The sequence below is a fragment of the Lathamus discolor genome, chromosome 11 (genome assembly GCF_037157495.1).
Source record: "Lathamus discolor isolate bLatDis1 chromosome 11, bLatDis1.hap1, whole genome shotgun sequence".
NCBI lineage: Eukaryota > Metazoa > Chordata > Aves > Psittaciformes > Psittacidae > Lathamus > Lathamus discolor.
The window spans coordinates 1792947-1862651 of NC_088894.1; the positions used below are offsets into that span (position 1 = coordinate 1792947).

Below are 69705 nucleotides of genomic sequence, written 5' to 3' on the forward strand. Positions count from 1 at the left end.
GGATTGCTTTTGCCTTCAGCTCTGTGGCATGTCTTGGGTCATGCTGGAGGAGTGAAGAATGAGCGTGGATGGATGCGTTGCCTAACAAACCCAAGGGAGATGGGAGAAGGGCCCTTTGCCCAAGGGGATGCTGCATCATGGGTTGGGATGGGCTCCTGCACATCATGCTGATGATGTGCAGGAAGTAACCTGCTGTCATTGCAGAGGGCACTGAGGGTGACGTGCTGGAAATCCTCTGCAGCCAGTAATTAAACCACACAAGGGTTTCTCATCATGATACCTTTTGTATTAGAAAATGATGAGTTATTTGAACCAAAACAGATCCCAAGCTTTTTCTGGCCCTGGCTGGTGGACAGGAATTCTGTGGTTGCCTAGGAACTGGTGATCAGAGCCTGGTTGCATCCAGCATGGACTGACAAAGGGCATTCTCATCAATATCATCCTTGTTTATGGCCATAAGGTCCTATGGCAGCTTCCAAAGGGCCAGCTCTGAGCGCTGGGGAAAACTGCTTGGAATTGTCTGGAAGCTAAAAATATGGGCAGAAAAGGATGGATGAATGTTGGGATTTTTTTAGGTAGAGGTCATTACATGGACAAGCCCCTGGATTTCAGGAGCCAGGTCAGAGCAGATATTAAAGATATTAAATAAAGGAAAAAAGCAGTAGTTTGCAAAGGGAACTAGATAGCAAATGGTGTGTATCAGAGAGGGAGGCTCAGCCTGCTGATGAGAGGCAATTATTAAAAGAGCTTGAAATCTGTGGCTATCAAGAGCAAAGACAAAAAGACTTGAAGTGTCTTGAAACAGAAAGAGTGGTGCCAGCTGGTGGCTTCATCACTGGATGACACGCTTCAATCAGCGCTGTAGTGTCTGGTCAGTGCTGCTTTGTGGCATTTGGAAAGCCAAAATGATGTGCTTTATCTCTGTAATGGGAGAGAACATCTTTCCCTTTCCATCCCTCATCAGCAGGGTAGTAAATGATATCCGTGGTGTCAAGGGGTATGCTTAGAAATCAGCGTCCATATAACTTGTGTTTGAGAGTCTCTGAAGAGCTGGCTCACAAGATTGAGATCTGCAGATGTTCATTTCTCATCAGCAGCAGAAAAGCTGGGAAAGAGCTGGTTTGTATTCTGAAAGGGCTGTCATTATATCCCAGATAACTGCGAGCTGGTAATCCCGGGCAACATAATGGTATAGGTGAAAGGGAATTCAAAGGATGCGGAATTAAAGGCTAGGAATAAAACTAATGGGTTTACGAAACAGAGGCCTTTAGGAGAAGGCTGAATTCATTAGCTTAGTCATGGTTATTAGGTAGCTCTAATAAGCCTGACGTTTTGCACAGTGTTCGACATAGTTTCACATGGCATTTGGATTAAGCCAGCCGAGGAGGAGCGTTGGAATGGTGCTGGGAGCAGGTAGCTGGCAGGGATCATTATCCTATGGTGGGAGCTTTGCTTAGGGGGCTGGAATGATGAGGGCTTGGCGTGTTCCTCCATCAAGTGTAGTCTCTTCAAGTGGCTGTACTCCATCCAAGAAGGCACTTGGGCAAGTGCTTAGCCCTGCACTTAACCCTTGCTACAAACACATGGCTAACACAGGAGCTGTGTCCAGAGGTACCTCATTTACCTTGCCCGGAGGAGCACTGCAGCCAGCATCTCCCAAACCCAAGAAATGGGATCTTCACCTTTGTCTCCCAAAGATGCTGAGAGGTCATTGTGGACAAAAGGACCAGCTGAAGCTGCCAGTTCAGGAGAGCTTTGGACTTGAATCAGAGCTGGGAAACCACTACCTGGGGTGAAGCAGGGTCGGAGGAGCCAGGTGCTTGCCTTTGCTTCCCTTTCACCATCTGGGCTACGGCACCTCAAGGACAGTGCTTGTGCTTTGAAAGAAGTGAGCTGATGGAGCACGCTGCAGTAGCCCTGCACAACCATCCCTGTGGCTCCCAGGGCTCTTTCCCCCCTTTCCCCCCAGCCCTGCCATGCTGATGGTCCTTGCAGCACTCCCCACCCAGGATCATCCACATCTGAAGTTATTCTGCACAGGGTCACTTTGCAAAGGCAGGCTCAGTCCTGCCTTCGAGCTGTACCTCCCTGTGCAATTTGGCCTCTTTAAGCTACTGGAAGCAGAGAGCGATGCTGCCCAAACCTCGCTCTTCCTCCCAGCATCACCTTAGCTTAGCAATAACCCCTGAGAAACACAAATTCACCCCAAAACAGGACCCAAACTATTCATTTTTCTATTGGTCTCTAGCATTCGCTTGAAAGGCCACATCCCTGCTGTGAAAGATGCTCCAAGAGAGCCGGTGAGCACAGGCAGAGCCTTTCGGAGTTGCTAGGTGACTGCTGCCCTCAGGGCGCGATCCCCCAGCACCGCCTGCTCCCGGCATGAGTAATGCATCTCAATACATCCATTGGACAAAAGTGCTGTCACTTGGGTCTTACCGGTTGAGTCATTCCCGCTGGGAGCAATGGATTATGTGGGTGGCTGAGAGAGGGTTCTTCCAGCCTGGAGGTGCTCAGCCCCCAGAGCAAACATCTCCAGCCAGGATGGGGTTGGCCCCAGGGAGCATCCCAGTCACCTACAATTCCATGGTCCCACTGCCCCAGAGCTGCTCTTAGCACACAAGCACAGCAATAAATGGTGTCTGTCGGCCAATGCTGTTTGGCTGACAATAAAGACCTTCTCTGAATTGGTTTGGACTGAGCCTAAAGGGGTCATAAAGCCTTTCCCACCCCAACTCTAAAGATGGGAAGAGCAGGATACAGGGAGGAAGATGATGTGGTGTATTCCAGGTCTGGCTGGGCTTGGAATGCTGGGTGCAAGCAAACGCTTCTGACATTCCTGTGGACTTCCAAGGCTTTTAAGTAATTTCTGCTGTTAAAGGCAGTTACTGTGTAACACTGACAAGTTGTGTGGCTTATCCTCCATCTGGTTTTGTAAGTCAGGATTTCAGGTTAAATGCTGTTCTGGCAGTGGTCCAGTGATGTTAGGGGTGAATTGATGAGCGCATCTTTTCAGGTCACTTCCAGGAGGACAAAGAAGAGACATTTTAGTCCATGGCAGCCAATGATTTTAATGCCTGAGTGTTGTCTCTGAAGAACAGATTACAAAGTAAAGGGAATCTTCTTTTAGTGACTTTCCCAAGTTAAACCCCTTAAACTGTTGGTTTTAAGCTGTTCCTCCTCATTCCTGGCACTGGAGGAGTGAAGTGGGTTTTGCAACCCAAGTGGTGGGATACTCCCAGTGCTGCTGGTGCAGTGGCAGCATCCACAAGGCCAGTCCCAGCCCGCACCATGGAAGATGCTGCACAGACGCAAACCAAACCCTGGGTCATGCCTTGAAGAGTTTGTCATTAACAGGAGAGGAGTGGGAGGGTAATAAGAATCCATGGCAGAGTATGAGCCATTATCTTCATCAGTGGTACTGGGAATACTCATATCCAGTTGGGTTTGGGAAGCTTTTACGTAGAATATGGAGTAAGCATGTAGTAAGAGGCGAAGGATTTTCCTATCAGGATTTCAGTGTTAAAGCTGCTACAGATGAGCTGGGGATCGTGGTCATGGAGCAGAGCATGGGCAGCACAGTGAGGGCTGCTCTGCAGCAGAGCTTGGTCATGGGGCTTCCTTTCATACAACAGCAGGAGGCTTCAGGAGCCCTTGCTTGAGCTGTTGATGTGATTTGCACCAAGGGCACAGCCTCACACAGCTCACAAGCTCCGGGGCAGCTCAGAAGCCTTTGATTTGTGGCTTTTCTCCTAGCAGGGATGGTAAATCGTAGGCAAAGCTTCTTCCTGTCAAGGGGTCGAAGGATGCTTCAAGTTCCTATGACTATTCAGATAAGCAGGGTGGAACAGTGCAGTGGATCCTGTAAGGAGCCTCTATAAGAATGTAATGGAGCAATCCTGATCTGTTGTTTTTCTCCCAGGAAACAAGCACTGCGCAAGGAGGCAAAAGGAAGGCAGGGCAGAAAACTCCAGCTCTCCCCTCTGAATGGGTCAGAGGGACAGCAGCTCACCTCGGGCACTGATGTTTTCATGTATGAAGAAAGGAGAAATTAGGAGCTGTATTTATGCAGCTGCATCTTAACATCTAAGCCTTAAACCCTTCAAACAGCCCATCTAAACATTCAGCCCAGAGCCTTGGGACTTGCGCATTGGCCTTGCTGGAAGGCAGGGACTGGAGAAAGAGAGTGCAAGGCTGTGATTCAGAGCTGAGATGGATTCGCTTTACACATGAAAGACAACCCCAGGAGTTCACCAGAAGAGGCGTGTGTAGCACCTTTCAAGTGTGTAATGCCCTTGAGGGGATGGATGGATGGAAAACTGAGCAAGAGCAGCAGCTCTGCTGCTCAGAGATGTTCCTCAGCAGGCCCCCGAGTAACGCGTGATCCCAGGAGAAATTGCCTTGGGCATTTCCATCCCTGTCTGAAGCCCTTGATAGAGTCCCAGGTAAATCAGGACAACAGCCCTGCTCTTCTTCAGGGGTAAGTGAGCTCCTGGGGCAGCTTGTCAGAGCTGATGGATGGGGTTAGAGCTGGTGATATTGGAGCACAAGGGAGCTCCAAGGCTTCTTACTCTGCAGAGTAGGGATGCCCTATGAGCCTGGCACAGTGAGAGGGCTGGCAGTTGTGCTGATACTGATACACAGACAGGGGCTTATCTGGACCCTGCTGCCCCTGAGGTTTTGCTCTTCCTACAGGGATGTGCAAGTGGTTGTGTTTGCATCCCAGATGTGGAGGCTGGGCACAGCAGGGAACAAGCTTCGTTTGGCATCAGCAGAGAGTTGCATCCTTCTGACGATGCTCAGAGCCGGGGAGGGCACAGCCGCTGCTCCTGGCACTGATCCACAGCCTGAGGAGTGAGCTGGGAACTGCGATTGCCTAAATGACTCCCTAAAGGCTTTCCTGTGCTGTTTAAATGTACCCCATCATAAGGCTGTGATGAAGCTGAGGTCTGCCTGGTGCTTTACTGCACACAGTACGTAGAGTCAGCAGTGACAGGGGGACTGCTGAGGATGAATAAGGCCCTTTAGGGTGCAAGGAAGAGGATGGTGCTGGCAGACCTGCATGGAGGGAGAGGGGGAGATGCTTCTGCCCAAAGCAAACAGCAGACTAGAGGCAGGTTAGGACAAGATGGATGAGTGTTGGCTTGCAGGGGAGGGAAGTCAGCAGTTGCTTGCTGTGCCTGTTTATGGCAGTGCTAGCAGGGCTCACATTTATAGCAGCACGTGTTAACTGCCGGCTGCTGCAGCTGCCATAAACAGCTTCAGCATTCCCGACTTCCTGCCTGCACTGGGAGCCCTTCGGTGCATCGCATGGACCATGCTCCCAGAACAGGCAGCTGCCTGCTCCCCAAGGGCCTAAAGAGCAGAGCTCTTGGCTTTGGAGAGCTTCATGTTCCCCATCCCATTCCCTCCTTAGGCTTAGGAGCAAAAAGCCCCAGCAGTGAACTGGGACTGGTTTTGCACCACTCTCCTGGAGGGCAGCAGCTGTGGTTCGTGTTTCTTGGAACCCAAGCAAGTGTTCTTCCTTTGGTTCTTTGTTTCTCCCTTTTTTCCTGGAAATGAATTCCCGGCCACTCCACCTGGTTGCCAGAGGTGATGCTTCCATGCAGCTGAGGCAACCGGTGCCATGGGAGGACACCGTGGAGGACCCTGCTGCTGTTTCACATTCCTTTTGTTCACTTAAGGGCACTGTGTATCTTAACGCAGGGGTTGGCTCTTCTTTTACGTGGAACTTTCAAGAACGTGCTTGTGACAGCGTTTCTTTCTGGGAAAAACGCTGTGCAAAGGTGAAATTAGGGTGAAATTCCTGCGGGACTGGGGAGCTGGAAGTTAAAAGGCGGATATGGAAGTTTGCTTTGAGCTTGTGGGCTTTGTTCTGTTTGGATGCTCTGGTTGCAGGTGCTTTCAGGGAAATCAGTGCACATCAACTGAATAAATCCTCAGAGGAAGGAGAATAAAAGGAACTAAAAGCTTCTTACAAAGGTGTTCCTTAAGCAAAACCTTGAAGCTCAGTTCGTTTCCATGCTGGAAATAAAGACATCCTGCAACCCCCCAGAGTACCGGGTTTTAGTGAATTTTATGTCTGAGGCACCTGGGTACAGCGGTGAGTGTCCTTAGGAAAGGATATTAGGGATTCGTGCGGGCAAAGCAATGAGGGATGCAGGGCTTGAGCCATCCCTTGTGCAAATCCCTCAGGATTGGTGTGTGCAGGGACTCTCTGCACACACCCTGGTGTGCTCAGGCTTTACATCAAGGTGTTGCAGTCCCTAGTTCCCAATTTGCACACAGTGTTGCAGATATAATACATATATATATTATACACAATATAATGGAAATATAATACATATATATATTATACACAATATAATACAAATATAATACCTATATACCTTATGTGTGTAGTTCTGGTGTTCTCAACATAAAAAGGACATGGAGCTGTTGGAACAAGTCCAGAGGAGGCCACGAGGATGAGCAGGGGCTAGAGCACCTCCCGTATGAAGACAGGCTGAGGAAGTTGGGGCTGTTCAGCCTGGAGAAGAGAAGGCTGCGTGGGGCCCTCAGAGCAGCCTTCCAGTACCTAAAGGGGGCCTATAGGGATGCTGGGGAGGGACTCTTCATCAGGGACTGTAGTGACAGGACAAGGGGTAACGGGTTAAAACTTAAACAGGGGAAGTTTAGATTGGATCTCAGGAGGAAATTCTTTCCTGTGAGGGTGGTGAGGCACTGGAATGGGTTGCCCAGGGAGGTTGTGAGTGCTCCATCCCTGGCAGTGTTCAAGGCCAGGTTGGATGAAGCCTTGGGTGGGATGATTTAGTGTGAGGTGTCCCTGCCCATGGCAGGGGGGTTGGAACTGGATGATCTTGAGGTCCTTTCCAACCCTAACTAGTCTATGGTTCTGTGATTCTATATACCTATTATACACAATATAATACAAATATAATACTGCTGTGGAGCCACTTTGCTGGTGTCCACTTCCACGCTCCTCTGGGTGTTCGGATCTTGGTCCTCGCAGTGAGTGGGGCAGGACTGAGGGTGTCAAACTCTTCCCTTCAGCTATTGAAGATTCTTGTTTCCCCTTTCAGCTCCCGAAGTTTGGCAACACTCGCAGATGTCATTGCCTGTCAGGAAGATCTCTTCATTTCCCATCCCCTGGAGCGGGAGCTGCCTGTCAAGTGTCTCTGCTCCACAGTTTCGTGTTTCTGGTAAAGCTATGATATGATTTTTAGGTTTTGTCTGAACAGAATTAGCTCATACTGCATGCTTGAGCTGCCAGAGAAGGGAAAAGCCAAGGGATGGTCAGGGGAATAAAACAAGTCATCCCTCTTGGGGCTACATCAGCAGACCAAAAGCCATTAAATGGCAAAAGCCTCTTAGTCCATGTGATGCTTTGCACATCACTGGGATGATGGTAACAGAAGGTGGATGACAAGTAGGGCACTAGGATGCGTTCTGCCCTGATTTTAGGTGTGAATGTCTATAGGGTGAGGATGCCACTGCATCAGCTGGGCTGTTCCTACTGGTGGGTATCAACTGGTGTGGAAATAGGGAGGATGAGGTGGTGGCTGCACATCTGGATGGTGCCAGGGCTGGCCAGCTGTGGCTTGCTGGCGATGGGAGGTGAGCAGTGGTGGGGTGCTGGAGAGGATGCTGGAGCATTTGTGTCTCTCAGGCGACGCTGGTAACAGCAGGGTGTTCTGCTGATATTTAATGGTGACATATCTATTCCTCCTCCTTTTTATCTAATAAGCACAATCTCTCTCACAGGCAGAGATTTCAGCTGAAATATTTAGATGCAGAATTAGCTCGAGCACTAAAAGCAAAACACAACCCAGAGGGATGCATCTGTAGCGCTGCTACTCCTTGCAGTGTTCAAGCTTCAAGGGAAGGCCATCAAGGTGATTTTGCCAGGGCGACTTGCAAATCAGTGTGACTCCCATAAACTGCTGATAAGGAAGGAAAGAAGCCGTCTCCTCTTGCTTTAGACAGGGTCATTTACCTGCTACCTTGTGTCTGCAGACCAGAGCGCTAGAAGTTGGTAGGATGCTGAGCACAAGTGTGTGCTCCCAACTCAGCTGCTTCCTGCGCTGTTCACTCCAACACCTGCAGGCTTGGAAGGGGACCCGTGGTGTCTGTCGCACACTGGGAATGACAAAGCGAGGTCAGGGAATGCAGCTTTGGGGCTTTGCAAGCGCTGTGGGAAGGTCGGCTCAAGGAAAGCTTCGACCCCACTAGAGAAAAGGTCCTATTTAGTTTCAGGTGTCCTCGCTCTATCCTAGATGTGAAAAAGCCCATGTCTATGGGATTGAAGAGCTGACTAGACAGTGAGAATGAAGCCATATGGTACATGTCATCATTTATATCCTACACTTTCTAAATCCCCCACCAACATCACACTATTTTTCTCACTTATGAATTTTATGGAAGGCAAATAAAAGCCTAATAGAAAGCAGGAGGAACTCCATGTTTTCTGCTTCAGCATCACCTGCTGGTTCCAGTGGGATTTGCAAACCCAGGGCGTGTTGGGCTGGAGGCGCAAACCAGGCTTTGGGGTTGGTTTTTAGTGGGGTGCGTGGGTGCTGCTCTGTAATGGCTCATTACTGCAAGGCTTCAATGAAGAAAACAGGGGAAAAGAGGGCAGTTACAAGGCAGGCTTGTTAAATCATTTAGATTTGGCTGTCGTACTCAGATTCAAAACGAGGAGGCAATAAAAGGCATCCTCGGGCACATTTTAACAACCACCCTGGGTGACAGTGGCACTGAACTGCTTTAGTGTCTCGTTTAAAGTCAGTAGAAGCAACTCCGAGGATGCTGTAAAATCCAATCCCTCTCATCTGAAAGATCAGAGGCTGCAGGAATGCACAAACCTGAAGCCCCAGAAGTCTGATGGCCCCTGAGCTCCAGGAGCAATGGTGAAAAAGCCATTTCCCTTCTTTTTTGCTTTCCTCAGCCCTCAGTTGGATTTTCATGAAACCAAATGATAGCGTGAGATGATGCTGCGGTTTGTAGGGGATCTCAGGTAAAGAGAAGACCTCAACTGAGCTTTAGATTGTTTGGACCTTTAGAAATACATATATATAGTTCTTGAAAGCTCTGGGAGAGTGTTTTTGCTCTCAAGTCTCTCTTCTCACCTGCAGACCCTCAGTGCAGAATGTTTTCAGATGCTGGTACCCTTGACTTGGGCAGCTCCCATGACTGCATCTCCTCTGGAATGGCAAAGGCACTTTGCAAGGCTGAGACCTTTTTACCTCTCTGGGATGCTCCTTTCCTCTCACCTCCTGCATCTTAGCCCCAGGCTCCTGTTTTCTCTGCTCCTCCATCCATCTCACAGATGGGTTTGCAGCAGCGTCTGGGTTTCTGCCGCAGAAGCACGGTGGGAAAAGTCAATCCTCATTGCTGTGATGGCAGGAGCTGGCAGATCCTGCCTGGGGCACTGAGCTCGGGCTGCTCTGGGAGACGGACTCAACCTGACACCGCCTCAGTGAAGGTGATGGAGGGTGCAAGTCTGGGAAAGGCAGAAGATATGAAGAAAAATGGTCCTGAGGAGAAGTAATGAGAGGTTCAGAAGCTGGGACAGAGCTGGGGGCAGGCTACAGGAGCATCTCCATGTGTCCGAAGGGAGGATGAAGTACCAAAGTGCAGCTGGACCCCGCCAGTGTGAGACGTGATGGTTAGGGACTGGTGGACCATTTCTGCAGCGGGTCACCCATCAGGAAGGGCTCGGTCTCTTCAACTCTGAGAAGCATCTGATACAACCCTCTGAGGCTCCTGCTGCGATTAAGCACATCTTCAGCACCACCAGCATCTTCCTCAACTGCTTGCTGCTCCTTGGGCTGAGCCGAAGGGGAAGCAGGGGATGGGGAGCAACTACTGGGAGCCTAGTAGTGAAAAGCTTGGTAGGATATCTGTTTCCTAGAGACCTTTCACACAACTTCTCACCTTTAGAGGAGGAAGCTGTAGCAGGTTATGTGTTTCTCAGGGTCTTTTCACACAATCTTTCACATTCAAAACCCTGTCTCAATTGCACACGCTTCAGTCCCAGCATCAGTTCTTTTGCTGACCCAGGTTTAGAAACCTCTCCCCATTCCCAAGCTGCTGCTGTGTCATTTGTGCAACAAGTTCTGCTGAGGCTGGAATTGCCTGTGGAGAGGAACAGCCCCAAGTGGGACAGTTTCATCCTGTGATGAGTGCAGGTGATGTGGATTGGGTGGATGAGGGGAAAAAAGGGCAGGGTAGGGCTGTATGGAAAGGGATTTGGTGCTGAAGGGCTTGTCTCTGGTGGAACCAAGTAGCTTCTTGGTAAGGCTTTGGCTTGGGTTAAGGTTAAATATCGGTTTTATGGGGGAATGGTGCAATTTCCATAGCTGGGAGTGAGAGCAGAGCAGCCCAGGGTGCTGCACATCGCCTCTCACCAGTGCACCCCTGCACACCCAATGCATGTGTCGTTATGGTCCTGTGGGCAGGCAGGCCTGGGTGCATCCACTGCTCTCTCTGTAACACACCTTTAGCTGTGTTTTCCTGTTCTGTCGACCCTCCAGGCCCTGGGGTTTGGCTCCTGTGAAGCAGCCCAGCTTTGCTGGGACCAGCTTCTCCCAGCAGGGCTGTTGACTCTCAATCCCACCTAGAATTAGGGGGAGCTGGGATGCACAGTGCTTCTGGCATGGCTCTTCGCATGGCATCAGAGCGAGCCCAACAGCCGCATCAACAGCATATGTGAGGAGACATTACAAAGCTAGTGCTGGTTGTTATTTACATGCATATCCTCTGCCTTGCTGATGGCTCTTCCTGCTTACAGGTTTGCTAAAGGCTGGAGTCTTTTTTCAAGGCAGATATTCATTCCTTGGGAAAACTGCTGGGAATATATTTCCCTCTGCAGTTGCTTGGAATGTTCAGTAAACAGCTATTGTTGCCTCTTGCTAGAACAGGGAACAAGGGAAGGCTTCTGTGAATGCATTTAGGTGGGTTAAAGCTGGGAAAACAACTTGCTCTGGGGTGGTTTGGCAGGCATCAGCTGCTATTGATCCGAATAACAGCAAGATCTTGAGGGATGTCTCGGCAGGGAAAGCAAGTTCAGAAGGAAACAAGCAGCAAATGGACGCTGGATACCTTGATGATAGGCTTGTTGCAGTGGATTTGTTGCTCTCAAAGCTGTTTGCTATGTAAAGCGACTGCAGTACAGAGGGGATGAGCAGACCTTTGCTTTGAAAGACCTCTGTGAAAATTGCCATCTGAGCACAGAGGTGTTTTCCTCCCTAAGGGATAAGAGGTTAAAGTGCTGGGATGGAGCTTGGAGGCTCTGAATTCATCATCTGCTTCTGTTTCCTACCGAGTATCTGTGTAAATCATGCAGCCGCCATTGCCTTTCCCTAAACCAGAGACCCTTCTCTCAGCATCTGCGCTCTGGGGATGCCCAAATAGTGAACCCTGGCTACTGGGAGCTCATTCCCAGAATGGTGAAAGAAATCGGTGCCCTGGGTGAAGGGATAACAGGGAGAAAGTGGGATTTCTGCCCTGAGAGAGTGGAGGGGTTTGTTCAGTCCCTGGGAAATGGGAAATAATGGTAGCAAGCAATACAATACCAGTGGAGTGGGTCGCATCGTGTTAGAGCTCTGTTAGAGCTTGAGGGATTCTGCTCTAAATGAGTATTTGGTGAAAGCAGGATCCATTCTAATCATTCCCAAGTAGTGAGGATCAGGCTCTCAAAAGACAGGTGGCTTCTGGTATGAAGTGCATCTGGTTGTTCTCCTTACCATGGACCTTGTACCTCAGTGGGGTTTGGAGCCCCTCTGGTCTTTGTGGTTGCTGTGCTTTGGGTGTTGACCAAGTCATGCGAACATGGGAGAGACTGGAACAGAACTGAAGCAGCTCTTCCTGTAAATTCATGCTCAGGTTTGGGGAGCTAAATGTCTTTTTCTTCTCCCACTTCATGGTCCCAGGGAATGTAGCAGCAGTTGATGTATTTCTTGGCATGGGAATTCCGGGGCTTTGGGAGCTGGAAAGGAAATGGAAGGAAAAGGATGGATAGGAGAGAAGTGGAAAGATTTTCTTTGTAATTGTGCTTTAAATGGGAATGAATTACGCTTGTTTTGCTGTCCTGCTATTTTGGAAAGAGGAATCGATTGGCTCCAGCTCTGTCAGCCAGGTTGGGTGCCCCTGGGGATCGGCTGGCTCTTGCAGGATGTTGTTTCATTGTGTAATATGCCTGTGCCTATGGATCAGTTCCTTGCCTGCAGCTGCAGGAGTGGGCAGGGAATTATCAGCCAGCAGCAGTGTTAGGGTTTCAGGGTGCAGGGAGATGCAGGCACTGACCTCATGGCTCTGGCAGAGCGAGCATCAGGAGCAGGCAGATGGAGCTGCCTACTGGGGATGTGGGGATGGATGAGCTCAGTTGCTGTTCTCTCCTGGCTTCAGCTAAAGGCTGTGGGCAAGTGTCTGGGGTTATATGTATGGCTCAGTCTATGAGTAAATGGGATGTACTGGGATCACTTGCTCTTTTCTTCTGGAGCTGATGCAAGGCTGTGAGCAGTGAGTTTCCTTTGCTCTTCCATGGCTTGACCATCCTCGACATCGTTTTCCATGCCTGTTTTGCAGGTTTTCCAGCTCCGGAGATACCCCCTTGCTCTCACTTTTCTAGCTGTAATGCAGTTTCTCTTTCATTCCCCACTAAAACCCAATACCTGCTCTGCTGATTTCCTTAGTGTTTAATGGTTCGCCTTAGTGTGTAATGCTCTGCCTGCTCAGCTGTAGATACACTTAATGTTCCTGCTCAGCGCTGACCCCATGGAGGGAGCAGCAATGCTCAAGGGCTTGTTGTAATGTTGGCCTTGGGGAAGCCACAGCTACCCTGAGCTCTAGTTGGGCTCTCCTTGACTTGTGCAGATGCTTCACAAACCTGGAAAGCAGAAAGCTCGGGGAAGTACTCAAAGTGCCAAGGCTGAAGAGGGTGAGATGAGGATCCAGAGGGAATGCTCTGAGGATGCTGGTCTTGCTGGAGGGGCAAACTGGGGGGTTTTGGGCAGGTAAAAGAATACTGGAAAGCAAGAAAAACCAGAGCTTTGGTGCTTTTTCTTTGCCTAAGTGTTTAACAGCAAATAACAGATATACCTGGAAATCACATCTGTTTCTCATCCTACCAAACAGCTTGAGCTGTGGATGGCTTCGCCAACAGTAACGCACTGCGAGCACCGTCAGTTTTGATGGGTGGAGGATGTGTGCATTAACAGAGATGGGTTTGGTGTTTGTGGTGTGGACAGTGATGGGACAAGTGAAGGTGTGTGCCTCCCTGTCTGGCAGGTTAAAGCTGTTGTCGTGTCCCTACAGGCCTTTGTCCAAAGCCCCTGTCCAGCTTTGCTGGCCATCTTTAGGTATTGGAAGACTGTTATTAAGGTCTCCTGTATGACCGTTAATGTCCATAAACCACATTTCACCCACCATGGCACAATTTAGCTATTTAGTTTTGCCATGTGCCCGTCACGAGTGGCAGCTGCGTTTTGAACCTTTGCTTTCCAGCTCTTCCAAGCACACTCCACATCCTCCTCATCCTTCCTCCCTCTCCTCTTCAGCCCGGGCTCTTGTTCCCTGCATGAGAAATGATTTCCCATCTTGCAGGATTAAATCTCTGCTCCTGAGGGCCTTGGTTAAACTGGGCTGAAGGTAGGAAACCAGCACTGACTTGCAGCTGCCTTCACCTTCAGCAAGGAACGGCAGGAAAAGCACCTTGTGGGTAGGAAATGCAGGTGGCTGTGGGCTGGTTCCTGCCAAAGCAGCAGAAATCCTCCACGTTTAGGAGCAGCGGCTGCAAAGTCAACCTGGTTGGAACAGCTGTGCATGGAATTAGTGACACGTGAGCTGGATTAGCTTGAAATAGATAAGGGTTGTTCATCACAGACCGGACTGATGCTCCTCAGGAGTCTGGAGATGGATATGGTGTAGGTATATGGGGAAGCCCAGAGTCCTGCCCCTGCCAACATATATCCATTAACCAAGCAGAAAACAACCTGCTTGAGCTGCAGATATAGGTTTTTTTTATAGTATAAGCCTTTGAAAATATGCCAAAATCCCCTCCATATATGCCCAAAGCTCATTTTCATACAAGTTTTAATTCTTTAACGGATATTCTACTGACCCCATTCATCAGAATTTTGTGTAGTTTTCAGTCTTATTTTGTGTCTATTCAAAGGAAAGTGAGGCTGAGGAAAAAGAGGGTATTTGCACCAGGAATGGGGTTTTGACTTGCACATTGATGCTTTGGATGCTTTATTGTAAACCAAGCATCTGTTCATGGTGTGTCACCCGCTGCCTTCGTGAGCACTTCCTTGACCATCATCACCTGGAAGAAGGGTTGCATTTGAGGCCGGTTCTTTTCTGGCTCCTGTTTCCTTGCTGTCTGCATAGAAACCTGCAAGCAGAGGAGCTGATCTGGCTCTCTAGGAAATAGGCTGGAGAAGTCCTTCTGGGTCATGCAATGAAATCTTGGTGGCCTTCCTTCTCAGACTTTGTGCGTAGACCCCAATGGACAAGGGGAGGACTCCCGATGAGGAAGGAATCTGGCAAGTGTCATGCTCTTGGGATGACTCTGTCCTCCCCTCATCCCAGGGATCCTGAGGAGGGCAGAAAGTAAGAGACCATGAGATGTGCTGGAAGGACAAATCTCTTCATGGGTGAATTGGGATTGGGGTGAAATCAGGTGAAACAGCAGGAGTGGGACTGAAGGTGCAGCATGAGCATCCTGGGCTCTTTCCTGTCCAAGAGGATGGGGCTGAGCAGTGTGCAGATGGGAGATGGATGGAGGAGGAGCTTTTGTTCCAGACACTAAACATGTCTTGGCTGTCGGTAGTTCAGGGTGGCAACGCTGATCCCTTTCTACAGGAGTCATTCCAAAGCATTGTGCTGTGAGTCAAAACAAGAACCACAACAAGACAGATAGGTGAACACGCTGTCTTTGCTGCCTTGAATTAACACAGAGTGAGTATGTGGAGGGCTAAGTGCCTTCCTTGGGGTGGGAGCCAGCAGAGAGGAGCGGAGCTGCATTCGCAAGCACCCTTTTCCCGTAGGCTCCTGGGCTGTCCAGCGCTGATTTACTGCTGTCCTTCCCTCAGCCTTTGAAACTCAAGCCATTAACAATTAAAGTAACGTCTGCTCTCGTCTTTATTTCACACTCTCTCGTTAATGGAGTGCTAAAAAACCCCCAACCTTTCTTCAAGCACCCGGACTGTTCTGTTGCGCAAGAAGGCTGCATCCCTGGGTCAGGCTTTTATCCCTTGTTCCCTGTTAGAGCTGTGACCTGATCTTATGAACGCATTCAGGGAAAGTACAACATGTTACCATACCATGCTGTTACCTTCCTTGTAAAGAAGGTGCAGCTTCTGTGCTAAATCACCCCAGACTTCTGTTAAAGCACAACTGAAGCAGAAAGGGCTGTGTCTGTGCTGTGCTCTCTGAAGCATTTGCTGCCCAAGAGCTCATTTTCCTTTTCTCCCTGTCCTGGGCACTCGGGATGTGCCTCAAACTGGTCCTGCCCTGTATGTCTCTGCTTATGTCCCTGTAAACTGCTGGGAAACGGCATCTTCAGGGATGCTCAGGGGCACAAGACCATGAAGCTCCAGTTCTCAGCAGTTACTCTGTGCCTGATCTGCGATCAAACTGGGGCTGGACCCCAAAGGTCTGTTTTGTGGGGGCAGCTTACGTGGGGGCTCTGCAGCTCTTGGGCGCTGAGTCCATCAGGACCAGTGTCCCAGATGGGGAGAGCAGGGACTGTGTGGGTCGCCCCATGCAGAGGTAACGAGTTCACCACTGCAGCTTCTCAACATAAATGTGCTACTCCAGCTCTGATCCGAACTGCAGGATGCTTTAGCTTGCAAATGAATGACCTTTAGCGAATGCCGCTACACGAACGCTAAAGAACAACAACTCCCCCCTCGGTGCTTCGCAGCCCTCCTTGTATGTTTGCCAGTTTCTAGGTCAAATTCCCCATCCCGTTTCTCCCTAGCACAGCACCCAGGTTGCACAGTGGCAGCGGAGGGAGGAATTCGTCTTCTCTCCCTTCATTCCCTTCCCACTGGGTTGGAGCCCACCCCAGGTAGGCTGCGGGTCCCCTCCGCGGCTGAGTGCTGTGGTTGGGAGGGGGGGGTGATGAAGGGGCCGGGGTGTGGGGGGGATGCTCGCTTTCCATTTGGTGCCTCTGGTTATTTATTATCACCCCCCCCCCCCTTCTTCTTCCTTCCCCCCCTGCTTGTGTCTTACGCAGTGGGAGCCGCCAGCAGCCGGGGCTGGCTCTGCCCAGCCGCCGTCCGCCCTCATCCCTCCCTCCCATCCCTCCCTATCCCTCCCTTTTCGTTAAAAACGTGGGATCGGGGTGCAGCCCCTGCGCCGGCAGCATCCCCGCCTGCGAGAGCAGCGCATCGCCCCCCACCGCCGTTATCCCCATCCTTGCTCCCGGCGCTGCCTGGATGCGGCGTTAAACCGGAGACCCTCACCCAGGTAAGCGGCCAGCGGGGGCTTGGGTCCAACTTCGGGCTTTTCCTGCCGTGTTACCGGGGATGGAGGGGTGCGGGGGGTACGTGTTGTGCACCAGCAGCAGGACGAGCCCCCCCCCCCCCCCCGCCCCGGTGGGAGGCTGCGGCAGCTCTTGGGGGCCACGGAGCGGGGGGTCCGGGGGCACAAAGCCGGATATGGGCACTCAGCGGCTCGGGAGAGGCGGGTTGGAGCACGCAGGGCTGGCGCGGTGCAGCCCGCATGTCCCTGGATGCGGTGTGGAGACGTGCGTGAGCTCCCTGCGTGCTCAGGATGCACCAAGCGCTGGGGTTGCACCCCCAAGACCATAGGGAGGTTTGAGGGGGGATGTTGTGCTCTCCCCAGCAAGGAATCGCCCTTCTCCTCCAGCACCTCTCATGCTTTGCTGTGGTCCTGGGCTACCCGTTTGATCAGTGGGTCTTAAAGCTGTCTCTTCAGTGCTGCAGGTCCTTGGCACAAGCTTCAGGATGGACCCGCTCTTCCCTGCCCACATTTTGGAAGACCCTGACCTGAGAAAGCTGCTGAATGACTCCTCTATGCTGAACCTCAGCTTTCTGCCCAGTAACTGGTTCAACAACGGCACGGGGGACAGCTTCCTGCCGCTGAGCATCAAGATCACCATTGTGGTTGTCTACTCCATTGTGTGCATCGTGGGGCTGGTGGGCAACTGCTCCGTCATGTATGTGATCATCAGGTAGGACACGCAGGGGGGCTGTGGGGAGGGCTGTGAGCAGGGCAAACCTTCCCCCTCGCTCCAAACCCCTGCTGTGGGTGAAGCAGGCAGGCGCTTCCCTGGCCGTTGCAATGTGCTTTAGAGGTAATGATGTGGCATTTGCTTTATTGCTTTGGTTTTGTTTGTGTTTTTCCCTTCCTAGGCTCTGATGAAGGCTCCCACCAGCTTTCAGCTGCCCTCTGGTGCCTCCTAAAGTTAAACCCAGAGAATGGAACAGAGCGATCAGATCTGCTCAAAAGAAACGAGGCTTTATTTTGCAGGGAGCCGGGGAGGGCAATGTGATGGGAGCATCCCACCGCTGGACCTGTCATGGGACCTCTCCCTCCTGTGCCACGTCCAGCACCACGGCTGTGGATGCAGGTGATGCTCCACCGGGATGCTGCTGCTTCCCAAAGTTAATAGTAAGGGAAGGAGCCTGCTGGGAGGCTCAGCTTCCCTTTTGCAGGGGGGAAAATCACTGGTGTGACTCTCCCAACTCTTTGGAAGCCATAGATGTGAATAACGCGATGGGTGCTGCAGAGTTGAGGGCAACTTCTCAAGCTCCTTTGCTTGGAGCATTCACCACCCCAGCAGCACAGTCCTGCAGCCTCCCTGCACGTCTCTACTGGCATTTTAAGTGTCCCTGCCTGGTTCTGCTGTGGTTTAACCCCTCTCTATTTCCTTGAATCAGAAACCCTGTTTCCTCCTGTAAGTACCAAGTAAGTTTATGCAAGTGTTAAGGTTGTGATTCTATGTCACATGCCAGCAAACTCCTAATCTCAGTACCTGGTGTGATAAGGGGCGAGCTTCCATTTCATACACATCTCGGAGCAGATTCCTGGTGCAGGTGAATGCTGCCAGCACAGAAAAGACGGAGTGGATTTGTTTTCTCCTCCAACAGAGGATGACAACATTTAGCAGGCACCGATGGGATTAAGTCTTGCTCCTGCCAAAGCAGCTTCCCCTTGGATGCACATAACTTGGCTGGGGCAGATGCTGCAGGATTAAGTCTTTGGTATCACAGGTTGGTGAACAGTGATTAAATCTCTGTTGCAAGGGCAAAGCGACAAGGCTTGGAGCAAGCTGCTCCAGTGGAAGGTGTCCCTGCCCGTGGCAGAGGTTGGAGCTGGATGAGCTTGAAGGTCCCTTCCAACCCAAGCCATTCTATGATGGTTCTGTTCATCAGGCTGCTGTCCGTGTTCTTCCTGCCGAGGAGTTTATGGCAGGGATAAGAGGTCACGTTAGCCTTGGGGAGCCTGGAGATGGAGAGAGGTTTGCAGTGCACCAGTGCTCCACTGGAAGAGCTCATGTTTGTTTGGTGCTGCAGCAGTCACTCGAGTAGGCAGGGTGATAGTGGGTACGTGTAAGTGCGGTGAGCAGTGAGGCTCTGGGAGTGAGAATTCCTTATCCCACAGCGATGCAGCTCCCTGGGGATGCCAAGCAGTGTGTGCAGAGGGGAAAGGAGTCCCTACCCCACAGGTGAACCTCAGAAGGTAACCTTTGTGTGTGTTCTTCTTCTGGTTTTACTGGTTGGAAGCAGTTGAAAACTGAAGATGTCATCTCCATCTTCGCCAGGCCTCTGCCATTTCTCCCTTTTCGCCTTTATTTGGAGTCCCCTGTACATGCAAAAAAAGCCAGGAAAAGTTTAATTATTTGGGTAATTCTTTTGGGGGATTCACCAAAAAGCCTTCTGTATGAACCTGGAGGGCACCCTTGGATAATGTGTGCTGGGGAAGCCATAGAGTTACAGCATTTATAGAAGCTGCTGTTTCCCCCTGGGTCTCCCCATCAGTGTGTCCTGGGGGTTCAGTACTAAGCTGAGACTAACACTGGGTTATACCCAGGGAATGACCCTTCTGGGTTCCATAAGTACAACTTCTGGTTATCTCTGGCCAGGATTTTGCCCTCTTTGCCCTTACTTTTGAAGTCAGGAGCAGAGAAACTGGACTCAGTATCTCTGGCCGTGTACAGGAGGGTGATGATGACTTCTCAAGCACAGGTTTTCCTCCCCAAACTGGAGCATTGGTGCTTCTGGGTTTCCTGCCTTTAAAGCATCTTTATTTCAGTAGGTTGGAAGCTGGTTGCTGGTAAGTCAGCATGGGGTTTGGGGCTCTTAATGGTATATCTCTTCCATTAACGTAGAAAAGACTGGCAAAGCCTCTGTGTTGAGTCCCTGTCATCTATAGATAGGGTGTACCCTACAAAACCTGGTTTTCGCTTTTCCATTCCATGCTTATATTTCACCAGGGACAAGCCGACACCGCATCCTATAGGAAAACGCTGTATTGTGTTCCAGGAACAGAACGCTTGGGTACCATAAGCAGTAATTGCTTCCTGGTTTTGCGGGAGTTGGGAAATAGAGGCTAATACCAGCACTTGAGGAAAGAGGAGGCGTGAGGAAGGTTTGGGTTTTGCTCCTCCTGAATGGGTTTTTTGCGGCACCAAGGGGAAGAGTTTGGGATCTCCCCATATTTCCCACAAGGATACAAATGCAAAGCCTCTCCTTGGTGTTCCCCTCTGCTGCAGAGCCCAGCCTGCACCTCCCTGCTACCTGGAGTGATTTCATCTATAGAGAGCAGTCAGCAGCTGACTGTCAATCCCCGTCTGGTGCTGAGCAGCACTAATTGGAGGAGACCACGAAGGGCTCTCATCAAGAGCATGATTTCCTGGACAGTAAAGGGCCTATTGTGGAAACCTGCCCCGTCTGTGGCTTTGTTCTGCTTGCTCATTGTGGAGCTCTTGCCAGTGGAGATAATGCCTCCGCTCCCTCCTTCCCCTTCTGCTCTTTGCTCTCTTTTGCATAGATTTCCTGTGCTGCTTTTTAATGAATGTGAAACAAGGGGTTGAATAGCACAAAGCAGAGAGGGTTTGGGGGAGACTGGGGGGAAACCAGGCTGCTGAGATTCCTCTTGGGTATGGACTGAATTGTGCAGGGCTGCTCGGCCAGGAGCTTTGTTTTTAGGAATTAAAGGGGAAGAGGGATGTATTGTTCTTACACTGGCTGACCCATGGGGCTGGGGGTGATGCTGACCCTGGTGTAGCTGGATGGGGTGTGAGAGACCAGTGTGCCAGGGAAGGGACCAGGGATAACACGCTGCTTCTGGTCCAGGAAGTCCTCTGTTATCCCTAGCTCCATCATGCTGCTATGATGCTCAGGAGTGATTATCCAGAGCACTTCCTCACTGCTGGCTCTGCTCGCCTGGATCAGCCCCTCACTGTTGGCTCTGCTCACCTGGACCAGCCCCCATGGGAACGATGCCTCATTTCTTTGCCATGGAAGCAATCTGTTGGGAGCCCAATGAGGCTGCTCAGCTCTCCCTAGTGAAGAACTCTGCTTCTGAGCATTTAAAGCAGCTGTTCAGGCAGAATAGGGCTGCCAGGCCCCTACTTTTCCATTTGCTGCTTTCAGGTGAAGCCTTAGGAGGAGAGAGGAGATGTGATGGGGAGCTGCCTGCACCAGGCGCCTGCCTGGGGGTGGCTGTGCCAGCTGTTATTCTGCTTACAAACTGCATCAGCCCCTGAGAACGGGGGTGAGGGCAGCTGGCTGTGAGGAGATGAGGAAAATGAAGTTAATTAGGACATTGCAGAGATGCTGATTTCCTAATAGACAGCTTTCTAAGGGAAGAGCCTCCACCAGCTGCGTGTCCCGGAGCTGAAATCGAGTGAGTGTTTAATGCAGCATGGACCCAGCGGGTGCTGGTGGGGCCATCTAAGACCTCAGCACGCTCCACAGCTGCCTCTGTTAGCTTTTCCTGGAAGAACAAGGCTCACAGTAGCTGTGTCTGACCCTCGTTAACACAGATCCTGTGTCTGCAGTGTGTGCTGGAGGGCTCCTGGTGGGATGGGGGTAAGGGTGTTACCCATGTGGAGCAGTAAGTCCGTGGTGGTTAATATGGGATTCTGTTTCCAGTGCTCTTTCAGGGTCTGGGCAATTCCTAGCAGCATTCAGGGCATGAGCAGGTCAGCACAGGCAGAGCTGGCCCATGAATAGATATGAGAGCATCTTGCTGCAGGATGGATGCTGACGAATGCCCTCTAAGACCAAAGCAGCATCCTGGTGGCCAGGGACCTGCTCAGGGATGTGTGAGCCCCTGGACCAGTTGCAGAGGCTTTTGCAGCAGGAACCACTCGATCTCTGCCCTCTGCACAGCAGCAGCTGGGGCCGTGTCATGTCCCCATCCACACCAGTCCCCAGGGAGCACCTCAAGGAGGGAGGGCAGAGCTTGTTTTCCCTTGCTGTCACCTAGGGGCTCAAAGGGCAAGCAATTCATCTGTCCAAAGTGTGGGTGCTCACCCTGGCTGGCCCAAGCCCCTTAACCCCTGCTGGTCACTCACCAGCCTGCCAGGTAATTGATAGGCTTTTATGTGCTGGTGTTATGGTCTCTTTTGTTGTAGCATCTGGGTCAAAGCCCAAAGTGGTTTTAAATTTGTCCTTCTCAAATTGTCTCTTTTTTGAACCATTAAGAAGAAACCACCTTGATTTGGGTGTTGTTGGGGGCTGTCAGATGGTGACGGGAGCAGCAGGGATACAGAGAGCGCGATGTGGGTGTATGGCTGGGGGGGACACAAATCACAGCGGGATGTGCCAGATCAAACACCACCTTCTTACAGCCTGGGTGCTAAGAGCAGGTTGGGCGCAGAGGTGGCAGTGAGCTGCACTGATTTCCATTGGCAGTGTGGGAGCAGCTCAGCAAGAATCCCCTCTGGGCCTTTTCTGCTCTGTTTTGCTTCCCTGTGTGGGTCCAAGGATGGTGGCAAAGGCTGTCATTGATGCCAGGGTGTGGTGATGGAAGCTGCTGCTCAAGGTGAACAGCGCTGTCTGCATCCTGATGAGCAAAGAACATCAAAATCGAGAGGCTCTGAGAGGCAGAGAGCTCCTGGGGACAGTGCTCATGGTCCAAGGCTTTGCTCTGGTGTCTGCAGCCCCATTTTGGGTTGTACTTCCTGGTCCTCAGCCTGGGGCATCAGGAACTGCTTGCTGCCCTGCAGCCTTGAGGTTGCTGGGTGGAAAGGAGGCAGTGATGCTAAAACAATAGGTTTGATGGCCCAAAACCCTGAGGGCTCATCCAGGGACAAAATCCATCCTCGTGAGAAACAGGACCTCAAAGCCCCATATGTGGAAGAGCCGTTTCCTTCCTACCCATCTCCTCTGCCAGACTGCAGGTTCCCCTTGCTGATGCAGAGCTTTGTTCCAGGTAATACTCCTTAAGATCCATTTAGCCAAAAAAGAGGGGGAAGCAGAGTTCTGAGCTTGTGTCCAGACATTTTAACTCTTAGGCTTCAGCAGCTGGGCCAACAGGAGAGCAGAGCAAGGTGGTGACTTCTGGAGCTGCATGGAGAGTTGAGAACTGCCCTGTGGGAGATGCTCCGTTAGGAAATTGCCTCTGTGACCAAGGGCAGGAAAGTGGCTCCGCCGGGAGCTGCTGTCCTCATCTGTCCACAGCCTTATCCACATCGGAGCTGTGCCATGGGGGGCAGCTGTAGGTGCTGAGGGTTTAATTTGTCTTTCCTTTGAGCAGATTAAGAAAGAGAACAGTCTCGGTTCCTGGAGGAGAAGAAAAGGAGGTTAATCCACAGAGAAGTGATGGATTGATTTTCTGTTTGTACTGAACATACTGGAAATGTTTGGGAACATTGGTTGGATGGGGTACAGGCTGTTGGCTCTCAGCGTGCACAGGAAGTGGAGCTAGGAGTAATTAAATAGGTGTAAATTCATCTCCCTGCCTTTTAAGAGCACAAAATCAACCTTAAAATGTACTTGAAGGTGGGTCCACACGGAGGGGGAGCAGGTTTTGCAGGGCCAGGCTGAGTGATCGCATCTTCTTGTTGAGAAGGGCTTTGAAGGAGAGGTACCAGTGAGGTCCCTGCAATGGAGGGAGCTGAAGGTTTGCAATCTGCACACCCCAAGCTCAGGGTGAGCTGAGATGCCCCTAACTTGTCTCTGCACTAGGGATGCAGGAGTGTGCATGGAGGCAACGTTGTCCTTCGTGGATGCTGGATGGGTGGTAGAGGTAGGTGGATCACTGTTGGTTTCTCCCACTGGAGAGTAAAGTTGCTCGTCATTGTTCTAACCCTCAGCTGTTATTCAGAGAATCATAGAATAGTTAGGGTTGGAAAGGACCTTCAGATCATCAAGTTCCAATTCCCTCAAGTTACAACATCAGTCAAAGCAGTGGGGGTTAGAGGCAATGTTGATGAATTGCCTCCAAGTCCAGTCCCCTAGGAAAGATGGACTGGAGCAAACTTGACCTTTGGGAAGCTTGAGCAAGCCTAGCTGAGTCTGAGAGATGCTGAGGAAGACAACAGCTCCCAGGAGACCTTTGCTAGCAGTTTTAGATGGCTCTGAATAATCTGGAGCTGAGCTGACAATACCTCTTGTTGTGGGGGCTGATGAAGAGCACTGATTTCATTTCTTAATCCGAATTCCCCTCCTGCTGACCCAGAAGTGTCTGAATCCATTCACAGAACCATCTTCTCTCCCTGTTCCTGTGTAATTCTGCTTAGGAAGTCCCAGGCACTAAAGCCCTGGCAGCTGCCTGGTTGTCTTGGGTTTGCAAAGTGCTTGTTCACACCTTCACAATAGGAAGGGCAACGGTGGTTTTTCCTCTGCTGCTTTGGTTATATGAATTCATTTGATCTGGGCTGGCTTTCTAAGAACCCACTGTCTGCTGGGATTTCTGGGCCAGGAGGAGCCTGGCTTGTGTAGGGACCAGAAGTGTTGCCATCAATGTCCATGTCCAAACGCTTATCTTTGGCTTTCAAAGTCAAATATAGGATCATTTGTTCTTGCTTCTGAAGCCACTTTCAAACATCTGACTTCTAATACAAGCTCTAAAAGGGGTAAAAATACAGACTTTGTATTCTGGATCGCGGATCCCCTGGCTATTGTTCTTGCAAGCCTGGCTATGTCTCTGCGCGTCTCAGCAGAGCTCAGAGCGTGGCAGTGATAATGTTCCTCTAAGCATTCAAGTAGTCTATCAAGAGCTGAAGCTCCGATCATCAGGGGAGGGCACGGTGCTGAGTACGGTTGTGGGTTTGCTGTTCTGAATCCATTTGACAAGAAAGAGCTTTTTAGGTATAATCAGACCCTGTAATATTCTAACACGCATCAGGCTGCACATAGCGCAGTGGTTTATGGGCTCAGGTGTTATCCTTGGATGAACTTGTCCTCCCCTAATAGCACACGTCATTGTCTGCCGTATCTGGCAGCGGTTCTGTAAAGGCCATTAGGGTAGTAAATGATAGATGAGCTGTAGTTTTAAAATTATACCTATTTGAGCTCTTCTTTTGCCCGTGAGAGGAACCTCCTGGAGCTGAAGCGTTAGATTCGGTCACAGAATCACTGTTGGGTTTCCATTTCTGCAGACTCTGCACGTGTCCTTGGGTAGGTGATCGCATCTTTCTTTGCATCATTTCCCATGCGTAAAAAGGAGATGATTTGCCATTGGAACAAGGTGAATCTTGCTTTGGGGATGTCAGACATAACACACAACATTGTTCTGTGTTCTGTCCTTTTGGCATTGACAAAACTCTTTGAAGTCGACTCAACTGATGCCCCTATGTGCAAAGTACCCCTTTCTTTGGAAAGATCCATTGTGGTGGTGTATTTCTGATACAAACCTCACTCCTCACCAGTTCTTTGCCACCGGCCAGGGCTGGCCATCTTCCCCATTCTTATTTGGTAGCTCACATTTGCCATCGTCTTTGGCCCATATGAGCCCATACAAAATGGCTAATGAACTTACCCCTGGTCCATATGATGCCTTTAAAATGAACTTACTGGGTAAAGCTTTCACCTATATTTATAATAATGAAGCCATATGTGATGAAATCCTTACTGAAGTCATTTTCAAAGCTCATGGTCTGAGTTGACAGCCTCAGGCTTTCGTGGTCTAAGGAACATACTTCTCCTGCCAGTGAAACTGATTGTGAAGGCACTGTTTGTGTGGTGTAGGAGCTGGGTTGAGCTGCGTGTTGATAAACATGTGGGAGGTGGAAAGGAAAGGGTGTTGAATCTCTTGTTACATAAGAAATAGAGAATATCTCCTTCCTAAAGTGGCAGAATGCCCTTTTCACTAGGCTTCAATGTCTTACCCATCACGATCAGGTGAAGCTCTAACCATTGCCCTTTCCTACATTGCAGATTCACCAAGATGAAGACAGCGACCAACATTTACATCTTTAACCTTGCTCTAGCAGATACCTTGTGTCTGATGACCTTACCCTTCCAGGGTACGGACACATTCCTGGGCTTCTGGCCCTTTGGCAATGTCCTCTGCAAGATTGCCATCTCTATAGACTACTACAACATGTTCACAAGCACCTTCACGCTGACGATGATGAGCGTGGACCGCTACATTGCTATCTGCCACCCTATCAAAGCGCTGGACATCCGCACTCCCCACAAGGCCAAAGTGGTCAATGTCTGCATCTGGGCACTGGCTTCCGTCTTTGGCATCCCAGCCATGGTGATGGGATCTGCAGAGAATGAAAACAATGGTCAGTAAAAGCACATCCAACGGGTGGGAGGTGTTGGTGGCCGGAGAGTCCATGGGCTTGGGGCGGTGTTGGAGAGGGGGGTACCACTTTCATCAGTGTGGTGAGCTCTCTGCTGCAAAGCCATCCTAACTCTTTGTGCCTTTGCCTTTCTGTATCACTGCTACTGCTTTTCCTGTGTTAAACATGCCTAAACTGAACCTGCAGATGCTTTTCTTCTTGCTGTGGCTTTGCTGACCTTCCTTTCCTTGTTGGTTTTTCCCTTGCAGAAATCGATTGTCTGATTAAGCTGCCTTCACCCGTGGATTACTGGGATCCGGTGTTTGGCATCTGTGTCTTTCTCTTCTCCTTTATGATCCCCGTGTTGATCATCACCATTTGCTACAGTCTCATGATCAGACGACTCAAGAACGTCCGTGTCCTTTCAGGCTCCAAGGAGAAGGACCGCAACCTGAGGCGCATCACCCGCATGGTCCTGGTGGTGGTGGCGGTCTTCATCATTTGCTGGACTCCCATCCAGATCTTCGTGCTGGTCCAATGCTTGGGTGCCAAAGCAGAAAGCGAGCTTGAGCTGGCCATCTCCTGCTTCTGTACTGCACTGGGGTATGCCAACAGCAGCCTGAACCCCGTGCTCTATGCCTTTTTGGATGAGAACTTCAAGGCGTGCTTCAAGAAGTTCTGCTTCCCCACCGCCTTCAGGACGGAGCTCCAGATGTCCAACAGGATGTGCAGCATCGCCAAGGATGTGGCTTACGCCTGCAAGAACTCGGAGGGGACTAACAATCCGGCCTGACTAGGCATGGAAATACCCATGGTGGCTGTCGCCCAGCAGAGTCCAACCACCCCCACGTCAGAGCTGACTCAGATAACAGCTCTTTAGCAGGACCTCCAAACCTGAGAGGGAAACGATGCTGGGGGTTGGGAAAACCGGAATCTGCAGGAGCAGGTGGAAAAAAGCCCACTTGATGCATTTTTAATTCCTGTGCTCCCCGCACTGAAGAACGTGTTTGAAATCAGCCCTTTGATTCCTGCGAAACCCCGGTGGTTTTGCAGCATCATTGAGCATTCGGGAATGAAGTGTTTTAACCAGGCATTGCTCCTGGGACTTACACTTTTGCTGCTGGGAGACAGGCAAAATACAAACTATTCCATTTCTCTCTTCCTCCCTGGGTTCAGATGCAAACAGCTCATGTGGCTCACCAGGCACTTCATTCTTGTAGCGTTGCTCCAAAATTAGACTTTGCTGAAGCCAAAGTGGGCAGCAGCCATCAGACAAAACCCAGGATCAGCTCCAGGATGAGTCATCGTGGAAGGAAGGATGCGGGGAGGGAGAGGAGGGAGCTGATGGAATGGGAATTCAAACTGCCCTGTGGCTGAGAGCCTGGGGAGGACAATGGCAGCTCCTGCAGGTGGGGTGTGCAGTAGAACCCACTGCCTCCAGTGCATTGGTGGTGAGAAGGGGCTGTCAAAACTGGTGAGCGTGGATCAGAAGAGGAGGAAGACAAGACACAAAATGAACACGAATCCTTGTTTACATGCTGCTATCACTTTTCTTTTTAACCCTCTATTTCCGTTGTAATAATGAACAGAATGTGTCTGTATATAAGCATCTCTAGCGCCGTAGGTACAGCTGTATCGCAGGATTTCATCTTGCCAAGCATGCCTTGGGGTTATTCCTCAGGGAGAGGAGGAAGGAATGAAGTGGCCTATGTATACATGTATTTATGTACAGGGGATGACCGTTTTGGAGAAGTCTGAAGGGCAACTCCTGCAGAAGACATGGACATTTCTGGTTGGAGTGGCAGCCTAAACCCTTCCCATGTGCTCCACTTGAGATAAGTGGTGCCCAAACGATACAAAAGGTGGGGGTTTATTGGTTCTTATCTATTTGATAGAATGAGATCCATGATGCTGAGAGGACGTGGGAGAAGCTGCTGAGGCACCACCCTCCTGCCAACCACAGATTGATTTTTCCTCTCCCAGTTGGCCGGAGCTTCATGGGAAATGAAATGCTCCATCATTTCATTTGATAATGGAAGCATTCCCACTGGGTGCCCTCCGTGCTGGTGGGGACAGCAGGCCTGTATTCTGCCTGTAGCACATCACCCCAGGGCAACCTGGGCAGTGATGCTGATGGGGAAGCAAAGCAACGATCTCCATTTGGGGACAGGAGGTCAAGTCCAACGTGAGAACTGGCAGCATCACCCGGATTGTACAGATTTCATGTGAATGTATTTATTGTGCTCTGGTCTATGAGATCCTGTATTTTTAATGTATTGGTTTGCCAATATTTTAATGCTGTCATGTTGTTTATATATGCTGTACAAAAGAATCCGATGTTATATTTCTATGTAGGGTGTCTCCCTTTATGGCTGGGCTTAAAAGATAGATGCAATTCCAGTGTCTTGCATATAGGACCTAGATCCCTTGTAAACTGCTGGAGGAATTTGATGCTGCATCTGGAGGGATCCCAGAGCAAACTTTGCAGTTAGCACTTGGCTTGATTAATACAGGAGGAGGAAGGAAATGTGGGCACTTGAAGCACTTTGCAATGGATGTTAATCCACCAGGAAGTCTCACACAACCCTCAAGCATGCGAAGAGGAACTCACTGGGCTTTGCTTGCAGTGCCATTAGGGAGCAGGAGAGTGTTTGTCAGTGGCTGGGTAAGGAACAGCCGCCCTCCCTTTGTGCTTCTTGGGTTTTTAAATAGATTTATGTTCTATGGAAAGAAAATATAGATATACCAGTGTTTGGCCATTTTTTTACTCCTGATTTTGTTATAATGACGATGCTGCAGCGATCTCACATAAACGAGTACTCAATAAATGTGCGTTTACGAAGCTTTTGGATAATTCCGTGGCCCTTGCAGTGGATGTGTGTAGGCATTCTGTTCAATGCTCGGTGGAGTTTGTTATATGAAGAGCAAGAAAAACCTGAAAGCAAAAGCTTTATTGTACTGTGCCTCTGGAGTTCAAGGCTTGCGATGGGCTGAAGCGCAGGCTCTTTAATTCCCTTCTGCACTGGTTGTGTTGGTTTGATTTCCCAGTTACCGCGGTGTAAATGACAATTTCCTAGGTGGCTGCTTGTGTGCTTTAATAAAGGAGAATAAAACCTCTCTGCTTTGAATGATGTGGGGTCGGAACGACTTGGCTGCACGCATCAGGGGGTGATCTGCTGCGATCATAGAACCCCAGCCTGCTTTGGGTTGAAGGGACCTTAAAGCTCATCCAGCTCCAACCCCTGCCATGGGCAGGGACCCCTTCCATGAGAGCAGGTTGGTCCAAGCCCCATCCTTTAACACTGCCAGGGATGGGGCAGCCACAGCTTCTCTGGGCACCCTGTGCCAGCGCCTCAGCACCCTCACAGGGAAGAGCTTCCTCATGTCTTTGCATGGGGGCTTATTTTTCCAGCTGAAACCACTGCTGGGTGTATGGAACAGCACTGAAGCACCTGATCCCTTCTACTGAGGTCAGTGGGGACTTCTGTTGTGCAGGCAACAGGCAGCTCTCGCATGGGCAGCGATGCCAGCATCTGCCTGCTGTTAGAGGTCAAGTCTGATGCAGGATGAAAACAAGCTCTTCCCACATGCTCTCCCCACACCTCTGAGGAGCTGCGGGGTTAGGCACCGTCATGGAAACAGCGAGTTACCGGACTGCTCTGGAAGGAAAGCCGGAGCAATATTCTGTAGCCAGGAAAGATGGATTAGCCAGCGCGATGTGCAATAAGGGAAGCGCTGTCTCTCTGCACAGAGATCAATATTCCTGCCCGGGTGGGTAAATATCAGGAGAGGAATTTTATTGGCAGTGGGGATCTTGGTTTAGAAAAAGAAAGGCAAAAGAAAATTGGTGAGGAAATAGAAGAGGAAATCTTCACTTCTTTCCTAGCTCAGTTAATTAGAAGTATCCAGGGGTGAGTTCTTATAGCAAAGCCATAAAGCAAAGTGCTTCATTCAGTATTACGAGGTTTATTAATGTTCTGAATGTTCTTCCTGCTGCTGCTGGCCGGAGGCAACTGCTGGAAAGGCTGAGGAATGGATAAGCCGGGGGCTGAGCTCTCCCTTGACTCACTCCTTGGCTCATGGCACTGGTACCTCTGGTCAGATCTCTGGCTTTGGAAGGATGCTTTGCTGGTGCCGCATCTCCCTTCCTTTCCCCTTGCCCAGGCTGCTCAGCAAACAGCTATTCCCCAGCACAAATAACAGTTGCTGAAAGCAGAAATAAGGTGCGCGATTTATACCTTCACTGAGGTTTGGATGGTTTTATGCCGTGGGATGAATTCATCCTGGGAGGTGCTGAGTTATCCTTCACATGGCTACAGGTCAGGCTGCGGTCAGTTGGTTTGGGTGAGTATTCAGCTGAAATCCCTTTCCTCAAAGAGTTTTAGCTGGGCTCTGCTCTCTCTCTGGGTACTTTGGGGTATCAGACATCGCTGCTGGATAGGACACTGTGTGCCCAGGGATGGGTGCCTCTCACCCTGTAATGCTTTACAGGGAGGTGGATGCTCTCCACAGCTATGGCCTCCTTGTGAGTAGAAGGGATCCTTGTAAGGATCTCACCTCCTTGTGAGTAAAAAGGATGCCCAGGAGCCCTGGTGCTGCGCAGCCTTTGCTGTCTGCTTAGAGGAGGGATTCTCAGACCAGCAGCAAAGTCTACCAGGAAGACCCCAGCTTGCTTTGCCCCTCCTCTCCCTGTGCTTCCCTTCAGCGATTTCTGTGCATCTGCATGCATGCAGAAATTCCTCCTTCCTTCAACAGGGAGAACCTCCTTTGGACACATCCTGAGCTGCAGCCCTCATCGTGCATTCATGGCTTCACGTGGTGGCAGAGCTTCATCACTGTGACTTTGCAGAACCTGCTGGTAACGCACATCCCTGATCTTCACCTCCCAGACCCTGCCCAGGGCTGTCTGAAGGACCAGTTCTTGCTCCCTGGCCTTCTCCTGTGCTGAGGAGAGCACAGTTGTGCTGTTATGATGGGAGGGATGTTATGATGGGAGGGCAGAATTCCATGGAAGGTAGAGGGAAATCTGCCCCAGCTTTATGGTGAAAAAGGTTTTTTGAGGTGAGTCTTGGTGCTGCATGAAGAGCAGAGATGGACTATGAGGAAGTAGAGCATATGCTGTGTGATGCCAAGGGGTGTTTGGCATAGGGTGGTTCTGGGGATGGGGATCTGTAGCTCCTCCTTGCCATGGCTGAACTGATGCACATCTATTTTGAGTGGTCCACAGTGGCTGCATCCCTCTCCTCTCCCACCCGTTTAGACTGGGCTGCATCCCACCTTGGCTCAAACACACGATAACAGATGTGTTAGAACCATAACTCATCCTGCAAGAAGGAATATTAGGATTTCTCCAAGCAAAGGGACTGCTTGGAACGGGATCCACTGGGGTGGGTGCACTTAGGTCAAAGAGCCCCACGACTCGCAAACTCCCTTTGTTCCTTTATTCAGTACCCTGAAGCCTGGATAGCTAGCAGGACAGGGTGAAATAATCAATAAATAGAGCAACATGGTTATGTATCTTGGCAACGACGATGCTAATCAGCCATGTAAACCGACTTTGCTCCCTCTCCCTTAATGCAGTGAAATCCCAGCTGTCTGCAGCACGGGAGTGATGCCGGCTCCCTGCAGAGCTGGGGACGCAGGGGGCTCTTTCCCACCTCCTGCCTCTCCTCCTGCACACCAGGTTTCTGCTCCAGCAATCCCAAACCTCACTGAAGGCTCCTTGGGGTCGGAAGCGCACGATTAACCCCCAACACCCTCTGGGATCACCTTCACCCCCCTGGAGAACATCTTTTATTGTTTGGGTCCTTGGGAATTTGGTCCTTCTGTGGTTAAGGGCCTCTGGGAACAAGCCCCATCACTCCGTGCATCACTTGGGATCTCCCTGAGCAATGAGCAGGTTGGATCATTTGTGAGTCTGTACAGCATCGTTGTGCGCATCCTTGCCTTTTGCTCCTGCTTTACTCTCAGATCCTTGTGCCTTTTGCAGCATCTAGGTGCTGGGTGGGAAATCCTACTTGCAGAGCCCACACTGGCAGCTATTACTGGAATGGGAACTCTCATACCCTGTGCATCCAGCCCATTCTTGCAGCTGAACGTGGTTTTTTCTCCATTACATGTTACTGCTGTGAGGGGATGTACCTCCTGTGTGGATGCTCCTCCTGCCTGCAGTGGCCAGGGAGAGCATCCGCTGCCTCCCTCCCCTCCAGGCTTGCAGCCAGGCAATACGGGCTGGAGCCAAGAGCCGAGCAGCACCAGCCCTGCCAAACAGCAGAGTCCCAGTGTAGTGAAGGATGAATCTGCAAGAATCCAAGCAGGAAACTCGATGTTTTCCAAGGAAACCACTGACAGAATTAAATCCCCCCTTCGTCTGGTGTTTGGTTGCATCAGACCCCCTTTTCCATGGCCACAGAGGGGAGACCAGAGTTTGAACCGGCTCTGCCCACTCTACAGACATTGATTTCCGTGTGCGATTTCAGCCCGCAGTGTACAGTGAGTGCTTTGCCATGCTGATTCATTCGGTGACAGGGAATAGAAACGCAAGCTCTGCAGTCAATATGAGATCAAGAGCAAAGGCTTTTTGGTTTGATTTCCCCTGTGTGAGAGGAATCCCGTGTTGTCATTTGGCGACTTAAAGTTTGTTCAGTGGCAGGCGTTAGCGGCAGCTTCTGCATGTGCATAGGTCATTAGTTCACACATCTTGGACTTCCCCTCATCTCAGCCTCGCACTGCTCCTGCTCTGCTTAACCACAGAGAGCATTCCTGGACATAACCCCTTGCCTCCAGAGATGAAGTGTGAAACAGCGGACAATGGGCCCAGCCTTTGCTCCCTTGCTTCTGTGGTGCCTTGGAGATGGGTATGGAAAGTGAACCAGGGCTGATCTCCCTGCTGTTTGCTTTGGCATCTGCACTGGGGTTTAGTTTCAATGTGCTCAGCTGGAAAACTGCCTCTTGTCTTCCAAGGAGTGTGCGTTAGTGATGCCATGGGGATGGTGTAGGATGGGCTGGCTCTGAATTCCCTGTCCACTGTGAAAGGATGGTTCCCAGCCTCATATCCCTGGCTCCTGGTCAGCATGGGTGAAGGAGCTCAGCCAAGAGTGACCCATGGCACGGAGGAGCCCTCTCTCCATTGCATGGCTAAGAGAAGTGTAATTACATCTGCAGCATTCCATCAATACCGAGCGGCAGCGGGCTGAGTCTCGAGGGAGGTTTCCCACTGTGCTGAAATCTGACTTCATTAATTACCAGCCTCTGATCTCATTTGAGGGGTAAGTTTATGAAACCGAGTCCTTATTCCTCTGCTTTCCATAGTCAGCTGCCTCCTGGGCTTTGTGCAGCGGATGGTTTGGACCTTAGAAACCCTCAAGGTGTCTTACTCTGCTCTATGTGCAGGAGAAGGGGAGGTGATGGAGACCTGCGCAAGTCCTGGCGAAATTCCATCTCAGGAAAACGGAAAATGGGGACGATTGAAGGTCTTATTCCCAAACTATGGTTTGTTTTCCCCTTGCTGGGAATTCCCCCTTCCCAAGTGGGATGCTGGTGGATGTGCCAGAACCTACATCCCTGCCAGCCAGGGGACATTGAGGTGGGTGCTTTAGAGCCATCATCAGCTTTCAGTGCATCCCGGGTTGCTCATCTCCCCTTAGCAAAAGCTTTTCAGCCTCTCCATCTATGCACTGAGCACCAGCCTTGGCTGGAGGCACTTGTGGGAGTGCCTGGTTTTTATCTAGACATCAAATATTATGTTTTAGGAAGGGAAAATAGCCACTAAACAGCCCTTGAAGCTTCGGGCTTGTGCCTCGCTCCACTCTGAGAGCTTTGTTGGATAATTGTGTACTTCTCCGGCAGAAAACAGAGCAATTGAGGCTCGTAATTAAAAGCTATTCAGACAGCTTTGATCCTTCCCTCTGCATCTTCACTTCCCAAACACAAATGCCAGCGAGCATCTCTTGGCAATGTTTGCTGTCCCTATTCTTGGTGTTTGCCTTTAAATTAACTCCTCTTCCTCCTTCCCAGCAAAAGGGAGGTGGGGGAAGAGGAATGCACCAATTGGGCTTTACAAGAGGGGCTTCTTTGGAAAGATTATGGGGGTTTTGGAGAGTGTCTGGTGTCCTATGAAGGCAGCAAGCGTGGAGCAGTTCTGGAGGCCTCACTGCTGCCTTAGATCAAGGGTTTATCACCCCAAAACCAGCCCTGGGTCCAGCATCAGCTGCAGGGGTGGTATGAATGGGATGGGACCATGGTCTGTCCTGGACATGGGACAGGGAGATGCTAGTGCTGTGTCCCCACAGAGGGTCCTCAGATGATGTCCTGAAACAGAGATCAGGAACCAGCCTGGGGAGTCCCATTCTCTTCAGCATCAGGTGGGGACGTCAAACCTTGGACCACAAGCTCAACAGGAGTGGACATGATCCTGCTGTGGCCAAGAAAGCCAATGGGATGCTGGGTTCATCAACAAGAGCATCGCCATCAGAGGTAAAGATGTCATCATCCAGCTCTGCTCTGTACTTGCCAGGCCTGGGATGTTGTGCTCAGCTCTGGTCCCCACTCTACAAAGCCCTGGTATTCCATGATTCCATGAACCTTGGGGTGCTGAGCCCCTCTGAAGCACCAAACCAGGCTTGTTTCTCCCAGAACCAGCAGTAAAGCCGGAGAGTCACCATTTCCTCCGGTTTGCATTGGGAGCATCAATGGCACGTTAGCATTGATCATCCCCAATCGAGATAACATCCAGCGGCTCTCAGCATCCTGTGGCTGACAAGGCAAGTGCAGGCTGTACAGAAAAGGGACAAATTCTCTCTCTTGGATTGCTTTCAACAGTCCCCTCTAGAGACTCTTCTGTTTCAGATCTTCTTTATTCCATGGTTTTGCTCATCCATTTTTAATCTCTTTTTGGTTTTATTCTTTTCCCCATCTAAAGATGCTTCTGAGAGCTGGATCTGCATCCCTCAGTGGGGTATTATTTCTTTTCTCACCCGAAATCGTGACCAACAGCAGGAGACAGTGTGAGACTCTGTAAGTACCAGGGGATTACAGCTTCGGGGCTGGGGGGGGGGAACAAGCTGCAGCACAGCTCGGATGAGGACAATTGATTGAAACAACCTTTATTACTTGCTGCAGCACAAAGACTTAAAAAGCAAGAGCAATTTCCGATCGCTGCCTCTTATCTCAGCTGCCTTTAAAGCCTGTAGTGGGAATATGAGCCCTGTATGAGCCCTAATTCCTGCTCCTGGGGTGGAAAATGGCTTCTTCTCCCTCACGCAGGGATGATGAAGCAGAGTCCTCCAGGGCTGTTGGTCCCCATGGGTGCAGCCGCAGGAAAGGCGATGTGCTTCCCGTAGAGGAGGATGCAGCTTTGCTGCAGTGGGCAGGAGCAAGCAGAAAGCCTTCAGCTCCTGCTGTAACCAGGGAGCTGCGAGGTTACCCAGCACCTTTGCCCTCATTAAGCCATCCTGAACTGTCTCGGAAGGGTATTTCCCTGGCTTTGCAGCTGAGCTGGCTTCCCAGGAGGCTGGGAAGGCGGTTAGGATGGGAGGGAGCTGTGCGCATCCCTGAATCAGTCTCCCTGGTCCGCACAGACCCTGCAAGGGATGCTTGTTTAGACAGGGCTTTATTCGGTGAACTGTTAAAGGGATTTACTTCCCTGCTTCCAGCCATCAGGATGCAGCTGATGTGGGCTGCTGTGATCCGCAGCAAACCAGCCCCTGATGAAACTCAAGCGGAGGAGCCGTGCGCAGGTTTTCCCTGGGGCGAACTTGTGTGATGTGCGGACAAGCATCTCAAAGGTGGTTTCTGCTCTCTGCTCCCATGCTCGGGGGTTCAGCCCAGGCATGGGCAGCCCCTGTTTGCAGCAGGTTTGCAGGCACCAACCTGTGCGTGAGGCTGAGCAGCGCTGTGAAGATCCGGCGATGCCGAGCTGAAAGCAGAGAGTGCCGCTTAGTGCCGTCGGGCTGAAACACAAGGACCCACCGGTTAGCTCGGTGCACCCATGGACCACAGAGCCCTTTCTAAGCACAGGGGGAGACCTTGGTCAATGCAAAACTCTTCTCCCCTTGTCGCCTTGCACCCCTCAAGGACAAAGAGGAGCTGAGCATCTTATTTAAGCACAGATGCAGGCAGGATGCTGTTGTAAGAGGAGATGCTGAGAGATGTGGCTGTTCATCCTCACGAAGAGAGGGATCAGGGATATAAGCAATACCTGTAAATGCTTGATGGAGGGTGCAGGGAAAAGGGAGCCAGACTCTTCTCAGTGGTGTTTAAGAGGCACAAACTGAAATATGGGGAATTGCATTTAAACGTAATCGCTGTGGGAGTGGTGAGGAACTGGAACAGGTTGTCGAAAGAGGTTGTAGCATCTCCATCCTCAGAGGCATTCGAACCCAAGCGGACACAGCCCTGGGCAGTCTGCTCTAGGTGACCCTGCTTGAGCAGGGGTTGGACTGGGGGATCTCCAACCTCAGCCCCTCTGTGATTCTGTGACAGTCGTGACATTGATTTAACCGGGATACTGTCAGGTCTGAAAGCGGGTGAGTTACCCTCGAAAGGTCCATTGAATGCAATACATCAGGTTTTCCACCTGATAAAATATATTGCCTTTCCTACAGACCTAACTGGACAGTTTGTGCGAGGTGACATCCTCCGAGCCACTTTTCTGCGCTGCTCTTTTTCCATGTGGGAAGCCCGTTGCCAGCAGGTGGCAATGCTGCTAAAGCAGTGGGTACCCCCCTCCATGCAGGCTGGCTCAGTCCCCTGCGCTGCTCCAGGGGGGTCATGCAACACCTCTGCATCCCTCATCTGCTGCTGGACCTGCCTCCTTCCCCATAAAGGTCAGCCAGGATCACAGCGCCCAGCTTTCCTTCCGGAATTAACCACCCATATGGTCCTCGGTCCCCTATTTGCCACGTCTTCCTCCTTTTCCCCACATTCCTTGAGTCAGTAGATACCTCTTGAGAGCCATTAGCGCCTTCTGATTAGAGCTGATGTCTTGCCTCCCTGTTGCTCCTCTTGTGGCTGGGGCACGCTAAGCATCACTCCACACACCTCCATGTGCAAACACACACACACTGCTAGGACCAGGCTTTGAGTAATCCTTGTGTTTCATAGAATTGTAGATGATGGAACCATGGAATGGCTCGGGTTGGAAGGGACCTTGGAGCTCACCCAGTTCCAACCCCCTGCCATGGGCAGGGACATCTTCCACATGGTTTGCTGGTAGTTGCAAGGTGGAGCTGATGGGAAGTAGAGAAGAACCATGAAACTTGGCTCAGTGGGCACTAAACCTGGGGTTTAAGATGATAGATTAAGGTCCCACCACTGTGGTTTGCTCTTCACGAGGCTGGCTGAGGCTGGGGATCCAGCTCTTGATCATTACAGCAAGGCAATGTCACATTTGGTATCAAAAATTCTGGGGCAAGTTTCAATCTGGAGGAATGCCTCCTTCATTTTAATCCCAAAGTTAACCCCTTCAACATGGAGAAGGCTGCACAAGTGATGGTGTATGCACAAATCTCTTCCAGTTTTCCAAAGGGGAAGAAGCAAAAGGCCATCCTGCTGTGTTGAAGGTTGTTAATTTTGGTGTCTGGGGGCACTGATAGGTTTTGATTGCCTTGAGGGGCCTCACATGGTGTCTCCACCCTCGCCCATTGCTCCAGGAGGCTATTTAAGATGAGCCCTGCACCTTTCAAGCCAACTCTCTTGGAGGGGCCCTTGCTTCTAGCACTGTTTCCTGCGTGGATTCTGACCTCACATTGCAGCCCTATCTCCAGCTTCATTTTCTGGATGGACTTTGGATGACTGCTCGAGGTAGCTTGTCTTTGGTATGTGTGACACAGCTGCTGTCTAGACCTGTCTGTAGCCCCATGTTTTACTTATTTCTGTGTTTTCCTGGTGGAATTTGGGCAGGAAAGAGCCCAATTTGGTGCTTGTGGACCTGGGGAAAACTGGAGAGAAAAGCTTTAGCTGAGACAGCCTTCCTTAAACCAGTAACATGTACCCTGCAGTGCGATGAGCCCTGCTCACCTCTACCACCATGGCTTTAGTGGTCCTTGAAGCTTTTAGTACAGTGTTTCTGATTCTTCCTTTCAAATCCTGGTTCTGTGGATGTACTTTTGCTGCTTACCTGTTAGAGAAGGAGCATTCAGTGTAGTTCTTGCTAGTGGTTTTCTTGTGTCTTTCAAAACACCTTAATTTTGTTACTGCTCTATGGCTATGGTATTTTACAGTAGGTAGAATGTAACACATAGCAAAGACATGGGACAAGCAGCATCAGTTTTCTCTGGTGCAAGAAGAACCAGTCTCTCTTTTTCTTGTCAGGTTTATTTCATTATTCACTCTTAAATAAATAGATATTTGACACTTAACAGGAACAAGGAGTTAAAAATAATTTCTAACACACATTCCCATAGTATTTTCATAGTGTTTAACACACAAGACCCAAGTCTTGCTTTTGGTTTAAATTCCACTCGTGTTAACAGCTCAGGAATAAGGGAGTTTGGGGTGGAAACCAGACATCCCTCAGAATCAAAGCCGTAAGACACATATGCACAAATGTGGATGTGAAAATGGTTTGCTTTCCAAATACCCATCTTGCATCCTCTGTTCAGTTTATTGATGTTCCATTGGAAGTGCTCATTAGCTCTGCTCCACGGAGCAATCCTCTACATAACAGCTATTAAGGACCAAGCACGATATTAGCCTGAGAACTCTTCTCCAGCTTGTCTGTGCTGTACAGCAGATGGCAATAAAGGACCACGGTGCAGTAGATGTGTCTCTGAAAAGGGCCTTTTCTGCCCTTAATGCTTCAGAGTGTGTGATTAAAACTAACACTATAGAAACGGTGCTTTGAGACATTGGGAGGTGCAGAGGGGGAAAAGGCAGGAGCTGCAAGTAAGCAGGACAAACCATGTGAGTGATAACGATACAGACACATCCATTACATGTAAATGAAAGAAAGAACATTGTGCGTTCATTGACCCCCCCCTTAGTCTGCAAAGTTGCCCTTCAAAGCCATGGGAGGGAAGGGATCTGAGCCTCAATCCGTTCTTCAGGAAGTTCTGCATTCCAGCATCTTCCGGAAACTCTTCCGGAAGCTGTCATCCAGGAAAGCGTACAGGAATGGATTCAGGCAGGAGTTGGCATAGCTTAGGCTGGTGATGAAATAGGATATGCCAATGACCATGGAAGTCTGGGGCAAGTCAGTGGTCAAAGCCACAATGGTGGCCAAGTGGAAGGGGGTCCAACAGAAGAGACACACAGCCAGGACTATGAAGACCATGATAGTGACTTTCTTCTTGGCTTTGTCCAGGGCTTTAGCATTAGAGTTCAAGTGCATGTTCCTTAGCTTGTAGAGCATCATGGTGTAGAGGATGCAGATGGTGGATACTGGAATGGCAAAGCCAAGGATGAGGGTATAGATCCTGCTGGCTTTGAACCAGAACCTTTCGGGCTTGGGGAAGTTGAGGCCACAACTCTTGATCTCCAGGTCATCTATGTAGACGTTGGCAAAGATGATGAAAGGGAGAACGATGACGGTGACTAGGATCCAGATGCACAAACTGACAATCCTGGCTGCTCGGTACGTGCGATGTGGCATCCTCTTGGACCTGACTGTAGCCAGGACAACCAGGTACCTGTCTATGCTCATCACTGTCAGGAAATAAATGCTGGAGAAGATATTGTAGTGGTCTATGGACAAGATGACCTTGCAGAGGACTTCTCCAAAGGGCCAGTAGTGAAGGAGGTGTTCAGCAATATTAATGGGCAGGACAAGTGTGAACAAGTCATCGGCTATAGCAAGGTTCAGGATGAACATGTTCGTCACAGTCTTCATCTTGGGGGCCTTGAGGATCACATAGATGACAGCAGTGTTGCCTGTGAGCCCAACAGCACAGATCACAGAGTAAATCACGGGGAGGACAACATAGAAATCGGCTGCCTGCTCTTGGAAGGTCAAGTTGAAGCTCATGCTGTTGTCCAGGTAGCAACTGTTGCCTGCATTGCTGCAGGTGCTGTTTGGATCGTCCCAAAGAGAGCTGTTTCCCATGCCTGCTGGTCACAAACCACCCTGGGCGGTCATTAAGAGCCTCGCCAGCACAGAAGAGAGCCTCTTCTTGCATGAGGAGCAGCTGCTACTCCATTGAGAAGTGGATGATTTCCAAGGAGTGGGTTGTGAGGCAGCATGGACCACACAACTTACCTCTGCTGTCACCCACCATTGGAGAAGTTAGAACTTGAAGTGATCAGGAGGAAAAAAACCCTATCGAAACGCACACGTAATGCTCCATGAATGAAAGAAATGAGGATTATAACTCCTTCCATCAGTCAAGGAACTCGGAGAGCATCCCGGTGAGCTTTGGCTGCTCTTTGCTGGCGAAGTCAAGTGGCTCCAGTGGAACCGTCTGCAGTAGGAGTCCTCCTGGGGCTGGCAGGAACAAGGAGGGCAGAGAGGGAGCTTTGTGCCTGGTCTGCTCTTCACAGGAGGTCTGAAGGGGCGGCCGCTGTTTCACTTCCATAGCGCTCGCTTTTCCATGCCGGAGCAGAAGCGTGGCAGGGTTTAATTGGTGCCTTTGTGTCGGGTTCCCACTCCTTGTGTTGGGATTTCAGACAGTGAAGTGCCTGACACCCCCAGGGTCCCCTGGAAAAAGAAGGAGGGGGGGAAATAGAGTTCAAGGAGTGTTTCCAAGCTAAAGGTTAAAGAGGCTTAACCTGTAATTTAAGTGATTCTTTTAAGCAAGATGGTTACGATCTTATTCAAAATGAAGTTCATCCCCACTGCAAATTGCTGTGGCAGCCCATAGAACATGGCACAGACGGGACAGACAAACCTGGAAATCCCAAAAGTTGAGGATTATTTAGGGAAGAGGGGGAAGAAATGCCCTGAAAGCAAATCCCCTTGAAAGTCAAAGCAAGCATTACCCCATCTGTGGTAGCTGCCACATCCTCCGCTATCGCCCGACCCATGCTTCCAAGAATTCCTCCGCAGGGAAGTGAAGGAACAACCAACCCCCTGCGAAGATCAAAGATTTGGCAGCTGGTCCCCAGGCTCTGCCAAGGGCAATGCCTCACTCCCCTTGCGTTCAGCAATGAAATGAGCAGGACCACAAGCATTGGGAATAGAGGGTGGAAGAGCCCTTTACCTGCTGAGCGGCTCCCGTTGCCTCCGCACCTCCGGTACCTGCTGCTTGGCACTGCTGAGCCTCTTCCCTCTGCTCCGAGTTGGAGAAGGGTCCCTGGGATGCTGACGATCCCCGGCTCTGTGATCAGATCAAGACGGTGGCTCTGCGTGTGCGTTGCCTGTCTGAGCAATCAGCACTTGTTCACAGCAGGGAAGGGAGGGGGGAAAAAGTTTTTCTCTCTGCAGGGCTATTTAAATAGCAAATAGGGTGATGCTGGGGAGCAGCTGGTGCTCCAGGGCTGTGCTGCTCAGGAATGAGGGAGATGCTGAGGGGCACAGCAGCACCCAGGGCTGGCGAGCTGTGGATGGGTGGGAAGAGGAGGGGGGGGTTAAACTGCTGCTACGGGGAGCACTGGCTGGTTTAACAAAGGGAGATGCGCAAATGTGTACAGGGGGAGGGAGTGGGAGGAGGGTACACAACATTGCAGCGCTCAAAATGAACAAATAAGCAGCTGTACCTTGCCAGATCTGTGCTGGTTTCAGCTGCTCGGGGGTAGAGGGGGGGGCTCAGCTGTTTTTTTTCCCAGCTGGGTCCCTGGTCCAGCTTTGGAAATGAAACTGAATCCTTTAGATGTGCATCGTGAGATGCAGGAGTCCTGTGAAGCTGGACCCCAGGTTATAGAATGAAACCAGCAATAGGGGAAGATCCCTTTACCTTTGTGTCCCTGTAACAAGAGGGAAAGGAAACAAAGGTCTTTTGATCCTCTTGTGGTCTTTTAAATGTATTTCCCACCTGCGGGTTGCCTGAGAGTTGTTTCTAGACCAGGCAGAGCAAATGCATCCACCAGTGCTGTGCCTGATGGGTCATTCAACCGAGTAGGTCGGCTCCTCTGCATGAGCCCTGTAGCCAAGAGCTGCACTTGACTCTGCTCCTCTTCTGCAGGCGTTTACCCTGTTCTGGCAATGAATGGGTGGGAGCCAAACGCTTCCTTGCACTCAGGGAGGTACCTCCTTAAGGCCACAGGTGTAACTGAGTTTTCAGCAAGGCTTTTCATGCCCCATGTGCAACCCTTGCAGGTATTTTCTGTACCTCAGCCGGTGTTTATGCCTAAGCAAAATGCCACGGACATTAAAGATTGCCCAAGAAGATGTATAAGGGTGATGTGATGACATTGCTTCACCATCCTCCTGCCTGTTTTGGGAGAGCTGGCACAGTTTGGAAGCAGCTGTAAGGGAAGTGAGGTTATGACACGTCTGCAGGGGGAAGGCAGCTTTCCAGCAGCCGCCGTTGTCTTTGTCAAAGAGAAGAAAATACCGGAATATGGAGAATTTCAGTAGAAGGTGATGGTAAATTCACTGATCTCAAACTGGTCCTCACAGCAAGAGGGGGTAAAAGTATTTTGCAGTTGTGGCTTTCTGGTTTTCAGCTTAAAGCACATCCCTTGGGTCCATGGGAAAGATTAAGAGCTGTCCTTTCACTCCCTAAGTGATGTTATATTGGAACTGTGGCTCTGTGCTGGGTGCTGCGTGTTTAGGGACGTGCTCATAAGGAGATGGGACCTGAGGGCTGCAGGGTGGGCTAGGTCTATGGATGTAGCTGGGGCTACATCCCTCCCTGGCTGCCTTCTCATTATCCATAGGCTAGGATGTGCTTGATTAAAACAACCTTGTCAGAGATGCTGTGAGCAGGGGGGCTTTGATTTCTTTTATATCCCCAGACAATTTCCCAGCGCCTGCTTGAAGCTGTGCTCTCGCCTCATTCCTTTGACAGCTTTGCAGTAAAGCTCACCTGCTTTGGGGAGGACAATTACAAACAGAACTAAATCCACCCATGCAATCCCTTTGCAGCAGCAGTACGAGGAAATCTTCCCCTTGTGTCTGTTCTGGGTCGGACCAGAGCTGATGCTCGGTCACACTGTGTGTAGTGGCATGATGAGAAGCAGAGTGCCTGGAGGGGATGCTTTATTCATCTTGTTTTCTCTGGCTTGGTGTCCTTTACACTTGATTATAGACGGTGGCACAAAGCCCTGGAAAATCAAGCCCTAGTTTGAAGCTGCTGTTCCAAAGGACACGAGCTGTGTTTTCCCTCTGGGCTACTTGAACTTATTCTTGTGTGAGCAGCTCCATTGCCAGCACAGCGCAAGAGGGACAGAGTTTCTATTCCAGGCAAATCCACCCCACAGAGATGGACTTTGCCTTTTGAAACCCGTGTTCACGCTATGCCGCTCGAGTCAGCTGTGCAAACAGAGAGAAAAGGTGGTATATTAGAGAAGGAAATCCCTTGTGATGCTGAATCAATGGTGCTTTATTGCCTTCATAAAGCTGATGTGCTGCTGCCTCCAGACAAAGGCCATCCATCATCCTGGAGTTATGGATAACTGTGGTGCTGGCAGTGCTTGGAGGGGGCATCAGGACTGCCTGGCACATGGCTAAGCTGCAGGAGCTCCTTGCACCTCGCTGGGGACAGTGCCTTTGGCTGCGTGGTGATAATCACTGCAGTGGATCCAGCAGCTGTGACACGGCCTGACAGGCTGCAGGGAAGGCAAAATGGTACTGGAAGTACTGAAAATCAGAGTCATGAGACTTACTTATGAAGGGCGTGTTTTTGTCAGGCAAGGGACATATCTATAACTGCCCCATCTCTGCCTCTGCAGGGGAGCAATCAAGGCAAATGCTGTGTAATTTCCTCAGACCAGAGGTGATGGGGAATGAAAGCTGTAGCATGGGGCGGCGGTGGGCGGCTGGAGCTGTTTGTTCCCTTCCTGCAAGCCAGGAAGGAGGCTGGGAAGCTCCTGCAATGGGTCAGCTCATTTCCAGCAGCTTCTGGAGACCCTGGACATCCCCAGCCCCATGGTGCCCATGCTGTTGGAGCACCTCTGTGTGCTGATGAACAGAGCTCTGGCGCTTTACCTGGGGATTGTAAGAGCAAGGACATGGTGTTGTTCTCGCTGCAATTTATATGTATCCATGAAACCTAAAGAGTGCAGAAGGAACACTTTAAACAGCAGCTTCTTTAAACACCTTCATTTCTGTCTTGGTCCAGCTTCAAACAGCCCCATTCCAGAGGAGGAATCCTAGTTTAGAAGGGTTGGAGTGAAAGAGAAATACAAGGGTGGTAGTTGCTCTAATGGGGTGGAACAGAATGGGTGTGAGTCGACAGGTAGAGCTCTGCTTTCCTCCTGGGTCCCCATCCCCACTGTGTAGATGACAGACAAGGGCTGTGTTCGGATACATGTGTGGTCCAGCACTGTAACCCATCAAGCATCCCATGCAGGAGCTAGATGTTATTTAAGTGCTATTAACTTCTTATTATACAGCTGCTTAAAGCCCTTTGTGTCTGTGCCACTTCCAGGTACTATGAGTTGTCACTTTGATTAATGACATCTGACCTGTCAAAAGCCCCCCTTTCTGTCACTGCTTGACCTGCTTTGAAAGCTCTGAGGCTTTGCAAACAGTGCAGATGCAATAGGGTTATGACACAGCCTTGGGAAAGCAGCACTGAACCCTTCAGGGATGCTCACCCAGGAGCAGGCTCTGGCCAATATATTCCAGTATCTCTAAGCAACAGCTAAATGTGTCACATCCTCTGCTTAAGTAGCAGAGCTCCTCTGGCCTAAAAGCCTGATCATCAGAGGGCAAATTGCTGCTGAATGCCTTTGCTGCTTTGTTCGCTCCCTCCTGTGTTATGGCAGTGGAACAACTCATCTTCACCTGGATATCACATTTTGCACAAAATTCATTGCTTAAAACCCCTCAACACATGAAATCTGTCTTCTGGCACAACGTTTTCTAGTGCTATTATACAGAGCTGGCCTCTTCATACACTCTTCAGGCCAACAAACACAGAGGAGTACAAGTATGATACCATTGATTACTCTGAGGAGAAAAAGGGAGAAGCAGGAGGCCTGAGTTGAGCTTAGTGAAGCTTGACTCTATCGATGGCTTTGGACTGCAATCACTTACCACAGCTCACTTCTGCAATGAATGCCAGCCTGCGCCGCTTCAATAGGTCATCGTCATTCTTGTGGCTAAGTATCTGCTCATGAAAGTTCAGTTTTAAGAGCGTGATAGGTGTTGGATGTGTCAGCATCATGGAGAAAGGGAAAACTGGATAGCCGAGGTGAGCTGTGTGGGACATGGTGTGCTGCGAAACACCCAGTGCAAAATGTAAGGAAAAGGGATGATACCGCTGCCAAGTGAGTTTTACAGCTGGTGCTGTCTGCTCCTTGCACCCTGTGGTTATGGATATAGCTGGGAAATTTGGCCCTGAGGAAGGGAATAGATTCAGTGTGTGCATCAGAAATAACCAGGGGAGCAATAACAGTCAGTGGGATCTGGCTTTTGTCTCTTTAAAATCTAATCTGGACCCCAAGGCTAAGCCCCAGAATCCAATTCCCTGGAGAACTGAAGGTGCCAGGTCACTGTCTGAGGTTTTCATGGAGAGCTGGGGGAAATGAGGTTCCCATCAGATATCCTATTGATGCGAACTTCATTATAAGGACCCATGCCAAGATGCTCCACACGCGATAAAGAAAAGAACTAAAGATAAACCTCTGTGTTTTCCACCGGGAATGATTCCTGAAGCATAAAATTCCCTGCACCACACAGGGAATCCTGTCAGCTGACTGAGCAGGACAAGGTGGTTGGCATTGGAGAGCTCAGTTGTGACCACTTAACCCTTTCCACTTTGAACACCAGTGATCCTCAGGGACATTAATGCCATTTTACCAACAAGGAGCAGGCTCTGTGAGACCTCCCCACCTCCATCCTCTTCTCAATTCCACTTGAAGGCGAAGGATTTCTTTGTAAATGGCCCATTCCCACTGACTTCTGCAAGCCCTCACCCAGGCTCCTTGCTGGGAAGTCGATTCTCTCTGTAATAGAAATTGCTTGCTTGTAAATGTTGAGGGATCTGCTTCCCCTCCTCGGATATCAGGAGGTACAGGAGCACATGTTGTACAGAAACGCTCCCCAAGTGCATCAATAACCTTTTCGTGTTGCTTACTGAGTCCTAGATAACTGCAGAGTAGTTGTGTGTCCCTGCAGGTTACCAGCAATCAATTACACATCTCCCGTACATCCTGGCTTACAGGGAGGGTATGACGAGCTCCTCACGCTGCAATCAGGCACTGGCAGGGCCTATTCTCTTGTGGGGTTTTGGGCTCAGCAGCCAGATTGTGCAGGAATTGAGCTGCTTTTTGGTATTCCCTTGTTACCTGGCCAGGATTGAAGATGAGAAGAGCTTCTGGAATGTTGTAGCATCTCCCCTGTTTTCCCCTTTCAGCATTCCTGCTCAGCTGCCCTCTCATTGTGAGGGGTAACCAGGGTTCCCTATGAGCGGCAGGGGATTTTCTGGGTTGGAAAGGAAAACATCCATGAGAAGGGGCAGAATATGATGCTGTTACCCATGGCTGGTGTTCCCATCTCTCCGTTTTTCCCTTCCTTGCTACCCTGGGGAAGCTGAATAGTGGAGCTTTTGTAGTTTTATTGAACACATTTAAATCAGTAGAAGAGTTCATGGGCTTTTTTTCATGCTGGAAACAAGGTCTGTTTTGATGGTGTGTAAAAGAAAAATGATATTGAACAGAAAGAAGTGAGAAGTCGGATGATTGACTTGAAGATGCCCCTGTTAATTTCATCACTGGAGAGCTTTGAAGATCCCTTCCAACCCAGACTATTCTATGGTCACGGGATCTTTTTCATGTGACTGCAGAAGGGAAAACACAACTGGGGTGTGTGAGATGTGTCATTAACATAAAAGCATCAAAAGTAACCCAAAGAGTGGGTGAGCATCACTGTTGGTACTAGAGCATCTCTGGTCTCTGCTGCTGCTCCAGCTCCTTTGCCTGTCAAGGGGAGCTCGTGTGGCAACTGATTGCACCCATTATTCATGTTCTGATTGCACAGCAAGGTGGCTTTTTGAACCTTTGAGCATTCAATCGAGCCCAGGAGATGCCGGACGGGCTGTAAGTGGGTTTGTATTGTCTTGGCTGTTAGGTGTTCCTGCCGGTGATGGAGCTATTTGCTCCACTCTGAAGCAATCCCAGGCATGCTGCTTTTGTGGAAGGCAGAATAGATAAAGAATAAAATGGGCTGGTAATTACCTGCCCTTGGGAAACAGCCACTGTGCATTTCTGTCCGAGACCTGCTTGTAAGCAAAGGTGGAGCTGCAATGGGGAATTGAGGGTCACATTCACACGATGCTCCCCGTGCGTCTCCAGAGGGATGTCGCCCTATGGAAACACGTTCCTGCAGGGGGAGATTTGACATTGCAGCCACGCATTAAAACGTGGAGGCAAAAGTTCCCTTCCCCTCCCTTTCTCCCCAGGAAAGGCAGGACTCTGCCTGCTCTATTTCAGGAGCAGGAAATCAATTGCTGAAGGGATTTCCACTGGGAGATTTGTGCTTTATGAAGTTCATGCTTTGGGGCAGAGAGGCAGGTTGGGGAGTTGGAAACCATCACTCCATCCCCTTCCCCTCTGCTGCTTTAATTGTTTGTAATGACTTAACAGGCAGCACTAAACAGGGAAGCTGATCCTTCCCTGCAGCTAAGAGAGGCACGCAGCATTCTATTAGCTGTTCGAGGGCCTTGGTTTGGAGTTTCTTTGCTGTGTTTTCTTTACGGGCTTGATCCAAAGGATCAGCAGGAAAACTGTTGGCTTTGCGTTGAGCCAGCACCAAATCCAATGATCTGGGATGAAAATAACATGGAGATAGAACATGGCATAATTCAAGCAATTAAATTGATGAATTACACACTGGCTTGGGTTGAAGAGACCTCAAAGTTCATCCCGTTCCAACCGCTGCCACAGGCAGGGATACTTTCCACTAGGTCAGGTTGCTCTAAGCCCCATCTAACTTGGCCTTGGAGATCAATGCATTTCTTCTCTGATGGATGCAGTCTTGAGCTCCCACTGGTTTTGCTTGAACCCTCTACTCTGCTCTTGTGAGACCTCACCTGGAGCATTGTGTGCAGTTCTGGTGTCCTCAACATAAAAAGGACATGGAACTGCTGGAACAAGTCCAGAGGAGGCCACGAGGATGATCAGGGGACTGGAGCACCTCCTGTATGAAGACAGGCTGAGGAAGTTGGGGCTGTTCAGCCTGGAGAAGAGAAGGCTGCGTGGAGACCTCAGAGCAGCCTTCCAGTACCTGAAGGGGGCCTATAGGGATGCTGGGGAGGCACTCTTTGTCAGGGACTGTAGTGACAGGACAAGGGGTAACGGGTTCAAACTTAAACAGGGGAAGTTTAGATTGGATATAAGGAGGAAATTCTTTCCTGTTAGGGTGGTGAGGCACTGGAATGGGTTGCCCAGGGAGGTTGTGAGTGCTCCATCCCTGGCGGTGTTCAAGGCCAGGTTGGATGAAGCCTTGGGTGGGATGGTTTAGTGTGAGGTGTCCCTGCCCATGGCAGGGGGGTTGGAACTGGGTGATCTTGAGGTCCTTTCCAACCCTGACTATTCTATGATTCTAACACAGTGGTATTTCTTCAATCTACCCCCCAAAAACCCCACATCAAACCCACTGCTTCCCCCGCTCTCTTTCCCACAACTCTGATCCTCAGGTTTTTCCCTTAAACTACAAGAACTGAAAATGGGATGGGTTTTGCTGCCTCTTGGTATCAAGCAGCTCAGGGGGAAAGAAACTGCTTCCCCCCTTCATTTTTCTGCAGCAAAGCATTTAGCCCCTTTCCCTGAAGGAGGGGGAAGAAACACTTTCTTTAAAGCTATCAGAGCCAGATTGAATTCCGTCATCCTTTGGAGCAAAATAACAAAGTTATTGATGTTAAAAATAACTCCACGTTTCTGAAGAGATCCTCTGAGAAAATATTTCTCTTGGTGACTGATTACAAGTGGGAATGGGAAGAAACTCTGCGCCTTGAACCACTCAAAGCAGTCATTTTTTACTCAAAGAGCAGATGTAATTGCATTTTCTGGATGGGGGAAAAAGAAGCTGTAGTAGAACAAACGGGCTCCAAACCAGTCTTCGTGTGCTGTCAATGTCCAGATTACAGCACACAGTACCAGCTGCGCCAGACAGAATGTTGCTTTTGGGTTATTAGGGGATTTTTCAGTAGTCTCAGTAGCTTGAATAGTTCTTGTACTCATCTATTGGTGCCCATCAATGGTGCCCATCGTACCTTTCTGTTGTAAGGCAGCTCATTTAATGCTGTCCATTAGTGCAGATTTGTGCGACTTTTCCTCCTTCTAGCCCCGGTTTTCAGCTAGACAGAGGTTTTCTTATAGAAACATAGAATAGTTAGGGTTGGAAAGGACCTTAAGGTCATCCGGTTGGCCACAGCAGTGAAAGGAAGGAATTGCTAGGTGATAATTTATGGAACTTTCTATAGTTGCTGTAAATCCCAGCCTGTAATTCCCATCTCCTTAAAAATGACTTCGCTTTTCCTCCTGCCTGCTCGCTGTGCATCTGTGCTCTTTGTGGCTGCTCTGAATTTAGTGCTTGGAAATGCAGTTCTACGGCTCCCAATTGCTTTCGCGCAGAAGGATCATGTACGTAAAATCAATCAAATCTAACCTTCCTATATTTTTAAGTCCCTTTTAAAACTTACTGCTTGGGGTTGCCCAGTTTTAACTGAGCAAGTTTTCGCTCCTGCTCCATGGCCTTATTGTCACCCACCTAAAGAAGTACCGTGTCCAGCAGATCCTCCCCTGGCACTAAATGCTGGAGGATGAGGCATCGCCCATCATCCTTCTGAGGCTATAAACCTTTGCCCTCTAATTCATTCTCTGCAATGAATGGATGCTTTTCTCTTCCAAGTGGGTATTTGTCACTCAGGGGTCACCGTGCAGCAAGGATGTGGAGGATAGATGTAAAGGAACTCATTTAGTGTTCCTCATACCACAGGCCCAGCAGCTGAGCTGTGTTCATTTGGGTTTTTCCATTCTCCAAGTATATATTCTAGCCCAAAAGATGTGGAGGAGCAGGCATGTTAAAGGGGATCCAGGCAGGAATAACACTTATGGGGAGACTGCCTGTACCTTGGCTCTGCCACTGTGGGACCTATTGGAGTGGATGGAATTTGAGCTAATGATTCATCTTAAGTGAATACTTCATTATAAGTTCATTAATCACTCCTCTTCCAGCTGTGTCCTCCTTATCCTTGGAGGTAGGGCTGAATCTGAGGTAAACTGGAGGATTGAATTGCCCTTTCATGGGGAGAAAAGGAAGGATTTCCAACTTGCTGAGCTCCTGTTTGCAGGAGGAGAGGGATGCTGACAGGGCTGGGGCTGTTCCTGCTGTGGTCCCTCCTTGCTGCTTGTTGCCTTCTCCCCCAGAGCCCATCACTTGGGTCTGGCAGCAGTTACTGCCTGGCATCTGATTCAGCTGAAATCTCTTTCATTGTGGACTCAGTAAAATTGCCTCGGCCTCTGGGAAGATTCAGGAGCATCAGACTTTGGAGGCATCGGAGGCAACACATAGCAGCAGCAGATGGTGTAACTCTTCATCCCTGTCCTCTCCTGCACACTGATGCAGCCTGAAGGATGCAGAGGTTCTGTAAAGCATCTTCTGTATCTCCTACGGTTGGGAAACAAGTGGCAAACCCCTTAATATCTTAGTGCTTCAGGGATGTGCTGTGTGCCCCTGGACCCAAGCTCTGCTGCTCTTTGCACTGGTGCTTCCAAGCTGCCCTCTGTGATTTTATTTGCAAGCCAACCTGCATTTTGCTGTGAGAATTCAGCACCACATCGACTGAATGGGCCCCAGAATGGGGGAGAAGGATTTGAGATGTGATTTGCACAGTGCACTCATTAAAGCAGGGGAAATGCTGCCTTCCTTCTGTGCCCGGAGCTGCTAATCTTGTTCTGAATGTCAAAAACCTCTCCAGTTTTTCTCATTATAGCTAAACTTGATTATGGCTTTGACTTCACACCTCTTACATGAAGTTTTCCTCCCTCCTTGGCTGGAAATGTCAGTGCAGAGAAATGTTGCTGAGCCTTTTGGACTTGCACACATTGCTCATCCCCATTCCTAACGCTGCTTTTAATGATCTTGGGAATCTGAGCATGGGGAGAGCTGATGGTGAGTGTAGAGAGAGGAAAATGAGGCACCGAGATGAAAGTGCAAATGCAGTGCCTGGGTTACTGCAGCCTGCATCATGGTGGGGATTTGGACTGAGTGAGTTAATGCCTGCCTCTTTGAATTGATGACTCCTCCTGTGTCATCCTGCCTGTCCCCTCCTGAAATCCCTACGTAAATGGCAATGGGATGTGAATGTATTATTGCAAGTGGTGACTTGATCCTGATGAACAGCACAGCCTGTCCCTTCCTTGTGTCCGAAGGTGACTGGGAGCAGATGTTTCCAGCATGGCATGGGGATGAAATCCTGCTGAGCAGGGAGTGCTTAAAGACTTATCACCTTCTTGCCTTGCCCATGTGCCTTTAACGCCTTTCAGAAGGTAGCTGAAATGTCTAAACATTAAATGGGCAAAAATACCCGGTCTGGTTTCAGCTCTTCCCGTGAATGATTCCACAGGGAATTTGGCTCTTTTTCTGCAGAGGAAGATGAATGCTTTTAGTATAACTTTTTTATTCTTAGTGGGAATATTGCTTGTCTTGGCCTCCTGTCATCCCTTTTCTGGAAGCAGGCAATATGCTCGGGCCATGGAGCAGGGTCCTGATGCTGCTATTGCCCCTTGTTGCTGCAAGCTATAGTGCCCTGCGGGCAGCGGTGTTTGTGCTGCTGAACAGCCCCGATCTCCACATGGAGAACAGGGCCATTTCCAGCTGTATTTTTGTCTTGTGTGCTTTAAATAAAATATATTAATGATTACATATATATTTGTATTATAATTATGATAATTAAATCCCACATTTTGCAATCAGGTTGTTGTTCTGCTGGTATCTAATAGCAACCCCCTCAAGATGGGCTATTTTGGAGAGTGATCAGAGCTCACTGGGGCATTTCAGGCTCCTGCTTATTATCTGTCATTCCAACCCAGTCACTCACTGATGTTTAGGAGCCATCCATAGCTGTGCTGGGCAATGAGACCACATCTCCTGTAGCAGAAGGGCTGGGTACCAGCAATTGGGGTGGTTCATGAAGTGCTCTTCTCCCTGAGGACCTGCCCTGGGCAGGTTGCAAGGGGTTGTTTAAAGGACATCTACTTATTTCAGAGTCCTCAGGAGCTGGGATGGGTTTAAATTGCTGTGTTAGGGAGCTCTGAGCCAGCTCTGCTTGAACTAATGCATGTCATGCAGAGAAGCTCTGCTCAGATCTTAGTTCAGATCTGAAGAGTGCTGTAATTGCACGCATCTCCTTGCCATGGATCTGAGTTTAGGCACAGCATCCCATGGATGCGCTGCCTTGGGGTTTGGCTTGTGCCCCAGGCTTGGAGACGTGATGCTGCAAGGGCCTTGTTAAGGAGCTGCATCTCTGCTTGGGTGAATAATTAATGATGGAAAAGCTGTTGTGGATTTGGTCTTTTTCTGTATGGTCACAAATGGCTCACATGCCATCCGGTTTCCATTATTCCGTATTTCCTGGGAGAAAGGTTTATTGTCCTGGGAGCAGCCCAGGAACATCTCCTAGGGCTCTAGGCAGGATGACAAGGGAAGCCCACGTCAGAGCTCAGTTCTTGGAGGAGCATCACTGTGCCATGGTGAAGCTATTTGGTAGAAGCACTCTTGGGGTATTATTCAGTGTGAGGCTGCAGTCCAGCGCTGTTGTTAATTCTAGCTCATTGCCAAATCTGCCTCTGTGAGATTAAGGGCTTGGAATTGTACATGAACCATGGATCATAGATAAAACCATGTAAAATCATGCAAGGTGCAGATCCAGCCAAACTCAAACAGAGCTTAGTGTTACTGCTGGCTCCCACAGGAGAGCCCCAGCATCTCCTGCTCCACACTGCAGGACTGCCTGTGGAAGCTTCATCCCAGCAGCATCACGTTCGGCCCAGGTACCACCTCATCCCATGGACGGGTTTAACCTGTGTACCAGAGGCCATGCTGGAGCTGCAGCCATGTGAGGTCCCCGTGGGGCTGTGTGGGACCTGGCATGATTTGGCTGTTCACTGCTCCTGATGAGAAGTTGTGACATGCACCTCGGTGTCAACAAGGCAACGCTTTAATGCTGCTGCTGTCAGCTTGTCAGGCAGTGCCCACACACCGTGTCTGGAGACAGCTCGGCAGCAGAAGGCAAGGCAAAAGTCGGGATGAAATTCCACATGTTCTTGGGTGCTGTCGGTAATAGCTTGGGAGCGAGATCTGCGAAGGGACTCGGGAGAGCCAGGAATGGCACATTGCTGATGTCCTAATAATTGTCTTTATACAGGGTTAAAAGCTTTCCGTGGCCTAAATGGATCTGCAAATCCACACTGTGTGTTGCAGAAGCTGTGCTGAGCTCATCCTGCTCTGAAACACTATGTCTGTATCTTAACCATGGAACAATATTAGAGTCCTTTGTACAAGGAGTCCCATCGAAAGACGGGGGTGATGGGCACAAGTTATTCCCAGGGAAATTCCTGCCGGACACAAGAGGAGAATCTTTCCCAGTGAGAACGATCAGCCACTGGAATGATCTCCCCAGGGAAGTGCTGGATTCCTCAACATCAGATACGTCAGATTTGGCTGGGCAGGGTGCGAGGGCGTTTAGCCCAGGTTATTCATTGCCAAGAAAGGTTGGACCAGATGTTCCTTGAGGTCCCTTCCAACTTGCTATTCCATGGTTCTATGCTTCCTGAACCTACTGCTGAAAGCCAGACATAACCCAGGAAGAAACCTTTGCAATGCACATTCAAGGCAGATGGGAAGACCTGAAGCTTTCATTAAGTTTATTGTTCTCTTGGAGAATTAATTCAGTGTTTAAACCCCTCCATCCTTGATGTTAGATGCTCTCTCCTTGGTTTCAGCTATGACCCAGCCTGTGAATGCAAAGTACCTCTTGTTGTTGCAGGTGGAACGCTCTCCCCTTGAGGCTGTCTGCAGGTAGGTGCTAATTAAAGATGTGCTGGGTTTGGTTTGGTGCCTGAGCAGGGGCTGCAGAACAGGGATAACCAGCACTGACATTTGCCGCCCTATAAAGTCCAAGGAGCAAATTCATGCCGATTAACTTCACACCTTTAATTAGGAGGATTAAGTGTTGTGCTTGTACTGGACTCTAGTGACAGGGGTGGTCTCTGAAGGAAGATTCATAGGATCTAGTGGTGCTTTTCCTCTCTGCCCCAATGGGCACCAGTGAGTTCGATCAGCAGGAAGGTGGCAAACAGCATCATAAACCGAAAGGAGACATGGTAGCATTAGACCTGGGTTTGTCCCTAAATACCTAAAGTTAATGAAAGCAGAGGGGGTGATCTCTGCTCTGAGCTGGTTTCTAGTGCCTTATTTTCTTCCTGGTTTTGTCTGCTGTGCTGACCCAGGTTTTGCCAGCTGAAAAGCAGCTCGGTGCAGCATCCATCCTCCTCTCCCTTTGCGCAGTGCCCGGGCTGATGCTGTAGAGCAATCCTGCAAAGATACCAGTGATCCCAAGCCTTGGCTGTACCTGAGGATGCAGCTAAACCCCATCAGAAGGCATTTCTGGTAAGTCAAACCTAGTTCGTGTCTTCTTGAGTGTCAGCTCTGTGTGTATCACAGCCTGCGAGCGGCTGCTTCCCCCGGGATCATCCTGGAAAGCCATATGTACCTGTTGCTAAGAAATGAAAGTGACAGGAGATACATACACAGAAGCACATGATGACTTTGGGGGTGAGCCCCAGCTGTGGTGGTTCTGTGTTAAGGTGAAGGATGGGCATAGAGGGGCTGGATCCAGCACTCCCCACCCTCCAGACTGCTGTTTGCTTCTGATGAAAGGCTCTTGCATGACCTCAGCCCCTCTCAATGCAGTTTAAATCATTCCCCCAGCTCCTGGTGTTTCCAGAGCAGGATCCAAGCGCAATCCTGTTGGCTGCTGAGCATCCATGGAAGAGCCTCAGCATCTTCCACCCCCAGAACCACAAAACAGCTCCGTCTCTCCCTAAATCAGGTTTTCAGTCTGTCTGCAAGACTTCTTTCTCCCCTCCACAAGCATGATTTTATTTGTGTAGCGATGTATTTGGGTGCTTTCCCTTATCTGTGTGTTCCTTTGAGTAATCACTCATGCATACGGATAGGGTTATGTGTAGAAAAATAGATTCCTGGATTGTCATTTTACCTCACTGTCACTCAGACAAACATCGTCCTTACCTACCCGAGCAACAGATCAGTGGGACTTCTGGCTCAGCAAGGAGCAGAAAGCCCATTTTCTAAGCCAGATTCCCAGCTGATGCGGTCTCACTGGCAAAACAGTGATTCCAATTCATCTTCCCGGGAGGAAAGTGAAGACTCGTTCACAGATCACAGATTCAGCTGGCCTCTGATTCGCTGTACTTCATTTCGCACATCCAATTTCAAGGGCCATTAAAATAGGCTCGTGCTTGCTTTGCTTGACAGAAGTGTCACAGTTAGTCACAGGAGAGCAATAAATGACTTATCCCGTGGGAGCTCTTGCAGTAACCTCCCCTGTACAGATACCCTGCGTGGTGCCACACAGCTGGATGCTCCTGGGGACAAAGAGGAGCCCAGCTGACTGTGGCCGCCAACCACTGTAAATCACAGCAGCTGCATCGCTGCCAGCAAGTGATGGTGAGACCTGGGGAGGGAGAACTGTGGCTGCTGGAGAGAACTGTGGCTGTTCAGCATGGAGAAGACTCCTTAAGGGGAGACCTTAGAGCAGCTCCAGTGCCTAAAGGGGCAACAAGAAACCTGGAGAGGGGCTTGGGACAAGGGCCTGTAGGGACAGGGCAAAGGGAATGGCTTGAACCTGCCAGAGGGGAGACTGAGCTGAGCTCTTAGGCAGAAGCTCTTCCCTGTGAGGGTGCTGAGGCGCTGGCACAGGGTGCCCAGAGAAGCTGTGGCTGCCCCATCCCTGGCAGTGCTCAAGGCCAGGTTGGAAAGGACCTTAAAGCTCATCCAGTTCCAACCCCTGCCGCAGGCAGGGACACCTTCCACTGGAGCAGCTTGCTCCCAGCCCCATCCAACATCACAGAAGAGGTTTGAGGACTGGGGTTTGCCTCCACGTTGTGCCTCTGGGAGATTGTGGGGGTTGAAATCTGCAAGGTGAAGCAATTCTTCCTCTGCCCCCTTCAGTGCCATAGAGGAGATGGGAATGCATGAAGCAGCACTGCGAAGCAGCAACCTGCCCTGGGGTTGGTTAGGTACCTTTGGGATGAGAGCTCACCACAACTGCTGCAACCCCTTGAGTGCTTTGGGGCTGGGGCTGTAACAGCCCAAAACGTGGCAGAAGTGTTTTAGATTATTTTTAGAGTTTTGAAAACATTGTTCCCAAAACAATCTCCTCCTCCTGTCGTAAATCGTGGAACAGAGAGAAGGGAAAATAGCAGCGGTTTGATTAAATTGGCCCTTTTCGCTCTTAAAATAGTGCCAGCTTGATGCCTGCTACTTTAGAAACTGGATTGAGCAGCATCTATTTCATCCCACCGGAGAGGTGGGATTTAAAGCTTCTCACAACACAAACACTGGATGTGCGAGAGCAGTTTTCCATCCCCAGCAGCCTGGTATCTTGTCCTATTTTAAGCAGCCTCAGCCAGATACATAAACACACTGCTACAAACAACAACAGAAAGAAAATGTTCCACTAAGTAGGGGAAAACAACAGAAGGGGGTGGCAGCCCTTTCTTAGGAGCTTGTGTCGACTCTCAGGTGTTGGGTGCAAACAAATAGGGTTTGCTCTATTCCTCTCCTTGAAGATGTAGGTATTGAATAGGAATACATCTCGGAGGCTGTTCAGGTTTGGTCTGATTTTAGGTCTGGGAGGAGCAAGACAAATGCTGTTTTCCTGCGATGCTGCCTTTACAAAGGGGGAGATCGCAGTGTGCTTTGTAGCATAGACCTGCGCATCACCCTGCTGCTGTCCCCTGGGTGCTGAGGGCTTGTATAACTTGTGGTCCACAAGGCAGTGGAAGAGCAGCCGTGTGGATGTGACAGGCAGGGAGGACTGGTGCGTCCATGGCTTAATTCAGTGGAGCTCTCCCCTTCTGGAATCATTTGTAGCCTGAGGCTCTCCGGGGCTCTTGAACACAAGTTAATCATAGTAATAAGTGATAAATGAGCCTGTTCCCCTTGGCACGGGTGTGATGGGCATTAGGTAACCCTGGGAGCACTTGATGTGAGGGAGGGCTTGCTCTTTGGCAGGGAGGAGGAAGAAAATATTGCTTGTAGTAACTGGGGTAATGTGGCTTCCCGGGAAGTGGAGAAGCAGCAATTAAAGATGCGAGCACTGCATGGGATCATTTGCATCATTAGCTTCAGTGTCTGCAAATGAGGCAGCTCTCCTGTGCTCCCCAGCACGTCCCTGACCTGCCCGAGCCACCGTTCCAGCCATGGAAAGCCTGGGTCTGAAATGGTCCGTGCAGGAAATAGGGAGAAATCCCCTTTGCCTTCTGAGCCTCTGCTTCTTTCTCTTTGCTTCTTTCTCGATCTGAGATGTTGCGCTACCCAGACATGACCTTGTTGTTCCATGAGGTTGTATCTTGTGTTCTGTGCAGGATTATTCTCAATAAGCCGTGTTCCTCCTAACCTTTACTTTCATGTTTCTGGATTTCTATTGCATGATACAAGAAACTATGGGTTAAACCCTAGTGGGCAGGGAATGGATTAGAAACTTCAGAAGAGTGCAGAAGCAGTTTTTCTTTAAATTCTTTGCCTTCATTTACCTCTTGAAGTGATGGATTTGTCTTGCCTTTTATTCCTTAGTGTTTTTTCTTGTATTCCCTTCACTCTGAGTTCAACTTTTCACTTGCATTGTGGTTGTTTGGTGCCAGTGATGTGAGTATTAAGCCTTTCTATACTGCTAGTTGTTTTAGCTTTCATGGGGAGGTGAGGAGCTCTCTTGGGTTAAACTCATCTCGGTCAGATGCCTTCTATGATGCTGCCTATGTCCTTTGACCACGTTAGGGGGATAAAGGTGCAGAAGGTTATAGGTGTGAAGCAATGACTCTTGTCAAGAGAACAAGAACTCCATTATCCAGATTTTCAGGGATAAATCGACCGCCTCAGTCTGGGGAGGAACTGGTTTTGATCAGCACAGAGGTGCCCAGGGCAGATACTTGGTCTTGGAGGGACAACAGCAGCTTCCTGGGTCCATACCCAGGCTGCACCATGAGGCTTTGTGATGGGATGATGCGGCAGTGGGAATAGCTGTGAGATGCACATAAGGAAATAGGATGTGTGAAAGGGTCTCAAAGGCAGACCTGCTTTGCTTAGATTGCTAAGGCTTGCAAAGGAAAAATATGTTTTTACTGATCTGGACAATTTGAGGCTTTTTCTCATATTCTTTGCCTGCAAATCTTCCCCCTATGTAAGAAAGCTGAAAATCCAGGGCTTTTGTGATGAAAATCACTGCTTTTGAGTTTGTTTTTCTTTTCTTTCCCAATGTTTTCATCACAGCAGGAGTCGAAGGATGTGTGTAACCTGCCTGGTTTTGCCTTAGTGGCAGCATCGATGACATGGGGGAGCTGGTCAGAGAAGCATCACTGTGCTGCCCTTAATTCTCCTTGCGCAACTGACGGTGACTTAATGAATGAGGCACAGCCAAAACCTTTTGCCTCTCTTACGCTCATCAAGCAATCATCTCCCTCGTCACGCTTTGCCTCCAAATCCCTCATTTGCATCTGGCTGACCTTGGCTCTCCTCCGTGAATGGGAAGATGAAGAGATGGGAGCGTTGAGGGCTGGCTTTTATGGGTGAATCATGGAAGAGCGGCTGCTGCGGGCTCGGGCATGGGAGGTGCTGTGGAAACATGATGTGCTGTGCCATGAAGGATGGTAGTAAATGGATTGAGCAGGGGATGAAAAGGGGGAGGGCGCTTGGTTAGATATTGCTGATGAAAACATGGAGGGAAATAAAGACATAAACACATGCCAGAGACTGAACTGCTCTGCAGGTCTGTGGCTCTTTACAACTGTGTAGTGAATGCTAGAAATGACTTGAAAAGCTCTTCAGTGACCGAGGGCTTCTAGTGAATGGTTGAGTGAAACAAAGGAACGCTGATTTGGGCAGAACTTTCACTCTAATTTAAGCAAGATCCTGTTCTTGAGATAAAAAGCTGCTTTGAATCAACTGGAATATCTTCTCCAGAGAAGAAGAAAGGTAAAGCTCTTGCGCAGGTGAACTTTAATCCATGTATCTGCATGGGAGCCTTCAAACAGTTGTAAGAATAAGGATGGTGCTTAGGGTAAAGATAACTACATCTCATATGAGTAAATCAGGAGTGGATGAGCCATGAGTTTTAGCAGGGCAATTACAATTTATGGCTGCTCAGGGGGAACATTTAAGCACATTAAGCTAAGGGTCTGTCTGCATTGCAAGCTGAGCTTTAGGAGGATTTAGTAGTTCTGAGCTCCAGACAGACCCTTAATCCAGGTTTTCCTGTGGTTATGGCCTTGGTCTTGCCTCTTGGGCTGTAAATTGTTCTGTAAAACGAACACCAGAGTTATAACTTCCACAGGTTTCGAAGAGCTCCTATGGGAAAAGGTCTGCCTGGATTGCGGGGCAAGTTCTCATGTTTCCAAGTGCTATTAAACTGCATGAAACCTCCTTTTTTATAGGGGAGTTAATGTCAAACCCTGCTCTATCAACCTGCCACGCTCTTTGGGAAGGAGGAAACTTCACGAGGCGTGTTTAACCTGATTTCGCTGACAGGTTTACAGCTGGGAGAGCATTAATAAACCACAATTGCTATTCACCAGGCAGTAGACACTGAGCAGTTATGTTTTGTCTGTAGGCAGCCTAATGAAACCGGCAGTTAACGACCTAATGAGAATTGAAACCACTGCTCCATGGAGACATCCCTTTGCCTGCACCCCCAGAGGAGTTCAATGATCCTTGATGTTCAGGTGAAAACCGCCTTGTTCTGTACAAGTGGTGATGCACCTTTGTACTGTGGTGTTTCACATGTGTGTGTCTGGATGCTGCCGCATTGGGTTGCAGTCTTTCCTGGCTTGATCCCTTTCTGGAGTAGTCACAGTGATGTCAGGATTTAATCCTCTCTGCTCTGAGGTCTGGCTTTTGAAGAGCCCCAGTCATGCTGTCCTTCTCATCCTGCCCTTGCTGGAAATGTTAGACCTTCATGGATCATTTTTCAAGTGCTGGCATTGTTTTCCAGGGAATGGGTTTTGGGTCTTTGAAGGGTTCTCTGGTGTGGGAATGAAAATCCTAATGCTTGGTGGGGTTTTCAATTGCCCAAGTTGTAAACCCTGTTGAAAAACATCTGTTTCCTTTCAGGTGACTGTTCCCATCAGCATTATGAGCATGGCTTTCTTTTCAAAGGGAATTTCAATGAGTTTCTGGTTGGGTTTCAGAGGGAAATGGTGTTTTTGCACCATCCCCAGCTTACAATCTGACTAGCTACTGCCCTGGCAATTGGCTGTAAGTGCTTCAGGAGAACAGAATAACAACAGAACAAAATCAAGTAGCGACAACTCTGTGATGGTCTTGGCTGAGTTTGCACCCACCTTTCCCCAGGTGCATTTCACTAGAGAGCTACCTGGCGATGGGAAGGATGAGGATGCAAACCTCCCTCCACCCCTGCCATCTGTTGATGCTGCGCTCATTGCGAACACAAGTTACGTCCTGTACAAGTCTGTGAGGCCAAAGCAGAGGGTTCCAGCAGAGCTCAGCTGTGTCATTTACCAGGCGAGTGAGGACTAGCCTCCACACCGCATCCCCACAGCTGGAGATGGGTGGGTTGAGCTGTATCCCCTGACAAGATGAGAAACGTGTCGTGTTTTGTCTTGTCCTGCACAGCAGACATCCTAATTCAGAGCAGCACTGTCTTCTGCTGCTTCCTCTGCCTCCTTGCACTGATGCACACTCCCAGGGAGCAGACCCATCTGTTTCAGACCTGTCACTTCATCTCTCCCACTCATGCTTCCCTTTGTACTAATCCACTCATCCCTGAGAAGATATCCATTACTGGAATAATAGGCACTATTGGATCATCCTTTGATGTGATGAGATTTTTGTAGTCAACATGACAATTTAAGCCACTACAAATAAAATATCCTTTTTTTTTTTTTTCCCCATTTCTTTTTTTCCTGGAGAAGAAATTAAGGGAAAAAACCTTCATGTTACGAACCGAGTGTTCAAGGCTGAAGAGGGTGAAGGTGGAGATGAAGGTGTCTTCTGGGAGGAGTAAATTTGTCAAAATAGCAAACTAGAGGGAATATGCTTGCACCTTTAACGTAGTCAAGTGCCATAATAATGTCAGTGTGAGTAGGCAGGGCTGGGCTGGGAATCGCTGAGCAGAGCTGTGGGGTTTGACAGATCTATTCACACAAGAGCCCATTTGCTCATGCCAGCTCCATAAAGCGGGGCCCAGAGAGGCAGCTGGTCAAGGACAAGTTTTCTGCCTGATTTTACACCGTGTTGGTACAAGGCTGTTTGGGAGTGTTTTCCGCTCCCTTTGCATCCCTGTGGATGATGCCCTTCATGAGACTGTCCTGCCACACACTGACTGCCTGCTCATGACACCAATGAGCCTCGCACCACACACCGGTGCTTGTGAGGACTCGGTCCCTTTTCATTGGAAGCTGTGACAGGTTAAAGGGAATTTTGATGAATTTCTCAGCAGCATCAAAGGCCCCGAGAGAAATGATCAGCGGCTGTGGTTGTGTGAGGTGGAAAGGAGGATTTCATGCTTTTTGGTAGGCAACAGTGATGCTGCAGAAGCTCTGATCTAGGGTACAGCACTGGGGACATCATGAAGAGGGGTGGGAGGTCCCTTATGGCCTCTTGGTCCCACTTGGTGCAGCTTTCTGTCCAAAATCAGCTTAGATCCCATCCCCTCCCAATGCTCTTTGTGCTTTCTGCCAGAAACGGGACAAAACTGGGGGGAGGGGGTGGAAATCCCAACCAAGCAATGCTGGGGGCAAGAGCTCCATCCCGCAGGGATGCTGTGGAGGAGGCTGGAGGCAGCATCCTGCTGTGCTCATGGGTGCTCACGCAGCGTGTGCCACCCGGTGAGCTCCTTCCGCAGCCGTTAACGTGCTCCTGATTATATTTAATTAATTAGCAGCAGGGTTGAGATTCTGGAGTCGGAATTGTGGCGGTGGAGGAACAGGAGACAGCATGTTCCTTGGCGCTGGAGCTCCTCTACTGGTACCCGCGACTACGTTTGCCAAGGTAACGGGGGGCAGTGACTCAGAGATGCGCAGGCAGCGGCTGGCAGCACAGTGCTGGCTCCACGGAGGCTGAGCATTTGGATTTGGAACTTCCAAGCGCCTGCCTCATGTCCCTACAGCACTTTTCCATCCAGGAATGGTATGGGAAAGGGCGATGAGTCCCCAGGGATGTGGTGCCAAGGGGTGATGCGATTAGATGAATTTTCCACAGCCTTTCTTGCTGTGTTGTTCGCTTCTCCTGTGGGATGATAGAATTGAGGAATAGTTTGGGTTGGAAGAGACCTTCGAAGTTCATCTAGTCTGAACCGGCTGCAATGAGCAGGGACATCTTGAACTAGATCAGAATCACTTCCACCCTGATGCCCTGGGCTTCCCTTCCCTTTCTTTGGTGATTTTTTTCTCTTCTATTGCTCACTGTGCTTATGCCGTCTCCCGGACAAGCTCACAAAGAAGCCAGCCAGCCAGGCAGGCAGATAAGGAAACAGATGCTGTAGAGTGCAAGGGTCAGATAAATACGGAGAGCTCAGGAGAAAAGGCTTTGTGAAACGGTGGGCAGCTGAATAGGTGAAAACAAAGGGATTTTGGAGTGCAATTGCAAAGGGGAAACCCTTTTTTTTTTTGCAGAGGAAAAAACCCACCTTGGCCTCCATAAAATATCTCAATGAATTCAGGGCAATAAAAGAGAAGGAATCATAACTTTCATATTGGTAAACATGAAGCACTGCCAGGCCTGTGGCCTGTCTGCAGGAGCACACGCGGGCTCTGCAGCCCTACAAAGCTGTGCCTTGTGCGTTTGCTCTGATATCCTTATCGCTTTATGGCCTTTGCCACACAAGGATTCATATGGAAATGCTCCCATCTAGGAAAGCATTAAACAGACTGCGGTTAAGCAGGACTTAGGTGTACCAGCCTAGCTGACTGCTGACCTGAGATTGATGCTTTGCTCCCCATTTCTGGGTAATTTCTTTTATTAGGGAAGGGACAAGTCTATAATTAAAATGCAGTTAATTCCAGCCTCATTAGCCCGGATCACATTGCATGTTCCTTTTATCATAAGCAGAGATGGGACTTGTACTTATTTCATTAAAGATGCAAAATGCCACCAGGTGGTCGCTCTCCGGTACAGACAGTGACTTATTCTACAGCCTTTGTGCAAAACCATGACCCAGATCCATCCTAATGACTCCATCATCCCCAAGGGGACTGGTGGCAAGGGCCATGACTAAAAGCCTGGGTCTCTGTCCTTATAGCTTGGCTGTGTGTTCTGGCCATGCTGGTCCCTCCTCCTGATGCATGGTGTATAACCCTGGACCCCTCTCCGTGTAGCACGGAGGGATGAAGGGGCTAGTCTTGGGTCTGAATCAGAGTGTTTGATGGGTCCCATGTCATTTCATTGTGGTGAGAACAATTAATGAGTGATGTACCTCTCATCCCTCAGCTACTGAACTATAGCTGCATTCTGAAGTGGTGAAGCGTGTGCCTGCTGAAGAGTAACTGTCAGAGGTAAAAAGCAAAGGGAGATTAAAACCACCTGTGTTTGCTATTTAAATCCCTTCAAACAACACTTACGATTGCCCTGATAAAGACGGGGCAGCATTCAAACAGATGCTGCACACGGTTCCTCTAAAGCTTATCTCCAGATAAGATTACAAAGATGCTATTGTTGTTCCTTAGTCACAGCTGAGATCTCAATCTCAGCAAGTGCAGCTTGGAGAGGGAAATGTGCTGGCACTGGGGACAGGGATGGGGTTTGCTCCCAAAGAAAAGGTTCCTGAAAACAATAATTCTATGTAGAGCCCGCAAGCAGGCACCTGGCAAGGGATTTTGTATTCAAACATAGAGAGGAAAATGTAATCAAGGCTTGCTAATTTCCATGAAGTCAAACACTTGGGATTCACTTCAGACTCGCGTTTTCCTGGAATAATTCAACACAAACACTGTATATTTATACACGGACACTTGACTTTTCTGCTGTTTGATGAGACTACAATTCATCCTCCTCCTGTGGCCATTGCAATCTTCCCTCTCCTGTGGCTGAACTGCCCACCTCTACCCCCAGGATTATCCATCTGTTGCGCTTTGCGTATTGTTGGCTCTTCCAAGGGAAGCAAACAATGCTTGCTTAAGCAAGCAGATTTGATTGGAACCAGGTCCTGCATAAAACCAGAACCCAGTCTCACTTCCATTGTCATGTATCTCTACTATTTTTCCCTTCATCATTGCTTTTTTCCATTTATTCTTCCTATGCGGTTCTCATTCTTCAGCAACATCATTCAAACTTACATAGAATTCAGATACTACTTCTTGTATATTTGTATCTGCTGTGATACTTTATCTCAGCTGGATCTCCAGCTAACATCTGCTTCTCCCTGGGCTGACAGATGTATTCTTTGAGCTGTAAATATTACAAATCAGAGATAAAGACATTTTCTTACCCTGCGAATCTGATTGAGGTCCCTTTCTACTATCTCCCTGGCCATCTGAAGTCTCCTTTTCTCCCAACACCCTCCAGGGCTTCTTTTGGCTAAGCTAAAGCAGAAGGAGCTGTTTAGATTCACTCTCTGGCTCTATTTCCATCTCATGCAGAGCTGGACGTCTGGTTGGGCAGGCAGGTCTGCAGATGGTCCCAATGCTCTGCCTGCTGGTCTCCAGCCCAACTGCGGCACGCTGTGAGCACTGATGGTCGTTTCCAACACTATGCTCCCTCTTTGCTGCCAGATCAACCAGAAGACCCCTCCCCATGGACAGACCAGTGCTACAGCCACGCTTCTATGAGGAGATGGGGGGCAAACACAATAGAAATGGATTGCGCGACCTGCAGAGCTGAGCATCGAGCTGGGAAGAGCATGGTGACATCTCTCCAGAGGTGTGGGGTCTAGAGCAGGTTGGTCCAAGCCCCTGTGTCCAACCTGGCCTTGAGCACTGCCAGGGATGGGGCAGCCACAGCTTCTCTGGGCACCCTGTGCCAGCGCCTCAGCACCCTCACAGGGAAGAGCTTGTGCCTAAGAGCTCAGCTCAGTCTCCCCTTGGGCAGGTTCAAGCCATTCCCCTTGGCCTGTCCCTACAGGCCCTGGTCCCAAGTCCCTCTCCAGGTTTCCTGTAGCCCTTTTTAGTTACCGGAAGGCTGCTAATAGAGAAATGCACAGTCACTTAGAAAGATGCTTTGCAATCTAGGAAAACGTGCTGCTGGGCTTCCCTCTGAAAGCAACTCCAATCTCTTTGTCTCCTTCTCTTTCTCTTGGTGCTGTTATCCCTCCGTGGCCAGGATGCTGCAGGCATTTAAATCCTTCAAATCCGTGTTTCAAACCCGTGTTTCAAAAAGGGCCTAAAATACATTTTGTTCTCGGATGCAGCAAACAGGAAGCCCACACCGCAGCCGTCTCAGCCTCTCTTCTCCTGTCTCAGGGAGAAAAGAATTCACCAAGCCCTAGAGCCTGACTCACTCGCTGTGTGAGCATGAATTAACCAGGAATGTTCGAGAATTATTCCTGAATAATTCATGAACCTGAATTAATCATGCATTTTCATGAATTATTCATGAATAACTCATGGAAATGCAAGGTTTATTCATGCTCCAAAAAACCCAAGGCTTTTTCTCTTCTCTTCTGCTCTGTCTCCCTGTAAGAAACAGACCTGAAACAAGCTAAAGGGGGGGGGGGGAATAGATGTATATGGCAAAAATAACAGGAACCACAATGCTGAAACAAAGCGAGGAGGAGAAAAGAAAGCAAAGGGTCTTCTCTTTGCAGTGGGGACGGCAGGTGGGAGCCTTCTAAGCCAGACAAAGGAGACCTGACAAGGAACTGTGGTGAAGGGACAAGCCCAAGGCAAAGAAGTGGCCGATCACCTCCTCTCCTGGAGCAGGCAGCTGGGACCTGGATAGACAGGAGACATCTTTGCAAGACTCAGCACCTGGAGCAGGGAGAACCAGGCAAGGACCCAGCTCTGTTGCTATCAGGGTTTTGAGATCTCTTTCTTTCTCTGTGTGTGTGTGTGTAGTTTTGTTGCATTCGTTAAGGTGAATGAGCACTTGGTAAGTGGGGCAGGAGGGAGCAGCAGCAGCTCTGAAGACCAGTGGGGTTTCTTTACGTGGTGAAAATCCCCTCTGGAGAGCTTTTTGGGGCTGGGGTTGTTGTTTGCTGGTCGGAGTATGGAGCTCTTTAAACAGAGCTGTGTTTCGGGGAGGGTGATGTCTCAGCTCTGCCTTTATCCCACTGTCTTGGTGTGTAACCTTCCCTGGGCTCAGAGATGCTGCAGAGGGATGCTGCAGGGAAGGGGATGTGTGGAGCCAGGCAGTTACCACACAATTAATTTGTACATGGTGCTTCCTTATGAAAATAAACCCCAGAGTGCGTCTTGGCCAAGAGGAAAGGATTGGAGTGAGCCAGGGCTGAGTCTGTGCCAGCAGAGCAGGCTGACGGCTCCTCGCAGGGAGCTTTGCTGTAGATGATGGTGATGGTGGAGGGGAAAAAGCAGAAGGAGGAAGTTCTCCAGGGTGAACCGAACCTCCCAAGTGAGAGGGATTAAACCCAGGCTTTAACGGGGGTGCAGAGGCAAAGCAAGAGACCGCACTACATTAGGTTGTAGCTGCCCTTCCTGCCAGCTTATCCCTGCTCCATGGCTCCTCTCCCTGCCCCAGCTCCCTCCCATTGGCTTTGGACACCAGGGCTATTCTCCGTGCAGGGCTCAGCCCCAGTCCTCAGATCCTGCTGCAGAGCAGAGCAGGATGGCCTGGGGTGATGCTCAGCAAGGTGGAAGCAGGGTATCTCAGTGGGACCCAGGATACCAGTCCCTTGCAGCTTTGCTACTTAGCTCCCTTAGATATATCTTTCACTGGTCCGTGCCTCAGTTTCCCCACGTGTGTAATAGTAGTAATTTGCTGCCCTCGTTATCAAAGTACTTTGGCATTTACTGGGGAAAATAACTGTGCAGGTAAAGGAATGGTCATTTCCTGGAATACTGCTGGGTCTTTTTGAGTTTCTTCCCTGTACTGCCTTGATATCACACAGGTAAAATCCTGTGCTACAGGAAATTGCTGCAGACCTATTAAAGTCAATTGGTCCATGCTGGTTCACATGGGTGCAGAAACCAATTCATTGTCTTTTCCAGTGTCTTATCCCAGTGCATCCTGTGTGAGAGCTGGTCCTGGCTCTCCCCAGGTGACACGGGTCATGGCTGGAGATGCAGTTTCTCTTCTAATTAAACTGGGGCACACTAAAGCCAGTGCCCAGGTCAGCCTCCCAGGGAAGGGGTTTAGGACAAGGCAAGCATAGAAGGGCAGGAGAGGAGAAATAACTGGTGGAAAAGATACAGGGACAAGTGTTTTATATCCATAGGCTGCACTCCTCAGGTAGAGCATCATTCGTGAATCCTCCCAGCTACGGGAGAGCACGAAGCCGTGCTGTGACCCTTCCCCACTGCTCCCCCTGCACTAGGTGGGCTGCCCCGATGTCGACCAAGCTCTATGTCCTCATCAGCTGGCCCGATGGCAGCAGGGTGATCAACATTGAGAACATCAAGGAGCCCCGCAAGCCTTTCCATCTCTATGCAGTGGGGGAGCAAGTGCTGGCCCGCTGCCCTGGCTTCAGTGGGCTCTACTGGGGCATGGTGGAAGGCATAAGTGGTGAGTGACACCCCTCTGTCTCGGGCTTTGCAATGTGGGGCTGCTCAGGAGCAGCCTTTAGAGGAGTTCAGTGCTGAAAAATCCTTTCTTCCTACAGAGCATAAAGATATATTGGAGAAGAAGCTGCTGGAAGATAGACAGCTCCTCGAGAAGTTGAGTGAGTAAGGTTTTGGAAGGTGGCACCTTTCTTCTTCCATTGAGATTTTGGGATGGGAGGATGCTGTGTTGTAGTCCTGTCATGTATTTCACATCACGGCAATCAAGGTAACAAGCACTGGGTGGGAGATGGGAGATACCCAACGTTGCTCCCCCATGACACATCTTGACTCTCTGCCTTGCTTTCAGAAGCAGAACCGGCCGTCCATAGCATGATGCCACCCCAGCCGAAGAAATCCAGGAAAACCTTCCCAAAATGGACCCCAGGGAATGCACCCAGGAAATACCACAGCGACAGGACGTACCCTGCAAAGCCCCCGCTGAGGGCGGCTGAGGCCAGCCTGCCCCATGATGCTGGCAGCTCCTCCACCATCAAGGAGAGACGTGCCCTGGGCAATGCAGCAGCAAGGTCCCGCTCATTGGCAGGACCCCTCCATCCAGCCAGTGCCTTCACACCTCCATCCACGTTTGTCACCATGGCCGTGCCAGGGACTTCCCAGGGTGAAGAGGATGGGGCTGGTCCAGCTGCTACAGGTAACCATGGCTGTGAATTAGGACATTGGCTTTTAGCTCTCTCCTGCCTTATCCTGATGGTTGGGATGGAGACCTGCAGAGCTGCTTTGCTCCAGGGCTCTGTATGCTTTCTCCTAGGGCTACAAAAGTTAGAGATGATGTTTTGTGGTCCTTTCCATGCGGGATATCTCCTCCAGGAGGGCTGTCTAAAGGGACATGCTGTGTGGTAGCATATGCTTTCTACACTGTTAGGCACCAATTCTGTCTCCTAGGTTAGCAGCTCTTTCTCCACAAGCTAAAAAATAATCCATCCTGCCTGAATTAGTGTGAAATACCCCAAAGCTTTGTGTCTCCATTAGTCAGACCTTCCCAGATTTGCCTATTTCCCTGCTTTATCCACTATTACATACATTAAATGTGCTTATAAAAACATGCTAGCGCATTACCTTCTTGCTGGCTAACAGCAGTATCCAGAGATGCGCTGGCTTTGCTGCCTTGCCCACTGTTGTCTTTTGTGATGGGAACAGAAGAACCCTTGAAATACCACCTTTTTCTAACAACACAATCCCCATTGTTCAATCTTGGAAAGCATGTCTGAATCACTCTGTTTATGCAAAGGGAATAATGTGTTGCCATGCAATCTAGCAGGAGTGTGTAGATAATCTATTCTGGAGATAGAGGGATTCAGGACCTTTTCAACAGCTTGTTTCCCATCCCTGCATGTAGATTACGTTGCCCTGCCGATGAAGAGGAAGTCAGATGGCACCTTGTCCCAGTGCCAACAACACATCTGCCTGAATAGGTACTGCCCGAAGGCACAGTGAGGACCCTGAATGTTTCACACCGTACATATTCATTTCATAGTGTGGCTTCTGTCCATTCTGTTTCCATGTCCTGATCGTGCTCACATTGAATAGATGTTAATGTAGACTTAAACCCAAAGTGCAAAAGATAAAGGGAGTTTGTGTGGGTACACACTGCAGAGCAATTGAGTCCCTTGTGCTCTGCAGCCCTCATCCCTTGGTGGGTTGAATGGGAGGTCCGCTGTGTCCATGACCCAGGGCTTGCTCTGCATGTAAAGAGGGGTGCACAAGAGGTTGCCGCAGGAGGAACTGCTGATATTTCCTCTGCATCCATTTTATTCTTGCTGTAAATGAAGACAGAATTGCTTTGAATTCCAACCTTTGAATTATGGATAATTCTCTTTAGGAATGAATATGAGCATGAAGCTTTCTGTGGCAGCGCTTTTTAGCTTGCTTGTTTCTTCCAGCTGTGAGGAGCTCAAGCTTGATGCTTTACAAGAGACAGACGACTTCGAGAGAGCTCAGAAGCATTTTGGTCCTGCTGAAGTGGAAAGGTGATTAGCTAAAGAAGGCACTTGCTCTTGACTGTGTTTTCCTCCTCACTA

The 69705-nt window shown here is 49.8% G+C and overlaps 2 protein-coding genes and 2 long non-coding RNA genes across 5 annotated transcripts; 3 read left to right on the plus strand and 1 right to left on the minus strand.

Moving 5' to 3' along the window:
* Positions 1 to 15987: 15987 nt before the first annotated feature.
* Positions 15988 to 26510, plus strand: OPRL1 (opioid related nociceptin receptor 1). 2 transcript variants are annotated; one of them, XM_065691363.1, is made up of 5 exons: positions 15988 to 16075; positions 16244 to 16476; positions 16948 to 17203; positions 25365 to 25720; positions 25987 to 26510. In XM_065691363.1, the coding sequence occupies exons 3-5, from the start codon at positions 16977 to 16979 to the stop codon at positions 26508 to 26510; spliced, it is 1107 nt and encodes a 368-aa protein (XP_065547435.1). In that variant the 5' UTR covers positions 15988 to 16075; positions 16244 to 16476; positions 16948 to 16976. The 2 variants fall into 2 exon arrangements, with proteins under 2 accessions (XP_065547435.1, XP_065547437.1); XM_065691365.1 differs by lacking the exons at positions 15988 to 16075; positions 16244 to 16476; positions 16948 to 17203 and adding an exon at positions 20806 to 20883.
* A 10910-nt stretch (positions 26511 to 37420) lies between these two features.
* On the plus strand, positions 37421 to 41029 carry LOC136020356 (uncharacterized). Its single transcript, XR_010615301.1, has 2 exons — positions 37421 to 37533; positions 39198 to 41029. It is a non-coding gene; the product is annotated as an uncharacterized LOC136020356 (long non-coding RNA).
* On the minus strand, positions 38588 to 40990 carry NPBWR2 (neuropeptides B and W receptor 2). Its single transcript, XM_065691380.1, has 2 exons — positions 40852 to 40990; positions 38588 to 40349 (listed from the first exon to the last, which is right to left on the minus strand). Exon 2 carries the CDS (start codon positions 39756 to 39758, stop codon positions 38760 to 38762), a length of 999 nt encoding a protein of 332 aa, XP_065547452.1. The 5' UTR covers positions 39759 to 40349; positions 40852 to 40990; the 3' UTR covers positions 38588 to 38759.
* Positions 41030 to 54214: 13185 nt separating the features above from the next.
* LOC136020355 (uncharacterized) lies at positions 54215 to 60842 on the plus strand. Its single transcript, XR_010615300.1, has 3 exons — positions 54215 to 54368; positions 59608 to 59719; positions 60108 to 60842. It is a non-coding gene; the product is annotated as an uncharacterized LOC136020355 (long non-coding RNA).
* The last annotated feature ends 8863 nt before the right edge of the window (positions 60843 to 69705 follow it).

Bases quoted from the DNA above. Each gene is read 5' to 3' on its own strand.
- OPRL1 (XM_065691363.1), top strand. From the start codon at position 16,977: ATGGACCCGCTCTTCCCTGCCCACATTTTGGAAGACCCTGACCTGAGA. The intron at 17,204-25,364 runs GTAGGACACGCA...CCTACATTGCAG, and splicing joins GTCATGTATGTGATCATCAG to ATTCACCAAGATGAAGACAG. The intron at 25,721-25,986 runs GTCAGTAAAAGC...TTTCCCTTGCAG, and splicing joins TGCAGAGAATGAAAACAATG to AAATCGATTGTCTGATTAAG.
- NPBWR2 (XM_065691380.1), bottom strand. From the start codon at position 39,758: ATGGGAAACAGCTCTCTTTGGGACGATCCAAACAGCACCTGCAGCAAT.